The sequence below is a fragment of the Triticum aestivum genome, chromosome 7A (genome assembly GCF_018294505.1).
Source record: "Triticum aestivum cultivar Chinese Spring chromosome 7A, IWGSC CS RefSeq v2.1, whole genome shotgun sequence".
NCBI lineage: Eukaryota > Viridiplantae > Streptophyta > Magnoliopsida > Poales > Poaceae > Triticum > Triticum aestivum.
In genome coordinates this window covers 725,699,553-725,769,041 of record NC_057812.1, presented here as the reverse complement: position 1 = coordinate 725,769,041, position 69,489 = coordinate 725,699,553, and the positions used below count along the sequence as shown (strand labels likewise).

At 43.6% G+C, this 69,489-nt stretch overlaps 7 protein-coding genes across 10 annotated transcripts; 4 read left to right on the top strand and 3 right to left on the bottom strand.

Moving 5' to 3' along the window:
- Positions 1-28,564: 28,564 nt before the first annotated feature.
- LOC123149730 (serine/arginine-rich splicing factor SR45a) lies at positions 28,565-32,974 on the bottom strand. 3 transcript variants are annotated; one of them, XR_006474828.1, is made up of 8 exons: positions 32,519-32,974; positions 32,411-32,430; positions 30,920-31,069; positions 30,120-30,228; positions 29,889-30,038; positions 29,460-29,788; positions 29,307-29,352; positions 28,886-29,132 (listed from the first exon to the last, which is right to left on the bottom strand). XR_006474828.1 is itself a non-coding variant. In XM_044569440.1 (7 exons), the coding sequence occupies exons 1-7, from the start codon at positions 32,957-32,959 to the stop codon at positions 28,774-28,776; spliced, it is 1,275 nt and encodes a 424-aa protein (XP_044425375.1). In that variant the 5' UTR covers positions 32,960-32,974; the 3' UTR covers positions 28,565-28,773. The 3 variants fall into 3 exon arrangements, 1 of the variants encoding a protein (XP_044425375.1); XR_006474829.1 differs by having other exon boundaries at positions 29,460-29,785; XM_044569440.1 differs by lacking the exon at positions 29,460-29,788 and having other exon boundaries at positions 28,565-29,132.
- A 1,332-nt stretch (positions 32,975-34,306) lies between these two features.
- On the top strand, positions 34,307-36,686 carry LOC123149732 (DDB1- and CUL4-associated factor 8). Its single transcript, XM_044569442.1, has 4 exons — positions 34,307-34,450; positions 34,540-34,595; positions 34,673-35,217; positions 36,186-36,686. The coding sequence occupies exons 1-4, from the start codon at positions 34,434-34,436 to the stop codon at positions 36,399-36,401; spliced, it is 834 nt and encodes a 277-aa protein (XP_044425377.1). The 5' UTR covers positions 34,307-34,433; the 3' UTR covers positions 36,402-36,686.
- Positions 36,687-37,188: 502 nt separating this feature from the next.
- Positions 37,189-39,904, top strand: LOC123149728 (DDB1- and CUL4-associated factor 8). Of its 2 annotated transcripts, none has more exons than XM_044569436.1 (5): positions 37,189-37,387; positions 37,640-37,891; positions 38,009-38,152; positions 38,251-38,958; positions 39,447-39,904. In XM_044569436.1, the coding sequence occupies exons 1-5, from the start codon at positions 37,292-37,294 to the stop codon at positions 39,702-39,704; spliced, it is 1,458 nt and encodes a 485-aa protein (XP_044425371.1). In that variant the 5' UTR covers positions 37,189-37,291; the 3' UTR covers positions 39,705-39,904. The 2 variants fall into 2 exon arrangements, with proteins under 2 accessions (XP_044425371.1, XP_044425372.1); XM_044569437.1 differs by lacking the exon at positions 39,447-39,904 and adding an exon at positions 39,229-39,397.
- On the top strand, positions 39,831-45,640 carry LOC123153889 (uncharacterized). The gene is made up of 5 exons (XM_044572788.1): positions 39,831-39,843; positions 40,039-40,353; positions 40,430-40,548; positions 40,920-41,168; positions 45,284-45,640. The coding sequence occupies exons 1-5, from the start codon at positions 39,831-39,833 to the stop codon at positions 45,443-45,445; spliced, it is 858 nt and encodes a 285-aa protein (XP_044428723.1). The 3' UTR covers positions 45,446-45,640.
- Positions 45,641-46,385: 745 nt separating this feature from the next.
- LOC123149729 (probable hexosyltransferase MUCI70) lies at positions 46,386-49,848 on the top strand. Its single transcript, XM_044569439.1, has 6 exons — positions 46,386-46,692; positions 47,300-47,371; positions 47,446-47,633; positions 48,385-48,800; positions 48,887-49,071; positions 49,258-49,848. The coding sequence occupies exons 1-6, from the start codon at positions 46,521-46,523 to the stop codon at positions 49,623-49,625; spliced, it is 1,401 nt and encodes a 466-aa protein (XP_044425374.1). The 5' UTR covers positions 46,386-46,520; the 3' UTR covers positions 49,626-49,848.
- A 153-nt stretch (positions 49,849-50,001) lies between these two features.
- Positions 50,002-52,254, bottom strand: LOC123149731 (uncharacterized). Its single transcript, XM_044569441.1, has 3 exons — positions 51,976-52,254; positions 50,808-51,260; positions 50,002-50,723 (listed from the first exon to the last, which is right to left on the bottom strand). Exons 1-3 carry the CDS (start codon positions 52,087-52,089, stop codon positions 50,142-50,144), a joined length of 1,149 nt encoding a protein of 382 aa, XP_044425376.1. The 5' UTR covers positions 52,090-52,254; the 3' UTR covers positions 50,002-50,141.
- Positions 52,255-53,109: 855 nt separating this feature from the next.
- On the bottom strand, positions 53,110-57,744 carry LOC123149727 (protein FREE1). Its single transcript, XM_044569435.1, has 10 exons — positions 56,827-57,744; positions 56,071-56,157; positions 55,852-55,983; positions 55,591-55,734; positions 54,702-54,767; positions 54,512-54,622; positions 53,807-53,896; positions 53,657-53,690; positions 53,485-53,561; positions 53,110-53,380 (listed from the first exon to the last, which is right to left on the bottom strand). The coding sequence occupies exons 1-10, from the start codon at positions 57,727-57,729 to the stop codon at positions 53,303-53,305; spliced, it is 1,722 nt and encodes a 573-aa protein (XP_044425370.1). The 5' UTR covers positions 57,730-57,744; the 3' UTR covers positions 53,110-53,302.
- Positions 57,745-69,489: the final 11,745 nt, after the last annotated feature.

Genomic DNA, 69,489 nt, shown 5'->3' with positions numbered 1-69,489 from the left:
AAAGAACTTGATTCTCACAATGCTCAGGCGGCGGCTAGAAAAGATGTGGAGAGAGCTTTTGGGAATTTGCAAGCCCAATTTGCTATTGTGAGAGGACCGGCTAGATTTTGGGGTCAGAAGATGCTTTGGTACATAATGCACGCTTGTGTGATCATGCACAACATGATCATCGAGAATGAGCGTGGCCAAGATGTAGACTACTCTCGGTATGAGCTCTTGGGATATCCCGTGCGAGTGCGACGGAGGGCTGAAAGGGTGGCCCGTTTTGTTGCCTCCTATCATGCCATTCGACGTCCCGCAGCGCATAATGATCTTCAGAAGGATCTCATTGAGGAGTGGTGGGCATGGAATGGACGACAAAGAGCATCATGATTTGTGCGTTCGATATTGTATTGTTGAACTATTTGTTGTGTTTAATTGCACTATTTGTTGTATTGAACGATAAACTGTTTGTTTGAGTTGTAATAACGAAATTGAACTATTTATTTTTGTTTGTTTTGATCTTTTTGCTTGTGTTTTCGAATGCCCTATGTTGTTTGTGCGAGAGTCGCGCGCGCTGCATTTTTGCACGCTGCTGGAGCGGCGCGTGCGCGTTGCATTTTAGCGCGGCTGCTGGAGCCAGCGCTGCGCGCCGCGCCAAATCAGGGGATGGTCGCGCGCTAAAGCTGTTTTTTGCGCGCGGCGCGTTCGGCGCCTGTTGGAGATGCTCTAACTTACCCTCCATCTTGATCTTCTCTTTTCCACCCAATGGCTCCAGAGCTCCAACGTGCTGGTACCTTACCCATATAAATAAATAAATAAATAAATATATTCAGTGTAAGACATTCAGAATCAGGAGTAAGTTCTGTATGAATTTTTCAACCATCCATACATAGCAATTAGTGCAAATCAACATTAAAAATTTGCATCCACACGATGCTTGGTGCTTTCTAACAGCCGCAAGTGCAGTAGCCGATCTAATGCTTATGATATAGAAGTGCACTTTCTCACAGTTCGCCTCCATTCAGACATTCAGGAAAGTGCACTTTCCATCAGTGAAGCTTGGTCAAACTTGAGTGCAAATTCCCTCGACAACAATACCAATAAGAAAAGGCCCTCCTGAAAAAGAAGTACAGAACAATAGCTGTAGAACAGGAACAACTCATAAATTCACAATGCTGGCAAGAATCTTTTGTTAACTGACCAAATGCATTAATCCCATCGTCCTAGAAAACATAAGGGCAAACATTAGGGATAGCATTACTGCACTAGCTAGCATACTCCTAGTTTCCTAGATAGTGTTCAAATTCCAAAAGCATATCTATTTTTGCATTGTCTTATATCCAGGCGTGCGGGCGCTAAACGCTCACTCTGCACGCCTGTCCTCTCTCTCTCTCTCTCTCTCTCTCTCATCCCCACTCCCACGCTCCCTCCTCCCCACCGTTAGGGTTCCGGCGGCGGCAGCGGGTTCAACTCCGACAAGGTATGTCCTCCTCCTCCTCCTCTGTGCCCGCGCCACCACCTTCTTCCCCAACTCTTGTGGGCTTAGAAGAGACGGGGTTTGTGGGGAGGGAGGAAGGTCGGCCAGGCGGTGGGAATGACTGGAGGGCGGTTAGGGGCCCTGGCAGCGGTGGAGGCGGCTGGGGCAGGAAGCTCTATGTCCATGGCGGAGCTCCGGCAAAAACCTTGCTCGCCACCGTGGGGGAGGAAGCTCTATGTCCACTTAGTAACGTAATCAACAGCAACTAGAATATGTGTATATCCATTAGAGGTAGGAAAAGGTCCCATATAATCAAAGCCCCAAACATCAAATGGTTCAATAACAAGTGAATAATTCATAGGAATTTCTTGACGTCTACTAATATTACCAATTCTTTGGCATTCATCACATGACAAGACAAACATACGGGCATCCTTGAAGAGAGTAGGCCAATAAAAACCGGATTGCAATACCTTATGTGCAGTTCTGTCTCCCGCGTGGTGTCCTCCATAAGCCTCAGAATGACACTTGCGTAGGATCTGTTCCTGTTAATGCTCAGGTACACAACGTCTAATAACACCATCTACTCCTTCTTTATAAAGATGTGGGTCATCCCAAAAGTAATGTCTTAAATCATAGAAAAACTTTTTCTTTTGTTGGTATGTGAAACTAGGCGGTATAAACTTAGCAACAATATAATTAGCATAATTAGCATACCATGGAGTACTAGGAGAAGTACTTATAACATTTAATTGTTCATCAGGAAAGCTATCATCAATAGGCAGTGGGTCATCAAGAACATTTTCTAACCTAGACAGGTTGTCTACAACGGGGTTCTCAGCTCCTTTTCTATCAACAATATGCAAATCAAATTCTTGTAGCAGGAGAACCCATTTAATAAGTCTAGGCTTAGCATCTTTCTTTTCCATTAAATATTTAATAGCAGCATGATCAGTGTGAATACTTACTTTAGAATCAACAATATAGGGTCTGAACTTATCACAAGCAAATACAACTGCTAAAGTTATTTTTCAGTAGTAGCATAATTTCTCTGAGCATTGTCTAGAGTCTTACTAGCATAATGAATAACACTTAATTTCTTATCAACTCTTTGCCCTAGAACGGCACCTACAGCATAATCATTGGCATCACACACAATTTCAAAGGGTAAATTCCAATCAGGTGGCTGAACAATAGGTGCAAAGACTAATGCTTTCTTAAGTATTTCAAATGCTTCTACACAATCATCATCAAAGACAAATGGTATATCTTTTTGTAATAAATTAGTCAGAGGTCGAGAAATTTTGGAGAAGTCCTTAATGAACCTCCTATAAAATCCGGCGTGACCAAGGGAACTTCTTATACCTTTGGTGTCCTTGGGACATGGCATCTTTTCAATAGCATCAACCTTGGCTTTATCAACTTCAATACCTCTTTCAGAAACTTTATGCCCCAAGACAATACCCTCATTAACCATAAAGTGGCACTTTTCCCAATTCAAGACAAGATTAGTTTCTTCACATCTCTGCAAAACTTGCTCAAACAATCATCAAAAGAGGATCCATAGACGGAAAAGTCGTCCATGAAAACCTCACAAATCTTTTCACAAAAGTCAGAGAATATAGCCATCATGCATCTTTGAAAGGTAGCAGGTGCATTACATAAACCAAAAGGCATACGTCTCTAAGCAAAAGTACCAAAAGGGCATGTGAAAGTAGTCTTTGATTAATCTTTAGCCGATACAGGTATTTGAGAGAAACCAAAATAACCATCTAGAAAGCAGTAATGTGTATGTTTGCATAATCTTTCTAGCATCTGATCAATAAAAGGTAAGGGGTAATGATCTTTCTTAGTAGCCTTATTCAATTTGCGGAAATCAATTACCATCCTATAACCTGTAATAATTCTTTGTGGGATCAATTCATCTTTATCATTAGGAACAACAGTAATACCTCCCTTCTTAGGAACACAATGGACAGGACTTACCCACTGACTATCAGCAACGAGATAAATTATACCTGCCTCCAGAAGCTTTAGTATTTCTTTTCTTACCACTTCTTTCATTTTAGGATACAAACGTTGTTGAGGATCACGAACTGGTTTGGCATCTGCTTCCAAATTTATTTTATGTTGACATATAGTAGGACTAATGCCCTTAAGATCATCAAGAGTATATCCAATAGTGGCACGATTCTTCTTCAGAGTTTTCAATAATCTTTCTTCTTCATGCTCTGAAAGGTTAGCACTAATAATAACAGGATATATCTTCTTTTCATCAAGATAAGCATATTTAAGAATATCAGGCAACGGTTTAAGCTCAAACACGGGATCACCCTTGGGTGGAGGAGGATCCCCTAGGATTTCAACAGGTAAATTGTGTTTCAGAATAGGTTCCTGCTTAAAGAATATTTCATCTATTTCCCTTCTTTCATTCATGAACATATCATTTTCATGGTCTAGCAAATAGTGTTCTAGAGGATCACTAGGAGGTACGACAATAGAAGCAAGACCAATAATTTCATCCTTACTAGGCAATTCTTCTTCACGATGTTGTTTACAAAATTTAGAGAAATTAAACTCATGAATCATATCATCCAAGCCAATAGTAACAACATTCTTTTCGCAATCTATCCTAGCATTAATAGTATTCAAGAAGGGTCTACCAAATATAATGGGACAAAAGCTATCTTGTGGAGAACCAAGAACAAGAAAATCAGCGGGATATCTAGTTTTCCCACATAAGACTTCGACATCTCTAACAATCCCAATTGGTGAAATAGTATCTCTATTGGCAAGCTTAATTGTGACATCAATACCCTCTAACTCAGCAGGTGCAATTTCATGCTTAATTTTTCGTATAAAGTATGTGGTATAACACTAGCACTAGCACCCATATCACATAAGCCATGATAACAATGATCTCCTATTTTAACAGAAATAACAGGCATGCCTACCACAGGTCTATGTTTATCTTTAGCACAAGGTTTAGCAATTCTAGCAGTTTCACCGCTGAACTGAATGACATGCCCATCAATATTATCAGACAAGTGATCTTTAACAATAGCAATATTAGGTTCTACCTTAACTTGCTCAGGAGGTGTATAGGTTCTAATATTGCTTTTATGAACCATAGTTGAAGCTTTAGCATGATCCTTTATTCTAACAGGGAAAGGTGGTTTCTCAACATAAGAAGTAGGAACAATAGGATCATTATAAGTGACAGTCTTTTCTTCAACTTTAATAGGTGCATCTACTTTTACTTCTATGGGAGGATGATATTTAAACCACTTCTCCTTAGGGAGATCAACATAAGTAGCAAAAGGTTCACAGAAAGAAGCTACTATCTCAGAGTCAAGTCCATATTTAGTGCTAAACTTACGGAAAATATCGGTCCATAAAAGATTTAACACAATAAAACTTCGGTGTCATACCTGACTCCTTACCTTCGTTGAGGTCCCAATCTTTAGAGTTGCGTTTAATTCTATCCAATAAGTCCCATTTGAATTCAATAGTCTTCATCATAAAAGAGCCAGCACAAGAAGTATCGAGCATGGTTTGATTATTATGAGAAAGCCGAGCATAAAAACTTTGAATAATTATTTCTCTCGAGAGCTCATGATTGGGGCATGAATATAACATTGATTTAAGCCTCCCCCAAGCTTGAGCGATGCTTTCTCCTTCGCAAGGCGAAAAATTATATATATAATTGCGATCACGATGAACAAGATGCATAGGGTAATACTTTTGATGAAATTCCAATTTCAATCTTCTATAGTTCCATGATCTCGTATCGTCACATAGCCTATACCATGTTAATGCGTCTCCCTTCAAAGATAAAGGGAAGACCTTCCTCTTAGCAACATCATCGGGCATACCTGCAAGCTTAAATAATCCACAAACTTCATCCACATATATTAAGTGCTCATCAGGATGCTTTGTTCCATCTCCTGTAAAAGGATTAGCTAGTAGTTTTTCTATCATACCCGAAGGAAATTCAAAAGGAGTTTCATTTTCAATAGGTGCAGTAGGTTGAGGAGCAACTCTTTGCTCTACTGGACGGGGTGAAGATACCCCGAACAAGCCCCTCAGAGGATTACTTTCCATAGTAACAAGTGACAGTAAATTTCAGCACACTATATAAATTTTTCCTTACCAAATTCCACCTACCAAAGGCGCTTCACTCCCTGGCAACGGCGCCAGAAAAGAGTCTTGATGACCCACAAGTATAGGGGATCTATCGTAGTCCTTTCGATAAGTAAGAGTGTTGAACCAAACGAGGAGCAGAAGGAAATGATAAGCGGTTTTCAGCAAGGTATTCTCTACAAGTACTGAAATAAGTGGTAACAGATATTTTTGTGATAAGATAATTTGTAACGAGCAACAAGTAACAAAAGTAAAAAAAAGTGCAGCAAGGTGGCCCAATCCTTTTTGTATCAAAGGACAAGCTTGGACAAACTCTTATATAAGGAAAAGCGCTCCCGAGGACACATGGGAATATCGTCAAGCTAGTTTTCATCACGTTCATATGATTCGCGTTCGTTACTTTGATAATTTGATATGTGGGTGGACCGGTGCTTGGGTGCTGTTCTTACTTGAACAAGCATCACACTTATGATTAACCTCTATTGCAAGCATCCGCAACTACAACAAAAGTATTAAGGTAAACCTAACCATAGCATGAAACATATGGATCCAAATCAGCCCCTTACGAAGCAACGCATAAACTAGGGTTTAAGCTTCTGTCATTCCAGCAACCAATCATCTACTTATTACTTCCCAGTGCCTTCCTCTAGGCCCAAATAATGGTGAAGTGTTATGTAGTCAACGTTCACATAACACCACTAGAGGCTAGACAACATACATCTCATCAAAATATCGAACGAATACCAAATTCACATGACTACTAATAGCAAGACTTCTCCTGTGTCCTCAGGAACAAACGTAACTACTCACAAAGCATATTCATGTTCATAATCAGAGGGGTATTAATATGCATATTGGATCTGAACATATGATCTTCCACCAAATAAACCAACTATCATCAACTACAAGGAGTAATCAACACTACTAGCAACCTACTAGTACCAATCCCGGACTTGGAGACAAGAATTGGATACAAGAGATGAACTAGGGTTTTGAGAGGAGATGGTGCTGGTGAAGATGTTGATGGAGATTGCCCTCTCCTGATGAGAGGGGCGTTGGTGATGACGATGGCGATGATTTCCCCCTCCCGGAGGGAAGTGTCCCCGGCAGAACAGCTCTGTCAGAGCCCTAGATTGGTTCCGCCAAGGTTCCGCCTCGTGGCGGCGGAGTCTCATCCCGAAAGGTTGCCTCTCGTTTTTTTCTTGACGAAAGACTTCATATATCAGAAGATGGGCATCGGAGAGCCACCAGGGGGCCCACGAGGTAGGGGGGCGCGCCCCCCACCCTCGTGGACAGGGTGTGGGCCCTTGGCCTTCATATTTGGCGAGGATTTTTTATTAATTAATATAAGATATTCCATGGAGTTTCAGGACTTTTGGAGTTGTGTAGAATAGGTCTCTAATATTTGCTCCTTTTCCAGCCCAGAATTCCAGCTGCCGGCATTCTCCCTCCTTATGTAAACATTGTAAAATCAGTGTGAATTGCCATAAGTATTGTGGCATAAAGTGATGTAACAGCCCATAATGCAATAAATATCGATATAAAAGCATGATGTAAAATGGACGTATCAACTCCCCCAAGCTTAGACCTCGCTTGTCCTCAAGCGAAAAGCCGATAACAATAAATATGTTCCCATGTTTAGAGGTAGAGGCGTCGATAAAAAATAAAATACGGACATGAAGGCATCATGATTATTCTCATAAAAGCAACATATATAGATATTGTCATATGATTACTTATGTTCAAGTGATGATCTATTCACAATGCAAAAGTATGAATCAGAAACCTTATTGAGCACCAGCAAACTATAACCTCAGTCATTGAAGCAATTGCAATTTATCATAACATCGGAAAGATTCTATGTCAAAGCTAAAAAGCAAGTGCACATACTCAACTATCATCTAGTCCTTCATAATTGCTAGCACTCACGCAATACTTGTGGTTACGGAGTTTTAATCGGACACAGAGAAAGATAGGGGCTCATAGTTTTTCCCCACAACCTTTTACCACAAGGGTAATGTCAACAATAATAACGCATGCTCCCCTACATCCAATTAGATATATATATATATATATATATATATATATATATATATATATATATATATATATATATATATATATATATATTTATATATATATATATAGGGAAAATCCATCCTACCACCCGGTGGTAGTTACCCCACATGTCTCATATACTACCATGTGGTACTATATATACTATTTTATTATTTTAAATATGTTCATATACTATATCTAAGATAATTCAAAGAAAGTTACATGAAAAAATTGCATATGAGCCCATAGTTTTTGTTATATTTGTAAAATACGTACATATTTGTACGTAAAAATGAGCATACTCAAAAAATGATACATACTACCTAAAAATTAGTATATATACTACCTAATCATTGTTATATACTACATACTACACGTACATACTCTCGATTTTGACAGATACTACATACAACATACAAAACGCAAGTGGTGGTAACTACCACTGCTTGTAGGAAACATGTACGTTTGTATGTTTCCTACAAGCAGTGGTAGTTACCACCACTTGCGTTTTGTATGTTGTATGTAGTATCTATCAAAACCAAGAGTATATACGTGTAGTATGTAGTATATAACAATGATTAGATAGTATATATACTAATTTTAGGTAGTATATACCATGTTTTCAGTATGCTCTTTTTTACGTACAAATATGTACGTATTTCATAAATATAACAAAAACTATGGGCCCATATGCAATTTTTTCATGTAACTTGCTTTGAAATATCTTACATATAATATACGAATATATTTAAAATAATAAAATAATATATATACTACCACATGGTAGTATATGAGACATATGGGGTAACTACCACCGGATGGTAGGATGGATTTTTCCTATATATATATATATATATATATATATATATATATATATATATATATATATATCAGGTTCTTTCCAACATGCTGGGCTTGCCAAAGGATAAAATGAAAAAGGAAAGGTGAAGATCACCATGACTCTTGCATAAGGTAGAAGATAATAATAAAAGATAGGCCCTTCGCAGAGGGGAGCAGAGGTTGCCATGCGTTTTTATGGTTGGATGCACAAAATCTCAATGCGAAAGAACGTCACTTTATATTGCCCCTTGTGATATGAACCTTTATTATGCAGTCTGTCGCTTTTATTACTTTCACATCACAAGATCGTATAAAGCTTATTTCTTCCACACTAATCAATCATACATATTTAGAGCAATTTTTATTGCTTTGCACTGATGACAACTTACTTGAAGGATATTACTCAATCCATAGGTAGATATGGTGGACTCTCATGGCAAAACTGGTTTAAGGGTATTTGGAAGCACAAGTAGTATCTCTACTTGGTGCTGAGAATTGGCTAGCATGAGGGGGAAAGGCAAGCTCAACATGTTAGAGGATCCATGACAACATACTTTATCTCAGATATAAGAAAACATAACTCATCATGTTGTCTTCCTTGTCCAACATCAACTCTTTAGCATGTCATATTTTAATGAGTGCTCCCAATCATAAAAGATGTCAATGATAATATATCTATATGTGAAACCTCTCTTTCCTTATTACTTCCTATTAATTGCAACGATGACCAAAGCTATGTCTGCCAACTCCCAACAACTTTTAATCATCATACTCTTTTTTATGTGAAGTCATTACTCTCAATAAGATCAATATGAACTCTTTATTTTCTTTTTATTCTTTTTCTCTTTTCTTTTATTCACTCAAGATCATGGCAAAATAATCAAGCCCTTGACTCAACACTAATCTTTATTATATATAGCTCACGGACTCGATTACATAGAGAGATCATAAAGCAACACTTAAAACTAGATCATGTCATAAACTTTATTCTACTAGATCAAGATACTACTAATAGGATCGAACTAAGAAAAACCGTAAAGATAGGGGATGTCTTTGTGATACGATACCGGGGCACCTCCCCCAAGCTTGGCAGTTGCCAAGGGGAGTGCCCATACCCATGTGATTATGTCTCCTTTGTCGGTGAAGAAGGTGGAGGTGTTGTCGATGATGTTGACTTAGTTGATGGCATAGACTTCTCTCTTAATTTGCGCTTGAGGACAGCATTTTGATCCCTCGGATCATCAATCTCCCACTCCAGGGTTAATATCTTTTTGCATAGGTCCTGCTTATTTTCCTGCAAGAGACGAAAAGGGATAAACTCGAACTTTGGTTTCTTTACCCTATCAGGGAGACTTGACTTTTTGACTCCACGTGCATGTCCCCGGGCTGAGGTAATGGGGCTTCATCTTCATCTGAGCTCGTCTCCTCCTTCCCCTTGGGTTCGTAGTCCTCTTCTTCTTCCGTGGTCCAACCATCATGCTCCACATCTCCATAGACCTTAGGATTAGCTAAGTAATCATCCACATAGCTTTCTCCTTCCAAATCCTGGGAAGACATGTTGATCTAATCTGCAACGGGACAGCTCGAAACGAAAACAGAGGGTATTTGCGTGATATGGGAGTAAAAACCTTCGGGAGTATATATAATGAATTTTTACCAACCAAAATATGTATCGTGCAAGAAAACGGAGTCCGGAAGGCACACGAGGTGCTCACGAGGTAGGGGGCGCGCCCAGGGGGTAGGGCGCGCCCACCACCCTCGTGGGGCCCTCGTGTCCTTCCCAGACTGCAACTTATTTTTCTATTTTTCTAAATATTCCAAAACAGAGAAATATTGCCTTAAAATTGTTTTGGAGTCGGTTTACTTACCGTACCACATACCTATTCCTTTTCGGAGTCTGAAACGGTCTGGAAAGTGTCCCTTATGTATTCCTCCGGGGTTACGGTTTCAATAATATTAGTTTCAACATTTAAGGGATTACCTGAGATATAATGTTTAATTCTTTGACCGTTTACCACATTTGGGTTTGTACCTTCAAAGTTGTTGATTTTTATGGCACCGGAACGATAGACCTCCTCGATAACGTAGGGGCCTTCCCATTTAGAGAGAAGTTTTCCTGCAAAAAATCTTAAACGAGAGTTGTATAGCAACACATAATCACCTACACTAAACTCACACTTTTGTATCCTTTTGTCATGCCATCTTTTAACTTTTTCTTTAAACAACTTGGCATTTTCATAAGCTTGGTTTCTCCATTCATCAAGTGAGCTAATATCAAATAACCTCTTCTCACTGGCAAGTTTGAAATCATAATTGAGCTCTTTAATAGCCCAATATGCCTTATGTTCTAGTTCGAGAGGTAAGTGACATGCTTTTCCATAAACAATTTTATATGGAGACATACCCATAGGATTTTTATATGCAGTTCTATAGGCCCATAATGCATCATCAAGTTTCTTGGTCCAATTCTTTCTAGACCTATTGACAGTCTTTTGCAAAATTAATTTGAGATCTTTGTTGCTCAATTCTACTTGACCACTAGACTGAGGGTGATAAGGAGATGCAACTCTATGATTAACATCATACTTAGCAAGCATTTTACGGAAAGCACCATGAATAAAGTGTGAACCACCATCAGTCATTAAATATCTAGGGACTCCAAACCTCGGAAAAATAACTTCCTTAAGCATTTTAATAGAAGTGTTATGATCAGCACTACTAGTTGGAATAGCTTCTACCCACTTAGTAACGTAATCAACAGCAACTAGAATATGTGTATATCCATTAGAGGCAGGAAAAGGTCTCATATAATCAAAGCCCCAAACATCAAATGGTTCAATAACAAGTGAATAATTCATAGGCATTTCTTGACGTCTACTAATATTACCAATTCTTTGGCATTCATCACATGACAAGACAAACATACGGGCATCCTTGAAGAGAGTAGGCCAATAAAAACCGGATTGCAATACCTTATGTGCAGTTCTGTCTCCCGCGTGGTGTCCTCCATAAGCCTCAGAATGACACTTGCGTAGGATCTGTTCCTGTTCATGCTCAGGTACACAACGTCTAATAACACCATCTACTCCTTCTTTATAAAGATGTGGGTCATCCCAAAAGTAATGTCTTAAATCATAGAAAACTTTTTCTTTTGTTGGTATAATTAGCATAATCAGCATACCATGGAGTACTACGAGAAGTACTTATAACATTTAATTGTTCATCAGGAAAGCTATCATCAATAGGCAGTTGGTCATCAAGAAAATTTTCTAACCTAGACAGGTTGTCTGCAACGAGGTTCTCAGCTCCTTTTCTATCAACAATATGCAAATCAAATTCTTGTAGCAGGAGAACCTATCTAATAAGTCTAGGCTTAGCATCTTTCTTTTCCATTAAATATTTAATAGCAGCATGATCAGTGTGAATAGTTACTTTAGAATAAACAATATAGGGTCTGAACTTATCACAAGCAAATACAACTTCTAAAAGTTCTTTTTCAGTAGTAGCATAATTTTTCTGAGCATTGTCTAGAGTCTTACTAGCATAATGAATAACATTTAATTTCTTATCAACTCTTTGCCCTAGAACGACACCTATAGCATAATCACTGGCATCACACATAATTTCAAAGGGTAAATTCCAATCAGGTGGCTGAACAATAGGTGCAGAGACTAATGCTTTCTTAAGTATTTCAAATGCTTCTACACAATCATCATCAAAGACAAATGGTATATCTTTTTGTAATAAATTAGTCAGAGGTCGAGAAATTTTTGAGAAGTCCTTAATGAACCTCCTATAAAATCCGGCGTGACCAAGGAAACTTCTTATACCTTTGATGTCCTTGGGACATGGCATCTTTTCAATAGCATCAACCTTGGCTCTATCAACTTCAATACCTCTTTCAGAAACTTTATGCCCCAAGACAATACCCTCATTAACCATAAAGTGGCACTTTTCCCAATTCAAGACAAGATTAGTTTCTTCACATCTCCGCAAAACTCGATCAAGATTTCTCAAACAATCATTAAAAGAGGATCCATAGACGGAAAAGTCTTCGATGAAAACCTCACAAATCTTTTCACAAAAGTCAGAGAATATAGCCATCATGCATCTTTGAAAGGTAGCAGGTGCATTACATAAACCAAAAGGCATACGTCTATAAGCAAAAGTACCAAAAGGGCATGTAAAAGTAGTCTTTGATTGATCTTTAGCTGACACAGGTATTTGAGAGAAACCAGAATAACCATCTAGAAAGCAGTAATGTGTATGTTTGCATAATCTTTCTAGCATCTGATCAATAAAAGGTAAGGGGTAATGATCTTTCTTAGTAGCCTTATTCAATTTGCGGAAATGAATTACCATCCTATAACCTGTAATAATTCTTTGTGGGATCAATTCATCTTTATCATTAGGAACAACAGTAATACCCCCCTTCTTAGGAACACAATGGACAAGACTTACCCACTGACTATCAGCAATGGGATAAATTATACCTGCCACTAGAAGCTTTAGTATTTCTTTTCTTACCACTTCTTTCATTTTAGGATTCAAACGTCGTTGAGGATCACGAAGTGGTTTGGCATCTGCTTCCAAATTTATATTATGTTGACATAGAGTGGGACTAATGCCCTTAAGATCATCAAGAGTATATCCAATAGTGGCACGATTCTTCTTCAGAGTTTTCAATAATCTTTCTTCTTCATGCTCTGAAAGGTTAGCACTAATAATAACAGGATATATCTTCTTTTCATCAAGATAAGCATATTTAAGAATATCAGGCAACGGTTTAAGCTCAAACACGGGATCACCCTTGGGTGGAGGAGGATCCCCTAGGATTTCAACAGGTAAATTGTGTTTCAGAATAGGTTCCTGCTTAAAGAATATTTCATCTATTTCCCTTCTTTCATTCATGAACATATCATTTTCATGGTCTAGCAAATAGTGTTCTAGAGGATCACTAGGAGGTACGACAATAGAAGCAAGACCAATAATTTCATCCTTACTAGGCAATTCTTCTTCACGATGTTGTTTACTAAATTTAGAGAAATTAAACTCATGAATCATATCATCCAAGCCAATAGTAACAACATTCTTTTCGCAATCTATCCTAGCATTAACAGTATTCAAGAAGGGTCTACCAAATATAATGGGACAAAAGCTATCTTGTGGAGAACCAAGAACAAGAAAATCAGCGGGATATTTAGTTTTACCACACAAAACTTCGACATCTCTTACAATCCTAATTGGTGAAATAGTATCTCTATTGGCAAGTGGTTAATGTCGTCTGGTGCAAAGTAAGCCATTCGATGGGGAAGGGACGACTAAGATGGAAGCTAAGTTACCTCGTGACTTATAGGAGGTAAGTTACTAATACTGGAATAAAATTCAGTGGACCCTGGGTCTATACCACTAGTAGAAACAGGGCTTTCGTCCACTCTTAATGTACACATTAGTCCCGGTTCGAGCAGCTAGGGCGTCGGAAAGGTAGTCCCGGTTCAAATGGGACCTTTAGCCCCGGTTTGAGACACGAACCAGGACTAAAGGGTGCGATGCCCTTTAGTCCCGGTTCGTATCTCAAACCGGGACTAAAGATTTAGTCCCGGTTTGACACACGAACCGGGACTAAAGGGTGCGATGCAGTCCCGGTTCGTGTCTCAAACCGGGACTAAATGGGTTCAAACTCTACGTAGACCCCGCCCCCCATTTTGATTTCGGGACAAAAATCCGCATCCGATTTTGACGGTCGTAGGCCGTTTTGCAATTTTTTAGAATCCTTGAATTCTAAAAGGAAAAAAAGTTATGCTCAAATTTTAGTTTTTTTTATTTTGGTTAAATCTGGTCAAACTACTTATTCAAGAAATATTAATGTTACTAAATAATTATTCAAGAATATTAGTCTTACTAAATAATTATTCAAGAATATTAGTCTTACTAAATAATTATTTTAGTTTTTTTGAATTTTGGTCAAATCTGGTCAAACTACTTATCCAAGAAATATTAGTGTTACTAAACAATTATTCAAGAATATTAGTGTTACTAAATAATTATTTTAGTTTTTTGTATTTTGGTCAAATCTGGCAAACTATGGTCAAACTACTTATTCAAGAAATATTAGTGTTATTAAATAATTACTGGTTTTAAGAATAATAGTTTCAAACTCAAATGGTGTAACGTGTGAATTCATGCTCAACTTCAACTCCTAAGGGTTAATAGGATTGACAGCTTATTATTGTCAGGAAAACAACAAGTGCATACTTGGAAACAAGGGGGAATAGAACTCGAAAGTTAAGCGTGCTCATGCTGGAGTAGTGAGAGGGTGGGTGACCGGCCGGGAAGTTAGACGATTTAGAATGATGAGGGGTGATTAAAGATTAGAGATTAAATTGAGCATTGATGAGAGATTAAATACAAATAATTCAGAAATTTGAAAATCGAGAAACAAATTTAATTTTTTTTCCAAAATATTTCTTTAGCCCCGGTTGTGTTACGAACCGGGGGGAGGAGCCTTTAGTTCCGACCCTTTAGTCCCGGTTCCATAACCGGAACTAAAAGTCCCCGTTTTCTACTTAGTGAACCCGTCACTGTACTCCCCGAGCACGGATGGCTGCCACGTGGCATTGTAAAAAATCAGACGTCATCCAACTGTCAAATTCTCCCCAGCATGTAGCCGGTCACACGTTAGTGCGGATCATGTGTATTCAGATTCAGTTGCTCTAGCCACCTTCAGCCGTGTGATTTTCTCCCCATAACACGTGTCATCCATCCATGGTAGGGGTTCATGGGAGAAAATTGGACCCTTGGTCCATACAACTTTATTCCCTGGACCTAGGCTCTGTTCGGCATGACTTTTATGGAATAGTGCGGTTGCGGTTGCGGCAATTTTTTAATGAAAAACAATGTTCTACAGCTAAAAAGCAGAATTGATAAGCGCTGATAAGCAGGGGTGGAGTAAGGAAGTTGATTTTTTTAACGTTAGGAGGGGCAACAATGTTAAATTTTTAAAATTTATTTAAATTTTAAAAAATTCAGTGGCAATTTCACATTCAGAAGGGAACTAAGCCCTTGCCTGCCCCTGTCTCCGTCCCTGCTGACAAGCGAACAGGCCCCCCTGATGTTGGGTCGGGTCAGCGGCTTGTGCAGGTGAAGCAGCAGAACCTACCGCCTGGTGACACTGGTCAGCTGGTCTTGGGGGAATTCCGTCTTGGGACGGCAGCTGTGGCTGTGCCAACCTTGTTTCTTTCCTGGTGCAAGTCGGTCCTCTGCATCTTCTCCGCCAATGTCTCCCTGGTATTCATCTTGAGATTGAGACTATTTTAATCATTCATATTGTTGCGATTCTATGTGATACGATCAAGATGATATCGTTGTGTTCGATCCCTGAGTTATTTGGTTGTTTCCCTCTGATGCGTAGTAATACCCCATAGGCGTGGGGGGTGTACCAGATTGGTGAGATCCATTCCTATTCTATCTGTCGTCATTTGCGATGCTAGTTCTAGGATTGATCAGTAAGTTGTTTATCTATGGTGAGTGCAATGCGTGTTGTCCAATTTAAGAGTCCAGGTAACATGATCCAAAGACCTACACATGCAACACATATTATTAGAAAATCCATGACATCCAGGTGATAGGTGTTGGTATCTACAAGGTGCTGGTATCTACGAGGTGCGAAGACAATATGAGGATAACAAGGAACCATGGCACTTAAAGTGGTATGACCTTATGATCTTAATTGGAAAAGGACCATGTTATGCCAACGTCGAAGCAGGACAATAGGAGAGAACAGTTCCGGCATGGAGGAGTTCGACCATCCATGTGTAAACTTCCTACAGAAGAAACAATCTACGCACTAGAATGACGATACAAGGTAGCTAATACAACCGTCGTACTGGCAAATTTGGTATACACCATGATCTGACGTTACCCCGGCCTAACCTCTCCATTGTAGACGATAAACCGTATACTTTCACCGTTTTACTTCTCTTCTTTACTTTTTATGCTTTTTTACTATTCTTGTTGCAATCACCATTTTTCATCACACTTCTTTTTATGGTTTTTATGCTTTTTTACTATTCTTTTTTACTATGTGCCGGTCATTGATCTCCATGGACAGAGACGCCCGTCGCCGCCGCCGCTGCAAGAATGCGAACGCGTTGTGGGGGGGCTTCGAGATGTTCAAGCAGGACGCGGCTGAGAAAGCGGACTGTCGCCAAAGCCGCCGGTACTAGTCTAATTCGTAGTGTATGTGTGTATGAACTAGTAGTAGAATCTGATGACGAAATATGTGATGAACTAGTCGTCCTTTTTGGTTGTCTGATGCAATCCAATGTATGATAAACTCCTCTACTCTAGGAAACATCTCTCTCTGGAGCACTTGTCGGTGCCAAGTGCCCTGCTTGGACAAATGTTTACAATCACTTGCCTGCTAATTTTGTTTACCCTGCGCTTGTTAAAGACCTTTGGGTCACAGGCCATAAATCTCTCCCTCTCCCTCCCTCCCTCTCTATCTATCTCTCTCTCCCCCCTCCCTCCCTCTCTCTCTCTCTCTCTCTCTCTCTCTCTCTCTCTCTCTCTCTCTGGAGCCAAGTACTTCCACCATTATCCAAACTCCGATTATTCACTCATGGCCATGGTATATGGTGCTAGGATCTCCCAAATGCTAAGTGTAACTCAAAACGTACTTATAAAGTCTGCTTGCAGTATTCAAAGCCCACACACTAATCAGCCCAGGCAAGTACCCACTTGTGAGAGATTTACTTAAGCAGCCATGGAAGCAGAAGCTCATGGAGCCAAGAGTTCAAACATTTGCCTAGAGACTCCTCGGGGAAGCCCTGCCCACGGGTACTAATGTTGCACGCGCAGTCAACAACAGGAGGATGAACTTCATTTGTTTTTTTAATTGTGATTTTGCGCTTACTACAAATCACCACGATGCAACTTATCATCCAAGCTTTGTTAAATAACCATCCTCATGCTTCCTATTCACACCATTTTCATTTTACTTTGGTGCATTTGGAAGTCAAGAAATGCCGCCCTCTTTACTAGGAATTGTGGAGGGACTGGAGCAGCTTTTCCACAACATCATGATCAAAAATATCTTTGACCCCACATTGGCAAAGCCGCTCAACAATATTGCTCAGCCGATCAGTAGGTTCCATGACACTTCCATGTCAAAGACTACACGAGTGATTGAACATGGCATGAAGCATATCAGTATGAGCATCTCTTCGTTCTTGAAAATCTTCATAGACATCTTCGCGTCGGCCCACATTTCTTTGGCAGTGTCAAATTTTCTGAATCGAACGAATTGACTTTTGGATAGATAGGTGCAGATGGCATCCTTTGCTTGAGCATCGAGTTGAATGAGATTATCTGCAAACTGTGTGAGAGTTTCAGGATTCTGGATAGTGTAACCATTCTCCACAATCTGCCAAATATCTTCACTTAGTGCTTTCAAACGAATATTCATGTTTTGTTTCCAGAAGGAATAATCATTTCCATCAAAGACGGGAAACCTTTCAACGGGCCCAAACTATCCTGCAAGCGGCATACTCAAAATTCCAAGGTGGTTAGACCTTTAATAAGCAAAGATAAGGAAACTTGCTCTGATACAAATTTTAGAATCGAGAGTATATCGACCAGAGGGGGTGAATAGGAGATTTAAATTTTTTTTCGAAACTTCAGCTCTCTCAGTGTAGCATAGCGGAAATAAAACTATAGTCAGTACATTAAAACACGATTAGAACATGCACACGAAGATAAATAGACTAGACTAGTAGGACTAAGCAAAACTTACAATGAAAGCAATGATGATATTCCTAGTATAAAGACAAAGTACTTTCATGTAGACAATGGTGACATAGAAAGTGTTGGGGAACGTAGTAATTTCAAAAAAAATCCTACGCACATGCAAGATCATGGTGATGCATAGCAACGAGAGGGGAGAGTGTTGTCTACGTACCCTCGTAGACCGAAGCGGAAGCGTTGACGCAACGTAGAGGAAGTAGTCGTACGTCTTCCCGATCCGACCGATCCAAGCACCGTTACTCTGGCACCTCCGAGTTCTTGGCACACGTTCAGCTCGATGACGATCCCCGGGCTCCGATCCAGCAAAGCTTCGGGGATGAGTTCCGTCAGCACGACGGCGTGGTGACGATCTTGATGTTCAATCGTCGCAGGGCTTCGCCTAAGCACCGCTACAATATGACCGAGGTGTAATATCATGGAGGGGGGCACGCACACGGCTAAGGAACGATCACGAAGATCAACTTGTGTGTCTATGGGGTGCCCCCTGCCCCCGTATATAAAGGAGTGGAGGAGGGGAGGGCCGGCCCTCTCTATGGCGCGCCCTAGGGGAGTCCTACTCCCACCGGGAGTAGGATTCCCCCTTTTCCTAGTCCAACTAGGAGTCCTTCCATGTGGTAGGAGTAGGAGACAAGGAAGGGGAAGGGAGAAGGGAAGGAAGGAGGGGGCGCAGCCCCTCCCCCTAGTCCAATTCGGACTAGGCCTTGGGGGGGGGGGGGGGGGGCGGCCTGCCCTAGGCAGCCCCTCTCTCTTTCCCGTATGGCCCAATAAGGCCCAATACTTCTCCCCCGTATTCCCGTAACTCCCCGGTACTCCGAAAAATACCCGAATCACTCGGAACCTTTCCGATGTCCGAATATAGTCGTCCAATATATCGATCTTTACGTCTCGGCCATTTCGAGACTCCTCGTCATGTCCCCGATCTCATCCGGAACTCCGAACTCCTTCGGTACATCAAAACTCATAAACTCATAATATAACTGTCGTCGAAACCTTAAGCGTGCGGACCCTACGGTTCGAGAACAATGTAGACATGACCGAGACACGTCTCCGGTCAATAACCAATAGCGGGACCTGGATGCCCATATTGGCTCCTACATATTCTACGAAGATCTTTATCGGTCAGACCGCATAACAACATGCGTTGTTCCCTTTGTCATCGGTATGTTACTTGCCCGAGATTCGATCGTCGGTATCCAATACCTAGTTCAATCTCGTTACCGGCAAGTCTCTTTACTCGTTCCGTAATACATCATTCCGCAACTAACTCATTAGTTGCAATGCTTGCAAGGCTTAAGTGATGTGCATTATCGAGAGGGCCCAGAGATACCTCTCCGACAATCGGAGTGACAAATCCTAATCTCGAAATACGCCAACCCAACATGTACCTTTGGGGACACCTGTAGAGCACCTTTATAATCATCCAGTTACGTTGTGACGTTTGGTAGCACACAAAGTGTTCCTCCGGCAAACGGGAGTTGCATAATCTCATAGTCATAGGAACATGTATAAGTCATGAAGAAAGCAATAGCAACATACTAAACGATCGGGTGCTAAGCTAATGGAATGGGTCATGTCAATCAGATCATTCATCTAATGATGTGATCCCGTTAATCAAATAACAACTCTTTGTCCATGGTTAGGAAACATAACCATCTTTGATTAACGAGCTAGTCAAGTAGAGGCATACTAGTGACACTCTGTTTGTCTATGTATTCACATATGTATTATGTTTCCGGTTAATATAATTCTAGCATGAATAATAAACATTTATCATGATATAAGGAAATAAATAATAACTTTATTATTGCCTCTAGGGCATATTTCCTTCAGAAAGGAAACTGGGTAAACAACATGGATGAAAAAGATGATCGGAACAAATCACAAAACACAATCACTCTACTGAGAAATGTTCATCAGAGCAAAGCTCAGCTGAATAACAAAGTAGCACCAGATAATCAGTATACGAGCATACAGACAGATAACTTTGAGAACAACAAACAAGAATATACTAACTAACATTCTCACAGTCTTGACAAAGAAAACGAAGAAAAATGATCAGGGAGATATCGATGAGAACAACTGAAATGATCTAGAAGACGACTAGAGGGGGGTGAATAGGCATTTTAAAACTTTTACGGATTTGGCTTTATCCTAATGCAGAATTAAACTAATGGATACTTTTCAAGCACAAATTCTAAATATGCTAGGCTCAACTAAGTGCACCAACAACCTACGCTAAACAAGATAGGCACTTAAGCAAAGTAGCAAGCACAAATTATATCACAAGATATGGAAATGTAGGAACAATTAAGCAATTCAACTAGCACAAGATATATCAATATGAGCAAGTATGAATTGCGGAAAGTAAAGCGTGTGGGTATGAGATAACCACAAGTGAGTCGGGGACGCGGATTTATCCCAAAGTTCACACTCGTGAGAGTGCTAATCTCCGTTGGAGCAGTGTCGAAGCCAAAGCTTTGGGGCGTCATCAAGTGACTCACCGTATTCTACTTTTCGAGTCACCCCCAACGGATGAGCCTTGATTCACTCGGGGTTGGTCTTGAAGGCGACCACCACACCTTTACAATCTTCTCCAGAGCACACCACAAACACGGAAGCTTCCGGAGGAACTTGACCACCTAGGCCACTTCAACACCCTTCCCCGGAGCATACCACAAAAGGAAGCATCCGGGGGAACCTTGGCCACATAGGCCTCTTCACATTTTTCTCAATGTATCACAAAACCATCTAGGAGGTGGAAGCCTCCAAGAGTAATAAACTCACGGGCTCTCACTTGAACTAATCGATGTGGGGAGCTCAAACCAATGTAACAAATGCAATGCAAGGTCAAGCAACAAATCCTCATCCCACTCTCTCAATCTCTTAAGATGCAACTCAAGAAAGTGGGAGATTGAAGAGAGGGGATGCAATGGAGAAAATCAACAAATGACTCCAAGATCCATCCACAAATCCCCCTTCACATAGAGGGGCGATAGGGGTTTGGGAGAGGTGGTATGATGCTCAAAATGATGTTTAGAAACTGTATGAACAACTCCCAAACCGGTGAGGAGGAAGGGCTTTTTTATAGCCAACTTCCAAAACTAGCCGTTGGGGCTCCAACGGACACTTCCTCCACGTGCCCACGGGGTCCTGTGGGCATGGTACAAGCCCGTGTCCATGGGGCCCCGTGCCCACGGGGGTCAAAACCCCATGTCCACGGGGTACCCAGAATAGCCTGCAGCAGCCCACTAAAACAGTGATAACTTTGGCATACGGACTCCGAATTCGATGATCTTGGGCTCGTTTTGCAGCTAGGGAAAAGCCCAGGGTCCTCACATAGAGAACCACCTAAGATCAACAAGAAAGAATGATGCAATTAATGCAAAGGTTTGAGCTCTCTACATGCGATGTGATCAAGCTACTCGCCTGAAAGTCCCTCTTGATAGTAAGGCTATCAAACCTATAATCCGGTCTACCTCCAAGCCCCATGAGACCAGAAAACTAGGAAAACCTAGCTAAGGTATACCTTTGCCTTGCACATTCAACTTGAGCTTGGTGATGACTTTGATGCTTGCCTCAAGTTGGAATCTTTTTCTTGTCCACAGTCACTTGGTGAACATACTCGAAATGCTTCCTCATATTGCAAAATCTTCTCAGACACACTGAAACCAAATTTCTTTGCTCCATCATTATTTTAAGGGGTCAACTGCGTCACGCAATCTTCTCGGTGTGGTTTCTTCTTGAAACAAATCTCTCTCTTCTCTGCAATGCAGATACTTCTCGATAAAGTTCTTCAAACCTCTCATCAGAATGTAGCATTCTTCTTTGTACACCAGGGACTATTTCTCTCTGTGGGCACTAGCAAAAAATTAGTCCCTTACTGTTTCTGACAACAATCTCCAAAACCCAAGGGGGCAAGATATTGCACCAACACCCCCTCAGCTATAGAAGCAACTTTTGTGAACAGGAGGCAAGGAGATATGGAGAAGAGCTGCCGACACATCCACCAGAACAGAGAGATAAGAGATCCGGAGAAGGAAACTTCACGAGATTCATTCCGCCTCTTCCACTGAAACTCCATTCCATTTATCGTCAACATCACCATAGAGCGAGAACTTCCAAGTTGTAAGATTAGGTTTTGCAACTCTATTTGTATTCATCTTGAGATTGAGACTATTTTAATCATTCATATAATTGCGGATCTTTGTGATACGATCAAGATGATATCGTTGTGTTCGATCCTTGAGTTATTTGGTTATTTCCTTCTCATGTGTGAGTAATACCCCATAGGCGTGGGGGTGTACGGGATTGGTGAGATCCATTCCTATTCTATGTGTCGTCATTTGCGATATTGGTACTAGGATTGATCAGTAAGTCATTTATCTATGGTGAGTGCAACGCGTGTTGTCCAATTTAAGAGTCCATGTAACATGATCCAAAGACCTACACATGCAACACATATTATTAGAAAATCCGTGACATCCAAGTGATAGGTGTTGGTATCTACAAGGTGCGAAGACAATATGAGGATAACAAGGATCCATGGCACTTAAAGTGGTATGACCTTATGATCTTAATTGGAAAAAGGACCATGTTATGCCAACGTCAAAGCAGGACAATAGGGGAGAACAGTTTCGGCATGGAGGAGTTTGACCATCCAAGTGTAAACTTCCTATAGAAGAAACAATCTACGCACTAGAATCACAATACAAGGTAGCTAGTACAAGCGTTGCACTGGCAAATTTGGTATACACCATGATCTGACGTTACCCTAGCCCAACCTCTCCATTGTAGACAATAAACCGTATATTTTCACCATTTTACTTCCCTTCTTTACTTTTTATGTTTTTTTACTATTCTTGATGTAATTACCATTTTTCATCACACTTCTGGCATATTTGTTTCGAGCGGATTTGCAGACAGTTACTTCACACAAGACATGTGACAACTTGTGTGCGACAAAACGCCAAAATTAATATTCTCATACGCTTTTCGCTGGGAACGATAACTATTGGGATACTTATACGAAGGTGCTGCACAACCATATGTGTCTTGCAGACCATCAGTGCTCTGCGCTGGCCACGATGCCCTGGCGCCACTAATGTAGAACCAGTGTGTCATCGTTGATGCGCACTCTGTGGCAATGCTTGGTTATCGTGTCGCGTCATCCGAGCCCACGGCGGCTCCCGAAGTCAGAGGCATGAGCAGCACGGTGCGCCCGGCAGAAGGCCCTGGATAAGACCATATCTAGTCATGGCGCTCCAATTGTCCACCTCCCGCCTGACTCCAAGGACGACCAGGTCATTGACCTCCATGGACAGAGACGCCCCTCGCCGCCGCCGCTGCAAGAATGCGAACGCGTTGTGGGGGGGCTTCGAGATGTTCAAGCAGGACGCGGCTGAGAAAGCGGATTGTCGCCAAAGCCGCCGGTACTAGTCTAATTCGTAGTGTATGTGTGTATGAACTAGTAGTAGAATCTGATGATGAAATATGTGATGAATTAGTCGTCCCTTTTGGTTGTCTGATGCAATGCAATGTATGATAAACTCCTCTACTGAAAGAAACATCTCTCTCTGCAGCACTTGTCGGTGCCAAGTGCCCTGCTTGGACAAATGTTTATAAATCTCTCTCTCTCTCTCCCTCTCCCTCTCCCTCTCCCTCTCTCTCTCCCTCTCTCTCTCTCTCTCTCTCTGTGGAGCCAAGTGCTTCCACCATTATCCAAACTCCGATTGTGCACTCATGGCCATGATATATGGTGCTCCCAAATGCTAAGTGTAACTCAAAACATACTTATAAAGTCTGCTTGCAGTATCAAAGCCCGCACACTAATCAGCCCAGGCACGTACCCACTTATGAGAGATTTACTTAAGCAGCTATGGAAGCAGAAGCTCATGGAGCCAAGAGTTCAGACATTTGCTTGGAGGCTCCTCGGAAAGCCCTGCCACAGGTACTACAAATGTTGCAGGTGCAGTCAACAGGAGGATGAACTTGATTTGTTTTTAAATTGTGATTTTGCGCTTACTACCAATCACCACAATGCAACTTATCATGCACGCTTTGTTAAATATGAGCCATCCTCATGCGAAAATTCGTGGGAGTGGACGGGCTCGCCTGCTCACGGAATCGTGATGCGTTGCTTCGCGTTGGGATGCTGGACGCATGCTGTATTTTAGGGCATGTACGACCGCTTATTTAATGTGTATAACGGACGGGAAGAGGGCGACGTTTGTAAGGCGTGGCGACGGTTCTCTGCCATGTGGCGATAACGCCGAGGTGGATGTTCACCGCTCTCCGTCAAGGCTGGACGGTCTCTCCAAATCGATTCGGCATAGCTTCCTGGCTCAGACCAGTTGTCGCCGTCGGCGGAGCTATGATTTTGCGGATCGTAGTCGCCTACCTCATCCACGGCTGAAAAGCGTGACTGAACTTCAGGCCCGTCTTCCAAAGCTTCCTCTGCCATCGACGTGCCGTCAGCTCACCCGTCCACCGAATCCTGCGAACAAGCAGTGGTACTTGTCGATTTGTACATTTGTGTCATATATAGATCCGCAAGTGGAGAAGGAAACATAAACATGATCGGAACTTACCCCACGCACTGGACGCCCTTGCACCAAATCCGCATGCCCTGGGGCACCGCCACCACCCGCATGATCTTCAGAGCTCACATTCTGAATATGATTGTCTTGTTCCTGGACGACAGCAAGGGCAGTCCGAAGCAGGTGCAGACATCTCGACTCACACACACGTTGTCTGATCACAAACAGGTGTTCGGAAGGACGCAGCCTGATTAAGTATAGCAGCTCTCCCTGGGGAGCCCTCTCAAGCAGTTCGAAAAATTGGATGGATTCCCGCCCATGGAATACAGCAAGACCATGTTGACACCTGTTAGGCCGTTTGTCACACTGAATGACTGTCACCATATTCCACCTGTAGAGGGGGAACCTGATGCAAAGCAATTTCGCAACAAGGGAACAGAAAAAACCAACTGAATTTTTGCTTTCAACAGCAACTAGACCAAATTGGCTTGCAATTAAAAAGTACTGACTGGGAACATGCACACCCAAATGATATGTTACTGAATTGTCACAGATTATGATATACATGCATACAAACCAGACATACTGAAGACAAGAGCATACAGTATGCAGCACAACCTTAGGCTTGTTGCAGGCAGTGGCGTAGCTAGGATTTTATGCCAGGGTGGTCCAATTGCCAAGAAAAATAATTGCCAAGATACTACGCCACTGGTTGCAGGTTTTCTTCCCATGACCACCGACACCACAGTTTGAGCATTTAGCTTCTTTTCTTCCCTTTTGAGGAAGATCGCATCACAGGAAAGGGATTAGCTACCTTAGCAGCAAACTAAAGCAATAAGTATTCTAACCAGATTCCAGAATGCCTTATGATGCCTTCAGGATTGGCCACGAACTAAGTGGCGGTCCATCCAAGCTCAAGGAGCACTTTTTGCCGCCGCTGATGGGGCAGTTCCTGGAGGAGGCGGGGGAAGGAGTCCTCGGCACGGCCACGTCGGCTGATGACACCGTATTCTCTTAAGGTTGCAGACGGGAGTTGTTAGTAAGAAAAGTGAAACACAATTAGATTAGGGCTGATACAAGTACATTTCTGAATTCTGACCAACCTTTCTACTGTACAACCACATGGAAGTCAGTGTAAACATGATTCCTACTAAGTAAAACCACTACAAATTCTTTAGAGAACAGAGAAAAATAACCATGAAATTCTCATTAAAAGCATTAACCAACTAAAGACGCCAAATAAACTGGCACAAAAATCACAGCGTTGTTTTTCTATCTTTCGAGGGACTACACTCTACCAAGGAGTTGAGCATGGAAACTTGAATGGCAATTAATCATTGCTGAAAACTGGGGAATAATTATGTAAACAAATTAAGAGACAAAACATGAAGGTGATGGGTCATGTCGGGAATCTATTTTCCATCATTTGCACATTAGGATAGATAATTTGCAAAAATTATGTAGCCTCTTACTTTTTCCGTCACATAATGAATGCAAAACTATTCAAAAAAGTATCAAGTGAAAGAGGAGAAAATCTAGAGAAAGAATCATGCATATATGAGAATCATACATAATTACAACTGTGCAAAATCATAAAAAAAGGTATAATACCTGCTACTTGTTGGAACTTGGAAGCAAAACAGAGTTGAGAGCAGAGACACATACAACAGAAATCTAATAAGAATAATAGACTAGAAACCCTGAACAATCTGATCCAGAGAAAGAATCATGCATATATTGAAAATCATACATAATTACCACTGTGCAAAATCAGAAGAAAAAAAGTTGGAAGCGAAACAAAATAGAGAGCAGAGATACATACAACAGAAATCTGATAAGACTAATACTAGATTGCAAAACCTGAACAATCTGATCAGCCAATAGTAAATTCAAGATGCTAGAACATAAAGGATCACTCTAAGATTGTGCAGAAGTTTCTAGACATATCATATACACAAAGAGCATAGTGTGTGTTTGTATGAATATGAACATCCAAGAGAAAATTAAAAAATTTTGTAGACATCAGGAACTTGTTTCAGCACGAAACAGCTGGTGTCTTGTTGTGATTCAGTACACATTTTATGTCAGACTACTCAAAATTAAGGGATAACGGAACGACTAATACATCGAGGGCATCATATAAGCCATATACCTCTTCGTCCAGCCCGGGGCTTGAGGATGATCTTTGCCCGTTGATTCCTCAGAGCTCGGCGCCGACAAACTCTGTTTAGTTCTACTTGGACTGTCAGCGCCGCATCGCCTACATCACCATTCACCAATGCTGGACTGCGCGGTTGTGCACACCAGAGTTCAGGTGGGTTCAACGTCGAGAATGCCGCCGCCAAGATCCGGCAGGGGGAACCTATGGCAAAGAAGGGAGCAGAGTACTAAGTTCACGCGGCGAGTCACAGCGGACAGCAGTACGATGCACGGACCGGAGATATGGAAGGTACTCCCTCTGTAAACTAATATAAGAGCGTTTAGATCACTATTTTAGTATTCTAAATGCTCTTATATTAGTTTACAGAGGGAGTACCTGTCAACGGGATCTGGCAGAAACTCGAAGCCATCGCCCCCCGCCTCCGCCGTCGCCATGGCTGCCTCCTGCGGTCGTCCAAGGGATAAATTTTTTTTCTGCAAAAAAATAACTCATGTTTTGTGTTCTGCACCGGTTCTCCCGTTCTGTACCGTGGGAACATGTGGACGATGTGCCGTGACGGCATCGTCACAGCAAACGGCGCCCTCAACGTAGACCACTGTTTCAGGTTACGCTCGCATTCAATGCCCAGTCCATCGTGTCTTTACTCGATTGGTACAAGTAGAGAGAGCAGGCGAGCTGGTCCACTACATCGCCACTCATCTCTCTCTCTCATCCTCATGCTTCTATACACACCATTCTCAATTTTCTTTGGTGCATTTGGAAGTCAAGAAATGCCACCCTCTTTACTACTCCCTCTGTAAACTAATATAAGAGCGTTAACGCTCTTATATTAGTTTACAGAGGGAGTAGGAAAGATGGCTTGCCCCATCGGCTTCACCACGCAGCCACAACTATTGCTGAATGAAAACAGATTGCACCCACTGTACTGCTAAAAACCTGCTGACAGTGATTTACTGCAGGGAAATTCTATCAGAAGTCACCTTCTCATTGCAGGACCAAGAATCAGATGCGGCTTTCAATTCTTCAAAATTCCAAGGACTGCAGGCCAATGCAAAAGCTACAGGAATAGGAATTCTTCATACTCCCTCTTATACTTCTTTACGGAGGGACTACTATTTATCCCTCAAGGAATATCAGACGTACAAATTCAAAACCAAGCCTCTCTACCTGTAAATTCTCTCCTCTTCAAGCAAAAGCAGCTGGCCTCCTACTCACATCAGCGGCAACAGACATTCTACAGTTTGATCAGCCTTCATTCCTCACTAGTAATCTAACCCTAGTGAGGGCTGCATCAACTAGGAATGTGAATTCTAACAACATTCACTGGCCCGTCAGACAGACACTTAAGACTGAATATCTACTCCTCTGTACCAAAATATAAGACGTTTGAACTGCAAAAAAGGTCTTATATTTTGATAAGAGGCAGTATCTCTGAAGCCTCTCCTAAACCACGCATTCTCACATGCCCAGAAACAGACATTCATCAAACTTACCATCACGCATTCACGATGAATATGCCCTCCCTTCTCTCGCCATTCACGCCATGAAGCAGACCAAACTAGGTGGAGGTACAACATTGCAAAATCCAAATAGAACGAACATGTCTAAGGTCATCAAGTTACACAAACTAGGTGGAGGTACAACATTGCAAAATCCAGGAATATGGCGTTCAAGACAGTACAGCTTACACATAATCTAGCATGAGGCCCATCATGCGCAGCTTGTTATCCAACTTGACATCGGGCCTCTGCTGACGCAAAGAGAACAACCCTTCACCTGTCGTAGCCACCGCCACCAGCACGGCGGCCATAACCCCTTTCGGGCATACGGTACGGGGAATACGGCAGCGACCTAGACCGCTCCCTTCTTGCCCTGCCACCGTAAGGAGGGGGAGACCTGTGGGGGGAGTAGCCCCGGCCACCCCTGCCGTCATAGTAGTCTCGGGCATCCCTGTGGGGCGGGGAGTAGTCACGGGTGTCCCTGTAGGGAGGGTAGTCCCGGGTGTCCCTGTATTCTCGGTACATGGGAGGCGGAGACCTGCGGTAGCTGTTTCCATAGTAGTCGTCACGACCGTAGCCTCCTCTGCGGAATCTACCTCCACACTGCATCTCTCTGCGCTCATAGCGATGGCCTGTCCAAGGAAAATTGCAAGTAAACCATAAGTTGTAATTAACCAGGCATATACGTACATCATATATACATATAGTAAGAACATGCAGAAATGAAAAGGAGCACTGAGATGGAAGTTATGGTGTAAATTCAAGGGCCAACAATGGAGACCACAAGCTTGGTCTGCTTTTCATACCCAGATAGCTCCCAGGAGTAGGCGTCCTTGGGCGGCCTCTGCGTGACTGAAACAACAATAACAACAATCAGTACAATATCAGGCTCCAAGCTAAAGAAAGAAGGAAAATAAATATCATGCTGGATTGTGTAGGAAATTATGAGTTTCCCTTACGATCGGCGGATATACACCCTGCATTAACGGACCAAGGAGGAAGGAAATACTTAATGAAGAGCACAAACTCCAACTAGCAGACATCCAACATTGCTATGCATATGTCACCAGACAACTTGACTAAAGTGTTGGAAATGCCCGTTGATTAGTTGATGGGGAGTTGAAGGTGAATGCTCAGGTTTAGTTGAAAATTTGCTACGTTTAGTTGTTGTGAATCTCGTGTTGCATAGTAACCCTTTGGGCTGTCCATTGATCAAGCTGTATGAGCTAAAGTTGAAATTGATGAACTCAGCATCTTGATTGCTGGCACATAGCTTGCACAATGTCTTCTGAATAACCACCAAAAAACCTCCAGGTCAACACACATGAAATACAAGGTTGCATCTGAACCAACAAGACGACAACCCATGTGGACACACAAACAATTACCTTTTCAACTGTGATGTTCCGGCCTTGCAGTTCTGACTGGTTGAGATACTTGATGCAGCGTTCAGCATCTTCAACAGTGTCCATGGTGATGAAAGCAAATCCACGAGAAACACGTGTGTGGGGTTCAAGAACAACATGACAAGAAACCACCTGACAAATAAGAGATGTCATAACTTAGTACCTCAAAAGGAAAAACAGATCTGCAAACTTACATGAAACCAAGTAACTAACCTTTCCTTCCTTATTGAAGTACTCTCTAAGTTCTTTATCAGTCACCCTAGAAGAAAGTCCAGTAATGTACAGAGTATTTCCATGATTTACAGCTTCAGGCTCCCGCTCCCTGGGGAATGATACAGATTAAGCATGTACAAATTACATATGATGAATTAATGGTCATTCAATTCAGACTTTTGAAGTATATGCCACATTTAGGAAAATCTGTAGAAATATGTTCTGTTCCTTTTATCTTATGCGTTTCAGAAAGTTTAGATATTGCCACACCATAAATTATTTATTTTTTCATGGATAGAATTCCAGTTCCCTATAGCAGGAGCTATTACAATCCTAGAATGCATTTATTACATGGCAATATCTATTCCCTGTTAAACTTCATCCAACAAGTTATAAGATCATTAGCCATTACGCCACTAGCTACTTACTACATGATGTGGTTTTGTATGGCATGGCTATTATAATATGACTTCTAACCATCACAAACATTGTATACAACTAATACCATGTGATTCACCTACCCACACCATATAAGCTGATATAATAGGATGGCCAATTTGTAACCAATTTAAATATACTCCTATCCTACAAACATTATATGGAATTTACGCCACAAGTGTACAGGCTATTATAACATAAATTTAGCTATCATGAACAAAACTCTCAACAGCACGAACATGTTGCACATGATATTGCAAGAATAAAAGTTAATCTTTGATTCGGTTTTTGGTATAAAAAACAGAATAGGCAGACCACATGGAGTACATGCAGCATTAGCGAATTGAACAAGGAATCCACACCTCGCAGGGCTTCGAGATCTTGACCTCGCCTGAGCTCTAGGATCAGGCGATGGAGATCTAGACTGGGATTGAGCTACAGGTGATCTTGACCTTGACATTTGCTTTTGGCGTCCCTTATAAGGAGAAGGGGACCTTGAGGGCCTTGTGTACCTGGAAGTACGAAACAATCAATAGACTGCTCAACAAATTCTGAGAAAGATATTTTCTTCCCTAACATTTTCCTATAGTAATCTACTTGGCTTGCCAAGGAGAACAAAGCACATTGGATAGCAGAGCACAGCCATAACTTTGTGTAACTTCACAAATATTGTGAAGGCCTTGTGTCCAATGAACTGCTTGCCTAACGAAACACTGAGCGAATACATATTATGAGAAATGGATAGAGGAATAAGGGCAGTAAGTAACATGTAGTCAGTTTTAGCTCTGTATGTGGACTACTGGAGTTCATTGAGTAATCTGTTCGCGTAAAACCTCCTACTTCTTATAGGGGCCGTTTGGTTGGCGTCCAGGACCCTACCAAACCAGGGTGAGCCAATTAATTGGCGCAGAAATCAGGCACCACTGGCTTGCCAAAGGCACAGGTGTGAAAAATGAACTGAGGACGAAAATCTTGTCAGCGGCTGGAAAAACTGGCTTAAATCCAAACAAATGCCCTGGCCAGTAGTCAACGCCAAATTCTGGCATGGCTGCTCACGGCTGCCATCCAAACAGACCCCTTAGCCTCTAAGACAGATCTAGTTGACGCACATTTGCAACAAACTAGGCATAGGTGCGTGGGGGTGTGTGTACATCCCCACATCCCCTGCTGAGCTGCGTTTCAGATCTGAACCCCAATCAGGCATTTGATATGCTGTTATACTCTAGTTTATCAGTAACCACTTAAACTCTGAAGTTTGTTTTTTTGGCAAACCTAATCCCATGATGCTACCATAAACTTGCACGCTCTGGAGTTATGTTAGATTAAGGTGGGTGAAACAGTGCGTCTATATCTATATATCAGCAAGGCAAGTGTTACAGTATAACAAACAGTAAAACTGCTAGAGCTTGGGGAACTACCATCATGAGCACCATAGAAAAGTTAGCAGCAAACATAATAACTTGCAGTAAATCCCACCGACGGGACCGGCAGATAACGAGATCCACGCACGGCTACTTCACTCGCAACACACATCCAGTCCGTCAAAATCTGACAAACCACAATACAGCCCGAAAAGAAGAGGCAGACAGCGAGATCCGCAGCTACGACGCAACAGGATACGCATCCTCTGATTCCCCGTGTCGCCCTACGCCTACCGACGCCAGCCAATCGATCCCCTAATAAACCGAAGCTACGGCTCGCTCCTAGCGGAACCCCTAGACCCGGATCAGAGCGGGCGCCCAACGAACTCGGAAACAAATTCAAACCAGGCACCAAATCAGATAGGGGGAGAAAGAGAGGGCGAGAGAGAGAGGGTGGGTGAGAGATCCGAGGAGGCCGGCGTCGCCATTTACCTCCGGCGCGGGGAATCGGCCTGCGAAGAGAAGAGGAGCCGTCAGCACGGAGACAGACAAACCGAGGGAGGGACTCGGGAACGGGAGCGGCGAGGGGAAGGGGCTCACCATGGCGCGGCGAACGGGACGGCGGAGACGGCGGGGTGCGCGGGGGAGGAAGGGGCGGGGCGGGGCTAGGGTTTCGGCTGCGCGTCGGGCGTGCGATGCGGTTGGGTTGCCGGAATGGGTTTCGCTGGTTCGATTTGGTTTGTGTAGGCGGGGGTCGGGCCGGGGAGGAGCCCGGTTCCGGTTGGGCCCCGACGCGCGCGGCCCAGGCCCAACAGGCGCGGGGCTCGGCAGGCCCAGCATCATCAGGCCATTAGCTTCGCTCCCAAAAAAAACAGGAAGCAGCAGCAGTGGCAGCACCGGCAGAGGGGAGGAGAAGAGGAGCCCTCGCGGCGGCGGAGGAGGGAGGAGGAGGCGATGCCGGCGGAGGGGACGCGGGTGGCGGGGCTGCGCGCGCGCGAGGACGGGCGCCTCCCGCCCAAGGCGCTTCGCCGGCGCCGTCATGGCCTCCGAGGTCCGTCCGTCTCTATCCATCCGACCTTCAAATCGAACTAAGATAAGCCTCTACTGCAGCGCAGAGATCTGCCGCGCAGTTGATCTATGCTTGGCTAGTCTCTCCAGTCCGGAACACCAAGTCAGTCCGTAGATTTTTTTTCTTTCAGACAAAAAAAAGGGCCAGTGTGCAACTAATCAATCGCTCAGCTGTTTTCTCCTTGGCAGATGACAGTACTTACATACAGTGGCGAATCTTGGAAGAAAATCGAGGGCGGGCTCAAAGTTATCGGTGTGAAAAAAAACCACTAACTCCTAATTCTTTTGCCCAAAGAAGGTTAAAATTTGCCAGAATTATTTGAAATATGAAATTTTGAACAAAAAATTGGTTCTGTTTAGCAAAATAGCCAATATCTCAAAATCTTGTAGCCCAAATTATTGAACCCACCAAGATAAAAAGAACAAGCGCTGTTGAAATGTCTGTTGAAATCTCTAGAAAGACAAATATTTAGGAACGGAGGGAGTACTTGAGTTTTCAGCGGCTTTATTGAACCCACCAAGATAAAAAGAACAAGCGCTGTTGCGCGTAATGATTTTTGCTAAAACAAATGCTGTAATCGTCAGATGCATCATCGCGGGTGGGTTTTCCTTTCTTTTTTTTGTCGTTGCGCCAGTAGGGTGTGTCGCATAAGCCAAACAAAAAAAAGAAGCAAAATAAGAAGTTGTGGCACATGTGCATTTATGTCGAGCCGATGCAAGTTTACACTTGGGGAGATGTTGGATGATATGCCTCGGTACTAGAATGTGCTGCGTGCACGGATTTCACGCTGCAGGCAATCGATCCGTTCTAATGGTGTCAGCATCTGCAAGTCGTGGCTAGAAAGTGAGGTCTTGTTTTCAAGAGTTTGTTGCAAAAGTACAACGCTCCTAACGTCGGCCTTTTTTCTTTCATTCGAGTCGAGAGTACACTTGACCTTCTGTTTGGCTTGCCGTGCAGGATTTTGTGCATTCGCTGGGCATCCAGAGGAGGCTGCGGAAGCAAGCGTACCGTCAACACCATAAGCTTCAACAGCAGCGGGAGCTTGCTCCTGTCTGCTTCAAACGACGAGACCGCCGTGCTGTGGAGCACGGAAGAGGCGGCGCCGGCACTAATGTTCCACACCGGCCACGGTAGTGATGTGCTGCACGCGCAGTTCATGCCCTTATCGCACGACCGGAGCATCGTCACCTGCGGCGCTGATGCGGAGGTAAGGCACACGCCGAGTGCTTGAGTGGTTCCACCATATATGTTTATCTTGAGCTTTCAACATTGCTTATAATGGTCATGGCTTTGCCTATTTGTTTGTGGCCGTTGAACAGGTAAGGCATTCGCACGTGCAACAAGGGGGGTCGGTGTTGACGGATAAGCTTGCGAACCTGGGGTGCATGGTGCACCAGCTTGCTGTTGAACCTGGCAGTCCTCACAAGTTCTTTAGCTGCGTGGTTGATGGCTCCGTTTGGCATGTACGTTGTTAACTTAGTTCCCACTCTTCTTTTTTGTAATTATTGTTTCTCGATTCCTTTGTTGCTGACGTTGTTGTCTTCCCCTCCAGTTTGACCTCAGGGAGAAACATCCCAGGAAGCTCTTTAGTTGTGGTGCGGTTAGAAGGTTTGATTACTTATCAGGCGATACCATGTACCTCTGTGCCATTGCCGTAGACCCAAGAAACCACTCTTGTTTTGCAGTTGCCGGAGGTGATGAGTACGTACGGTTGTATGATGCCCGTAAGATTGAAATGGAAAGGTCTAAATTTGGCCTCCCGGTTGAGCAATTCTGCCCTCAACATTTGGTTTCCGAGAAGGGAGATGTGATCACTGGTTTGGCTTACTCACAGACCGGCGAGCTTTTAGCATCCTATCGTAACGACAGCATCTACCTTTTCGAGAGAGAACATGGGTTGTACTTCAACGATTTTGACGAATTTCACAGTGAGAAGTTACCTGTACCTCGGAGCTTCAAGGGACACCTGAACATGCAAGTTCTTAGAGGTGTTAGCTTCCTTGGTCCCAACTGTGAGTATGTTGCCTCTGGATCAGACTGTGGCCATGTATTTATTTGGAGAAAGAAGGATGGGGAGCTTATCCGAATGTTGAAAGGAGATACACGGAGTGTGAACTGCGTTGAACAACACCCTCATGAGATTGTTATTGCAAGTTGTGGCACCAATACAGACATCAAGATTTGGGCACCTGGTGATAGTGAGAACCCCTCCACTGCTCCCCTTGATGAGGTGTGTTCTCTTTTTTACTCACATACTGCGTGTTTCACATGGATTGTTATCTTCTTTGGCGACACAGCTTGTCATATAGAGTCTAATGTGCCGGGTATGCTTGCTTCACAGTATTGTACATAAAACTTGTATAGACAATTGCTTTGCTTGGGATATGTTTGTGCCTTTCGATTTTGAACGGAGGTGAAGCAAGTGTGTTGTCCGACGCTCCTTATTTTAGATTTAAATTGTGAACGTCCGAAATGAAAAGGGTGCTTCATTTGCACTATGACTTTGTGATATCAGAAGCAAGCAGTTTATTTTCATCACAAAGATGCTAAATAGTGGGGGACCAATTTTAATTCTGTGCAGACATGCTTTGTACTTGATCGAAAGGTCAAAATCAAGTAGTATGTACCATCGTGTGAGATATCACTTTCAGCTGTCCTACTTGCAAACTGTCTTGTCGGAACAATGTTAGGAATTTCAGTATTCCATCTCTGTTTGCGTTATTATTGCTATATATCCAGAGACGAATGCGTGATTGATAATACAGTTTTGACATCTGAATTTGACTTTATGAAGGTTGATGTTTTTTTATGTTTATGTCTGTTGTAATTTTGTATTTATTTTTTGTTAGTTCAATCGTGAGTGATCCCATTAGTGTGGTGTAAGTTGCGAGATTAGCCTAACCCCACTTTGCATTTCCAATGCAGCTACTTTGAATCTTCATCGAGGCACATTAACTTCCCACTGGGAAATAATACAAAAGTACTCCCTCTGTCTCAAAATAAGTGACTCAACTTTACACTAACTTTAGTATAAAGCTAGTGCAAAGTCGAGTCACTTATTTTGGGACGGAGGGAGTATAACATAAGGTCTCAATTATATAAATTTTGAATTCTCAATATAACCAATTTGATTTATTTCTCATCTGTCGCATGGGCAGTCATTCTAATTACTCTGTTGAATTTTTGTCCTTTCAAAAGGACTTTGTTGACGAAGGTGACTATATGTTATCCGCGCGTTATGATTCATCGTCGTCTGATGAGGATGAGGATGAGGATGAGGATGAGGATGAGGATGATGATGAAGAGGATGACGACTATGGCGATGATGATGAAGATGAGGATGATGGCGAAATTTGGACAGATATAGAGATGCAGATGGGGAGAAACTTACTGAAGCCGATAGCGGATATATGAATGGAAGTATGATGAGGGTATCGTTGGCATTATAGTGAGGATGGAGATCGTGTGAAGCTATTATTTCTATCTAAGAGGTGATTTTAGGGAATCTAAGAGTTGTTCTTGGTTTCCTCTTGTGTGATTAGTTAGGTTGTGTATTGTTAGGTTACCATCAAGTGCTTCCTCTTCACTCTCTAGCAGAACCATTTTTTGTATATATTCTTTTTTTTATGTGACACTGTATATATTCTTTGTTCTAGTTGATTGTTCTGATGTTAAATTAATGTTCCCAGACCGCAATTATCTTGTGAGCGAGTACTGCGTATGAACATTTTGGACGGTAACAGATGCTCCTGTTTTCTGGATGTTTTTTGGAGGGAAAAAGTTTGCTTGGTTGAAATTTGAAATCGAGACTGAACTCGTAATTTTGCTTTTCAGGGTTTAATAATTCGGGCCTATTTCTTTTTCGACGTCTCATTTAGCCTATTCGAACTAAAACACGGTCCACGGTAAACTCCCTTTTCTAGTCTAGGGTGAACATGCCTAGGATTACCGCATTTCTCAAGAAAAAACGTTTGGGGCAACTTTTTCTAGGGTACACATTTGTTTGGGGCAGGCATTCATTGCCCCAGGGAAGTCATCTTTTTTTTTCTTTTTTTCTTTTTTTTTTGAGAAATAGTCATCTAGTTATCAGCGGGCCAGGCCCAACCAAATTTCACGCCGGGGCCGAGGCCCAACAGAGCCACGCCTGGGTTTCGGCCCCCGTAGTTCGGAGATGGACGGCCAGATCTGTCCTCCCCGTCCCCGGTCACCGCCATGGGCCTCTCCTCCCCCGTCTTCCCCCCCGGTCCCCGTGAACAAGGCGAAGAAGCTGAGAAACCCTCGCGGCGGCGGCGGCGGCGGAGGCGATGCCGGCGGAGGGGACCCGGATGGCCGGGCTGTGGGAGCGGGAGGTCGGCCGCCTCCGGCCCAAGCGCTTCGCCGACTCCGTCAGGGCCTCCGAGGTCCGCCCCCCCTCCCCTCCTCTCCCCACTCCTCCACCCTTCTCCTTCCTGCCCCCGCCCCGAAATCGAGCTGGATTAGGCCGACCTAGCGAGATTCACCGCGGTTAACCTAGGATTAGAGCACTCCCGCAGCTCCCCGTTTGCTGACTCCATGGCGGGCCATCGCCTTCTTGTAGTATTTTCTACAGTAATTAAGCTGTTGCTTTCTGTAACAATGGTGCCTGCTTGGCTGGCTGGCCTGGCGATGTGCAGGACTTTGTGAATTCCCTCGGCATACAGAAGCGGCTGCAGGAGCACCGGGGCTGCGTCAACACCATAAGCTTCAACAGCACGGGGAGCCTGCTGCTGTCCGGGTCGGACGACCGCACCGTCGTGCTGTGGGACTGGGAGCGAGCCAAGCCGGCCCTGCAGATCCACACCGGCCACGAGAACAACGTGCTCCACGCGCAGTTCATGCCCCTCTCGGACGACCGGAGCATCGTCACCTGCGGCGCCGACGGGGAGGTGTGTACATACACCCTTAATCGACGCTTCTATCCATCCATGTTCATTTTGTGTAAAGCGTGCGTTTACGTTGCTCACGCTGTCATGGTTTGGGTATTTGCTCTGGCTGCGAAACAGGTGCGGTACGTGCAGATAGAGGAAGGGGGCCGTGCGGTCGTGGATCAGGTCGTCGAGACGGAGTATGCGGTGCACAGGTTGGCCGTCGAGCCAGGGAGCCCCCACACCTTCTATAGCGCCGGGCAAGATGGATCCGTGTGGCGCGTAAGTTGTTGTTAACTTGCTGCTTCCTTCGTTCGGTAATTTTGTTATTTATCATTGTTGGATGGATCCCTTTGTTGTTCACTTCCTTCTCCTTCCAGTTTGACCTAAGGGGGAAACAGTCGAAGGAGCTCTTTAAAGTTGGGGTGATTTACGATGATGGTGTGAATGATGCCCTTGACCTCTACGCCGTGGCTGTAGACCCAAGAAATCCATATCGTGTGGCAGTCTCTGGATCCGATGAGTTTGTGAGGTTATATGACACCCGTAAGTATCTGCACGGGGATTTCGGTTGCCCAATTGAGTACTTCTGCCCTCCGGGTTTGATTACTAAAAACGAAGATGGAATAACCGGTCTGGCATTCTCGCAGACCGGCGAGATATTAGCGTCATATAGTTGTGACAATATCTACCTTTTTGAGAGAGAGCATGGGTTGCACTTCAACGATTTTAAGGTTGGCGTATTGCCCCTGTTTGGTGATGGTGTGGGTGCCGCCTTACCTCTTTATAAAGACAAGCTGCCTGAACCTCAGTCTTTCGTGGGACACCATAACAAGCAAACCGTTAAGGGTGTCAACTTCCTTGGTCCCAATTGTGACTATGTTGCCTCTGGATCAGACTGTGGCCATGTATTTATTTGGAGAAAGAAGGATGGGGAGCTCATGCGAGCGATGAAAGGAGATAAACGGATCGTCAACTGTGTTGAACAGCATCCTTCTGAGATTGTTGTTGCAAGCAGCGGCATTGCTACAGACGTCAAGATTTGGGCACCTGGTGATTGTGACCCCTCCATGATTGACTTTGATGAGGTTCGTTCTCTGTTCTACTCAAAAAACTTGTGTTTCTCACTGATCATTACATTCTTCCATGCATAACTTGTTAGATATATGGCCTAATATGTAGAGTAGGCCTGATTCCGCGTTTATGCATAGCACTTATTGAACGTTTTTTCATTTTTGAGAAATGAAAAGGTTGGCCTTCTCCTCTCACACTTTAATATGTTAGACGCACCTCAAATATGTCCATTGCAATGCGGAACCATATGCTGGCATAATGACATACTCTACATGCTATACTAGGCGGCGTTCCATCTGGCCCAGTGTCTACCGCTTTGTGTTCTGCCTTACTTTTACCAGAGGTTTGTTGTGACAGGGCTGGAAAAACATCCACAAGTCGTATCTTGCATTTTTTTTTGACACCTGAAACACGTATCTTGCGGTGATATCCAGTGATACAAATATATCATCGGTGACAGAATACTGACATGTGGATTTTTTACCTTTTCATTTTGATGAAGGACGACGCAGACACGTTCATGTTCAGCAGCATGAGCGACGATGACTCAGACATCTCGGACTTGATGGACGATTTTATCTTTGCGCCCCCGGGCTCCGGCTCCTCCGATGGGGATGATGATGCTGAGGACACGGACGACGACGATGATGATGAGGGCGATGAAGAGGAGGATGAGGAGGGCGTTACATCAGACGGAGATTCGGGCGACGAAGACGACGAGGGGGGTGGCGGCGCCGAAGACATGAACGACGATGATTGATCGTAGCAGCCTCATAGCACTCTTCACTTGAAACAAGGGCGTCCTTTTGACCCCCGCAACAATAGCTCTCTTGTACATAGGCACTCTCCGGTCCAGGATAGTTGAGTGGTGATAGTGTTGGTGTAAATGTTTGCTGTGGGTAAAATGCACTCATCTGATACTATGGTTTATACATCCCTGTTCTTGGCCAAAGAAAGAAAGAAGACGACGATGAAATCGAGCGGTTTCGCGTGTTTTTGAAACGCGCCCTTGCCCGGTCTCGTTTGATTCGCATGAATTTCGTTTGAATTTCCCACGGTTTGGTGATGACTGGTGACAATTTTGGAGAAAAAAGATCTCCAGGTTCAGACTTCAGAGAGCTCCTGTGACTCGGCTCTGAGGCTGACATCTCACGTGGGGCGGTGGGCCCGGCGCGCGCGCGCTGATCCTCACCCCAAACGCATTGAGACGCATTTGTCTTTCCTTCTCTCTCACCAGTTGCCACCGGGCCGGAGAGGGGGAAAAAAGGGAATCTGCTCGCCGCCGTCGCCGATGGAGTCCGTCGCGATCGCCACCACCTCCCGCGCCCTGCCGCCGCCCTTCCCCTCCGCGGCTCCCCGGCGCCGGCGCCGCGCCGCCTCCTTCGTCCCGGTCGCAGCCGCCTCCAAGCGTGCGTATCCCTATCCCACCGGTCTCATTTCTGCTGCCGCTGCGCCGGTGCTCATGTGTCCCCGTTTGCCTTGCAGGGAGAGACGGCGGCGAGGGGGAGGATGCCGGAGCCCACAAGCCGTCCAGGCGGCCGTCTTCGGGGGCCGAGCCCACAGGCCTCGCGCCGTACGGCCTCTCCTTCTCGCCCTTCTCCAAGGTACGGACGTCGGCGGCGGTGTCCGGCCCCCCACCGATCTCGCCCTCTAGCCACGCGATCCGACGCGCCTTCCTCTGATTTTCCCCGCTTACTCGTTCGATTTAGCCTACATGTCGCTGTTGGATCAAACTCCATGTCTTGTGTCTGATGTGGTGGTCGATTCGCGGCGGATTTGCCCGCGATCCCGACGGTTTTCAGCCTCGATTCGTGTTGCAGCACGCCGATTGATTTGTTCCTTGGATAGCACTCCGAATTATCAGCGTGGGCTGGAATCAGTGCTCTGGTTTTTGCCGGGGGTGCATCAATATGTTCTCCCAAGGCATCAGCTGACAGTTAAGCTGTTGCTAATTGGATCGTTGTGGCATCTGCAGGACGCTGCCATGGGGCTGGTGATGAGCGCCGCGACGGGGAGCGGCTGGACGACAGGGTCGGGGATGGAGGGCCCACCGATGGCCGGCGGCGCCGCGAACCGGCCGGAGGTGTCGACGCTGCCGTGGTCGCTCTTCACAAAGTCCCCGCGGCGGCGGATGCGGGTGGCCTTCACCTGCAACGTCTGCGGGCAGCGCACCACGCGCGCCATCAACCCGCACGCCTACACCGACGGCACCGTGTTCGTTCAGGTATATATTGCCACTGTCAATTGTTGGATGACTAGCAAGATGCCCGTGCTACGCTACGGGATAAGAAATGATCAGGTGGACTTATAGTCAGGAGCTGGTATATGCTACTAATGGTAATAAAAATGTACCAAGCACTAATCAAAGTGACAATATATTATTGATAGGTACACATCAAGCACAGTCAAACATATGGTTTCCAATCGATAAACCTCTTCGTCCAAGCGAAACATTTTCTTCTTCATCTTTGCCTCACGGGAGGATTTGTTCTCCATGCTCATCTCATTGCTCGCTCTATCGTATATCGAGGTGGTGACAGAGATCATGCAACAATAAGAAAATCCGTCCACATACATGTGACAACTGAGACAGACACTAACCATCTTAATTTTCTAGTTTCTCTTCCTATCCTTGTCTGCTTAATTTTCTACTTTCGACAATAGATTGATTATTTGCTCGGACAATAGCCAAGTCATCGAAGTCATGAATAGCAGCTTGCACTGGCGGGCAGTGTTGCAGCAGTTGCCAATGATAGTTATTTCTTGTCTTCAGAGTTTACCAAAGTGGTGTTTGAACATGAGTATCGAGTGGCGGATGCTATTGCCCATGAACTGGTCCGTCTTCCGATGTTTAATGAAGCTACTTGTTGGATTGAAGTACCACCACCATCAATTCTATCTCTTTTAGGAACATTATAATGATGTATACGAATGAATAAAGAGGCATTTTTATTTTAAAAAAACAAGGGACCTAGTAATGTGTCCTTTTGGGGAACAAAAGAAGAAAGGGTAAAAAACCAGGAGGTGAACCTTACCAATCTAATGCACAAAATAGAGTGGTACAAATTAAAATCAGGACTTTATTGTGCACTGCATTACCAATGAAAATATCACATGATTTTGTTTCTTAAAACCAATAGTCTCATGAAACATACATGACTCGACACAAGAAACGCGTCGTCATGAAGTTGCGTCGTGAAAAATTAACAATCTAATCGATTGTTATTAAGCTTAGACACGCAAGAATATGACAGTAGTAACACGACATATATCTCCCCCGCCACAAAGTAGAGTATCAAAGACTATCTCCCATCACTATACAAAATCATAGTATCCAACTTTTCTACAAAGCAGCGCGTCCCCAAGCGTAGGAAATCGGACAAACTTTCAGGCTCTGCTTCACCCTCTCAGTGCACCACATACCTCCACTCCACTCACCACACCCTCTCAGTGTATCAGATAGGTGCCTTGGTATATGTTACATCTTAGAAATAAATGGTCAACGTACATCAAGAAACTGGAGGCAATGGTCCTGGCAGGAAACCTTTGCTGTATATATATCATTGGATTACTACTTAGTTGAACAAACTTTCACCTGCTTCTTACATTAGATAAAGCAGGGATTGACTGTAACACGATGAAAACCAAAGTCACCTACTGCCTGCTACTGCTTGCTACTTGAGCAAAACATAAAAAATAATGTTCTGACTATATTCTTGGGGAACTCTGCACTTAGTAAGATCAGGATCTCCTGACTATATTTTAACATACTTCAGTTTATCTTTAAAAAAATCATGCTGACGCTGATGCTTATTATAATTACCTTCCTTGGTGAAAAATATTTTCTGTAAAAAAATACCAACTGGCTTAAAAGATCAAGCATAATCATTTTAGGCTAGTTCTTATGATACGAGGTGCTGGAATGATTACATGTGGATCTTAATCTGACAAATATGACTACTGATAAATAAAAAATATCATCCTCACCTATGCCATGAATTAGTTATTGTGCAAACAGTTGCCGCCATAGTCATCCTTGCAGCAGTAACTGCGGCACAACACCTTGCACGTTCCTACATTCCCCGTGCTCGCCCATCTTTGTGTCACTATCATGCACCTCGCCCTTGCTGCCACAACCCTGAAATTCAGAAATAGCTGATCCCAACAATGCAAATTTTCTTTCAGAAAATTTAGAAGTACAAAACCCCTACAAAAATCAAAATTGACCTGACACCTATGCAGTAGTTTACAATCACCAAATCAGACATATGAAGAATGCTCAAAGGTTGGCACTAACCCTGACCAAAAGATTAGCTTTGCATAAGTAAACTACCCTGCAAAATTTTGCCACTTGAACCTTCCAGTCATACAAATAATTTCACTACTCTTTAAAAGGTGGCTAACTCCATTCGGTCAGCTTGAAATCCAACAGATAACTAAGTACTTGGTTGGTTTCTCTGTGAGATGAAACATTAATCCTCATGGCCATCACCACATGTGCATAAAGGAAGAAATAATTTGTAGTTTTACCTCATAGCCAGAATGCACAATAGTTATGCACATATAAATGTCTAAAGTATGAAGGAACGATGATATGCATTGACAACCACATTGCAAATATAATACTTTCACACAAATTAAACTATCCTGCAAACCAGCCACCAAATCACTTCAGTATGAACACAAAAATGACCAAACAACACACTAATTAAGTGAAAGCAATGATCTCGCATTCGGTGGCTGTAACATTTTGGCGTAATACCTGCATGCTCCCCCCAAAATGGAGGGTTAGCAAAAAAATAATTAAAACTTTAAAGTGCAAAAAGGATTTCACAAGAGCCTATTACAACAAGCAGAGGCCTAATAATAAGCTTCACAACTTGCAGATGGCAATGGGAAAAGAAAACACACTGATAACATGTTCAAAACCATGAAATATGAAGCATGTTCCACTTCTTATGCAGTAGGTTGGCCGACACCATGGATGAGCAGAGCACAGCCGGCGAGATACCTAAGGAGGTCAGTGTCGGAGGAGACGACGATGAGGAAGTGGAGGTGGTGGGAGTGGGAAGTACGGCTGCTGGATCAATAAAGGGTGGAGGTAGGAGAGGCGTTGTGGCACTGATGGCGCCGGCGGCGTACTTGTGGTGGCTGGGAACAAAGGAGATGGGGAGGAGTGGAGGGGATGACGAGGAGCACGGGGAGGTGGCGGTGATGGGAGTGCTAACTGCGGTGTTAGAGGAGAACGCAGGAGAGGCGTCCGCAGATGGACGACTTCGACGGCGTGCTTGCCGAGGTCGGCGTTGGAGGAGACGGGAAAGGGTAGAGAGGACGTTGAGGTGGAGGTGCGTCATGGTGGTGGGCGGTGGGGCTGAGAAGCATGAGAGGCGCAGGAGGTGGACGGCGCCAGCAGCAGCCGCCTCGCGCCGCTGCCAGATCGATTTAAGTGATGTCCATCGGTGATTCGATTTGTTTCCAGATGGTTCCAGGAGTTGGGAGAGAGAAGCCTGAACAAGAAAGATGTGGTTGAGGGGTTATGTGCAAATGAGCAGCAGACTGATTTGTGTGCGTTAGATACTGATCCGACGATCCTAAATGATGGATGGCAGACACACCATCATCACCAACTCAGAATTTTATAGGAGTAGAGATAAGTATCCAGGTTGAGCTGACACTAACACTGTCTTAAGCAATTGGACTGAGACGAATTTTACAGTAGTTGGCTTTATTTTCATACGATGACAAGAGTTGATGAATATTCAGGCATACTAGTAGTGTAGTTACTGTAGGACATATGCTGTTGCATAGAATTTGCCTTTTCATATATCTGTGGCATTGAACTTGAAGAAGGTTAGTCCATCAACAGTATACTTTTATGCTATCATGAGATGAGCTCCAAAGATCAATATAGCAGTGTGATACATATTCTGGGTATCATTTCAGTGTAGGATTATGTTCTTTCAACCTGTAGACATTTAGATGCATAAAATCAAAAGGCTCAAATAAGCATGCAGTTTGAGTTAGTTAGCCAATAGCCAGTTATCAGCCACAGTGCCACACAAACCTCTAATCCACTATCCGAATGTACTTTCTTGGTAATACCATGGTGGCCTTTTGCCCTACAAAATCAAACTTGCTTATGGAGTGAGCTAGTAATTGTGCATTATTGCGTTATCTTATTATTTATTGTATGTACTATGAACTCCAGCATATGTTTTTTAATGAGAGTTCCTTCATTCTGGGTATATATATGTTTGCCTTGGTATTATTTACCAAAGCACATCATATCCTAACCTATACGCACTTGCTGAATCTTGTGTGCCTCTGTTGATGCGTCAGTGCTGCGGCTGCAACATCTTCCACAAGCTGGTGGACAACCTGAACCTGTTCCACGAGATGAAGTGCTACGTCGGGCCCGACTTCCGCTACGAGGGGGACGCTCCGTTCAACTACCTTGAGGGTGGGGACGACGGCGGCGGCAACATCTTCCCACTTCTCTAGAGGAAGCTACCTACCCCCCCTGCTGTTCCGGGGCATGGTGGCGCTCTGATCCCGTCTAGCTGTATATTAATAAGCAGACTGTATGTTGTCAATGTGGAAGGTCGCCAGTGTATATGTGCATGCAGATGTATGTAAATAGCATAAGCCCAGTGGATAATAATGATGATAATAACAGGATACAAAACATTTTTTCTATGCGTCCGCGCTTCCTTATGCCAAATGGTGCGGTGGTGTCTGGTAAACGAGGTCTCCAGTCGGTCTCTTCTTGTGTGGAATTGGTGTGTGTGTGTGTGTGTGGTCTCTGCCTGTTGTTACATTACCCCTGGGAAAGGGGAAAGCCAGGGCTGCGATTTGAGATGAGAAGAAAACATTACAAATTTACATCAAGGTCTCCGGTTTCAAGGGGACTTTGAACATGCCCGTCTAGAAACCGCGTGTGACCTAGCAGCGGCGCGGCATCTGACCCGTCTTCTGAAGCTGTGTGCTGGATTCAATCTTGCGGTCGCTGTGTGCTGAATTCATCTCATGGTAAAATGTTGCGAAAAAGCGAGCGCCGTGCTGAATCCATCCCTGTAAAATGTTGTGAAAAAGCGAGCACCTGCGGCAGGTTAACACACACACACACACACACACACACACAAAAAAAAAAAACGTAGACACGGTCTCAAAATTGTATACTAGGATCACCCGCAAAAAAATAAAAAATAAAATTCTATACTACAGTAGGTTTTTCTTAATCTGGTGCGGCCTGGAGCACATGAATTTCATCCGAATTTTCCTCTGCTCGGATGCTCTTGAGCGTGTTGTAGTAACTTGTACTCCCTCCGTCCAAATATACTTGTCGAAGAAATGCATAAAAATGAATGTATCTAGAATTAAAATACATCTAGATACATTCATTCCTCCGACGAGTATTTCCGGACGGAGGGAGTAAGTTGTAAGCGAGGGAGGGGAGGAGGAGAAGAGAAGAAAAGCAGCCTCCCTCGCTCACTCCAGTGCCCCTCCCTCCGATCTGGCGCCGCCCAAACCCTAGCCCCCCCGCCCCCGCTGCCACGGGAGGGAAGGAGGAGGAGCAATGGCGAGGCGAGGCAAAGGGGGCGGCGGCGGGGCTGGCGTAGGGGACGCGGCGTGGCGGAGGGGGGCGGCGCGGCCGCGGCTCCTGGCCGTCTCCGCCGTGGCCTGGGCGCTGCTCCTCCTCGCCTTCCACCTCTGGTCCTGCGCCTCCCCCGCCGCCTACTCCCTCTCAGGTCACCCCCTCCTCTCCTCTCCTCTCCTCTCCTGGCCCCCGTGCCCGCCGTGCTTCGTGCTTCCAGTTTGCTGTTACTCGATCGATCGATTGATCGGTCGATCCATGATGCTTGCTACAGCATTGCTATCCGCGTGCATTGGTCTGGGACGAGAGTCCAGTGCGGATTGACTGACGGGGTTGCCCTTTCGATTAATCATACTGCATCGACTTCTGCATCTCCCACCTTGCGTGCCCAAAGCAGGGATGAAATTGTCTTACTGAGTGATCCCGGTGATGAACATGTGCGCCTCATTCGCACGTATGTACATTGATGGCTTTAGCTTAGCATGGGTTCTCTCTCTTCTTATCGATTGCAAGTTGCAGGGGATTCAGTCTCTGACTAGAACTTGCAGCTGATTAACTAACTGATGCATCTCCCTGGCAATTGGCATGCTGCGCATTAGCTTCTTCAATTACGATGCCGTGCTAGTGCTTCTGCTCGAGTTGTTTATTTCGTGCCAAATTCATAAGTTAAATGTACCTGCGTGCGTCTCCATTGGGACTGCTCGTGACTTGACAATTCTGTGTTATCCTGACATGGCTTGCTATGCTTTGCATCCGTGCAGCGTTCTGTAGAAAAGACAGTAGAGTTGTCCACGCGTTGGACCCGATGGGAACCCCGTCCAAACCCCTCCATCGTAAGATTTATTTATACATTTACACTGATGTTTTCTCTTTCATGGCCTAAAATGCTGCTTCTTTCGTTCTACAGGCTGCTCGATACCTGTGGCAGATGATCCAGACGCTGTCGTCATTCCAAAGCGAACTCCCAATGCGATCGTAAAGAAGCTGTCATATTTAACAGTTGACAAACGGGACAAAGATTCTCCGCCGCTGTTCGGAGGACGTCAAACCTGGAAGCAGAGGGAGGAAAGCTTTAAACTGAATGCTACCATGAAGGTAATTGGTGCATTTTGGTTAATTGCCAGAGGGCGATAAAAGTTGGAAAACAACTTCTATGTTTCTGTTTAATTCAGTGTATTTGCGCTTAAACACGCGAGGATATCCTGTCACTTGAACCAGTGGTCTAGTATTAAAGCATGTGCATAACTCTAACTCAGGAATTGCCCCGTTGTACTATTTTTAAAAACTGAAAACTATGTTCTGAATATATTTTGAGCTTCATGTTTGGCCATGCACTTGTTGTTCTCCATCCGTGGCATCTTTGAAGCTTCACAGTTGAGGAGCACATGGTTTTCAAACTGGGTTGGAATTTGGAAGCACCCTTAAGTTCACAATTTACTTGAAACCCTGTTTCAATCTTATGGAGTTTGGTTGCCGCAATTGATAAAATTAATTTTGGGAAATTATGCAGATATTGAGCTTATTTTCAAAAATTAATATTCATTGGCCTACTAAGTTAATTCTTCCAGCAGGTAAATAGTAGAACAAGAGAGTTACTACTCACCAGAATCCACTAAGGTTCGAACACTGGTGGTAGAACTTTGAGTGCCTGCTCACAATATAAAATATCACGTGCCCTCTATTCATTGTGTCTAGAGCAAACTGGCGACATTGGTCTTCCAAGACGAATAGCTTATTACCACCTCTTATCTTCTTCATGTACTGGATCTTCAGTTGTAATTGCATATTTTTTAATTCCCTAAACTTCTTTTTTGGGTGAATGATGTGGCTTCTGGTATATGCTCAGGTGCACTGTGGATTTATGAAAAACAGTGGTGCAGATATGGGTGCTGTTGATTTCGAGTACATACAGAAATGCAAATTCGTGGTTGCCTCGGGTATTTTTGATGGTTATGACGTTCCTCATCAGCCATCAAATATTAGCTTTCGCTCTCAAAAGTTGTTCTGCTTCTTGATGGTGGTCGATGAGGTATCCTTTGACTTCATTGAACAGAATGTCACTGTCAAAGTTGACAGTGCAGGAGGGAAATGGGTTGGTATATGGCGACTTGTAACATTGCACCGCCCTCCATTTGATGAACCTAGAAGGAATGGAAAAGTACCAAAGATATTGACGCATAGACTATTTCCTCAAGCCTGGTATAGCATTTGGATTGATGGGAAAATGGAGCTTATGGTTGATCCGCTGCTTATTCTTGAAAGGTTGGTTGTTTATCTGCAACTTTGTGTAAATTCTTTTTTGTTACGTTGATGCATGAAACAGATTCAACAGGGCAAATTCTTTGCAGATATCTCTGGCGGGGAAAATACACATTTGCAGTAGCTGTCCATAAGCATCATAGAAGCATATATGAAGAGGGTGATGCAATCAAACGGAGGAAGCGATATGCTCGGCCTTTGGTTGATCTTCAGATGAAGATATACTACCACGAGGGGATGGAGCCTTGGGACGAAAAGAAAAGGATGCCTAGTGGTGTGTCCATTTACATTTTCTGCATTAACTTAGACATTTGTTTGAAGCTGTTAAGAAAAGCTTAGGGTACAAAGCTTATTGTACAGCATGAACTAACTGACGAATCATTCCACCTCTTGGGTATTTCTGTTGTGCTACCATAGTTACTCAACTCCCAGTGCTAATCAAACAAGCTGCGACTTGCAGACATACCAGAAGGAGCAGTGCTGATCAGGGAGCACACGACGATAACGGATCTGTTCAGCTGCCTCTGGTTCAACGAAGTCAACCTCTTCACTCCTCGTGACCAGCTCAGCTTCGGCTACGTGGCCCATCGGCTCGGAGACGCTCTCAAGTTCTTCATGTTCCCCAACTGCGAGTACAATTCCCTGTTCATCCTGCACAGACACACGAGGGAGCACTCATCGAAGGTGGAGTGGGCCAAGACGATCGACGAGATTTTGAAGAAGGGACTGAAGGAGAGCAGGGGAGGGTTAGGGCTGTGGACTCCGTACCCCGCAGACCTCAGCTCCGTGGAGCTCCCTGCTGTAAAAAGAACTTCGCAGGCAAGCTAGGCTGGACCGAAATGTTCGATCATGATTCTTTGGTTGTGCAAAGTAGAACACCCCTTTTCTTGGTGTGTTGTAGTCAGGGGAAAATTAATTCTGTAATTTCCAGTAGATTCTGCTGCAGATGACATAGGGATGCACTATAGGCCCAAATTTCTATGGCAAATTTGTAGTAACTACATGTAAAAAGGTTTGAGATGTAATGGATCATGCGTGTTTTTTGCTTTTCCATGTGGCTAACCCATCACCATTTCAGTTTCAGGTTGACTCAAACACAAAAATGGTACACACATCTGTTTCTGAACGTGTATCACAGGGCAGCATAAGAATAATGATAATGAACCACTGCGATAACAAACCCGATCATAGCATTAGACAATGATAATGATAACAAAACCTATCATAGCATCATACAAAATGATAATTACTGTCATTCTTTCAGATTTCACAAATGATTGTTTCTACTTTCTCTGATCTACCACGACTTCTCTACATCCTCAAGAGGGATCACACCAAAATCACTCACAAGAACCAACTTGACCGGAACACGACCGCTGGGGCGCATCGCCTCCCATCCAGGTTGAACATGACACCAGGCTGCAGGGTGGCATTCTGGCCTAGATGTATGTTCAGAAACCCTTCTAGCTGAATCCGCTCTGGCACCCCCTCGGAGCCTCTCCGCAGGCTCACTCCCCAGCCTAGGTCGTTCTCCGGCGTATCCGACAGCGTGACGGCCCATTTCAGCTGCCTCGGGTTCGACCTCTTCACCTCGACCCAGGCCCCGACCCTTGAGTCCTCGTCAAATTTCAGTTCAAGATCGACGCACCCTCCAGCGGTCGGTTTGCTCTTCCGAGGAATCGCAGACGGTCCATGCCAGGCCGCGGACATGGTCAGCTTTATATCGTCACACATCTTGCATGAAATCTGCCCGAATCCTGTGAAGACACTGCTGGCTTCACCATTGCTTTTCGCAGCTGTTGAGATCAACTCCGCGAGAGATGCTGCAAAGTTCTGCGATTTCAGTATCAAGCCAGCAGCGCGCCTGTGACGCTTAAGCAGCAGAGGTGGCCTCAGCGAGGAATGGAAGTTGGGAACCCATTGCCCCTGTCAAAGAAACTATCACCTGATATATCAGCAGGCAAAATGATAGTGTGTAAGCACAGGTGCAAGGATGAAGAAATCAATTACCTCTTGGATGCTTGGATCGGTTGAAAAATCATCACACCTTGCTCCTACCGGCACCGCAGCAACAGAAATGTCGTCGCCGACGATTGCCAGGTACATCACCTTCGACAGCACAAGAGGGCTCCCCATGAGATCATTTTCCTGATAGAAGTATCTGGAATCGGTGGCAAGCTCTGCCAGGAGAGAATCCTTCTTCCGGACACTGGTCCGGAACGCAAACTGTGAACTGATGCCAGAATTTGCTTCTGAGTTGTCTAGTTCCGTGCCTTCTTTGCTGTTTAGTGCTAGGGCTCCGGCGAAATTGACGAGGCCCTTGACCTGGGTGCTCTCTTCCGCAAACGGACCGATTTTGTGAGATTTGAACAGCGTGAGCACCTTCTCGACCTTCTCTTGTCTATCCCTCAGCTGCATTATGTCATAGAACGCTTGTCGCTGCAGACGCTTCAAGATGTCTGTCTGCAGTATACAGCAAAGAGAATAAAAGGCAGAGAGGTCAACACAAGTTGGTTTTCTTGTCGTCTTCCAAATTTACATGAAATCAGAGGATACGAAACATGCGTGTGTTTAAAGGAATGAGAAGAAGAAAAAGCTGTGCTACCAATTGAAAACCAGCTTCGTGCCCCGCCGCCACAATGGTTACAGGTGTATGCTAGAAAAGACAGTGGGTATCTCGAGCCCGGGGGAGAAAAAATTCCCCCCCTCAGCGATGTAATCGAGACACTTTGTTTCCCAGGCTAAGAAACTAGCAGCAAACAACATCTTCTATCCATTCGTTTTTGCAGATCAGCAGATCATCAGACAAGTTTGTGCAGGGAAGAGCTATATATAATCTTCGCAGATATATAATCAGTGCAAGCAAAAGCGCATCCTTTTGCAGGTTATCTACCCTGGTTTGTGGCACCACTATCCACTATGAATAGATTTACATCTGAAGAAGAAGCTACTTCTTCAGTACCACGGCAATTCAGCTCCCTCGGCAGTCGCAAGCAGTAAGCAGCACAGGCCATGGTCATTCCTAACCGAGACGCCGAGCCCGGCCGGCGATGCGCAGAGCGCCCAGACGGGCCGAGCGCATGGCCGGCCGCGGCCGGCATTGTTGTCCTGGCGCCGGGCCACAAACCCTCGGAATTCGTACGGGGCGAGAGGACGGCGAGGGAGGTCGCGCGCTTACCGGGTTGGGGCCGGGCTGCGGAGGGGGAGGGCGGCGGAAGGAGAGGAAGAAGCGCCTGGTGGAGTCGGCCACGCCGGCGGCACGGTCCACCGCGCACGCCCACGCCGCGTCCATCCCTTCCCCTGCCCTCCGCACGGACGGCTGCCCTGGCCCCGCGGCCTGCGTTCCGCCTTCTGTCCCGCACTTGCCTCCCTGGCGGCGCTCGCCGGCGGCCGTCGAGCGGGAGCCGCCGGGGCTGGGGGAGACAGGACAGGACCGGGGGGAGGAGTCTCGAGGCTTCCCTGCTTTTCCTTTCTCCGCTGCTTTCGCCTCGTCGCTTTTGGGTCACGCGAACGGGGTGGGCCGGGCCGCCGGGCCGAGATACGAGTGGACCCGTCTGGGCTTCAGCATTAACACATATTTTTGAATTCTCTGAAAAAACAGATTTAGGAAGTTTTACAGCTATTTCAGTGAAAGTTTAACAAATCACATAACCAAATACTTCTTTGTGTTTGTTTGCAAGTCGATGATTTCTGAAAAATCGTCGCAAATAAAATTTATATCTAGGTAGCATCTTGATTAGAAATGTGTGAAGACTAGTCTAAAAACTGCCTTGAAAGGCCGCCGAGATACGAGCGGGCCGGTCTGGGCTTCAACATCAAGAAGACTTTTATATCCCTGGGCTAGGACATATTTTGGATTTGCTGAAAAGAAAAACATATTCTGAATTCACTTGAAAAACAGATTCACATTTTTTCTATATGAGACAGCTATTTCAGTGAAAGCTTAACAAATCACCTAACCAAATAGTACTTGTTTTTATCTGTTTAAAAGTCAATGATTTCTGAAACATCCTCGCAAATAAAACGATATGTTTATCTATAGCGCCTTGCTTAGAAGGAGAAGTGGTAAACAAAATGAGGACTAGTTTGGGAACTGCCTTAAAACACCACCGGGAAAACGAAAGGGAAGAGACCGACTGCGAGAAATCAAACCGCAACGCGTTACATTACATCACATCACATGTCGTGAAACTTGAAGCTACATATATATATATATATATATATATATATATATATATATATATATATATATATATATATATTTGATAGTAACAAAAGGTAAAAAGAAGACGACGAAAATAGCAGGTGAAAGTTACTGGGCAAACAACATCTCTTATTCATCTCTTTCATCCTTGCTTCTCAACACAACTGTACTAAATTAGCTCGTATACAGACACGGACTAAAGGTCGCCATGCAGATGATGACTGGCTGGAGCAGCGGCCCCGATGAGTGCCATGATCTCGAGGGGGATCAAAGTGGAAGAGCTCTGAGCGACGGTCGGTGTTCAACGAGAGCTGACGAGGAAAGGGTGCTGGCACACACCGCATTCTATCGTCTCAGAGCCAGATGCTGGGACTTGTACCTATAGGAAAGGGTTGATCAAGTTGGGTCAGATGCCGTGTTTCGATGTCGACGCCGAGCAAATGGAAGTCATCCATTATGAAAAGGGATGTGACAGTGATGAACCTGGAGGTGCACTGTGCAGATGGGGCATGCGACCTCTCGCATTCGCTTGCCAGAAGATCCCTCTGAAGATCTTGAGCCTGACAAGGGAGAAACCAACACATTTATTTATAAACACAATAGTGAACACAGAAGAGCGCCGTCTGCAATGGAATAACCATATAAAGACACAAACCTGAAGATGATTTCTTATTTATATCCATTGCTTCCTGTATCAGATCACAGGTTGTGTTACGTCAGCATTTTATTTCAAATCCAGTCAGATACAGTGTGTTGTAGAAATATTGTAAGCTACAGAAATGAAATAAGAAGCCAAAAGGCACACCTGAAGTTTTTTGGCAAGATCCTCATGGCTGTGAACAACAGGTCGATTTGCCGCTTCCTTTGCACTGCTCAGTCTTCGAGAAACTTCAGCCTACAACGGAATAGAAAAAAACATGACATTTGATATCATTCATAAAGAACTCAGAGATGATATAACCTCCCACCAGTAGCAATGCAATAAAGGATGTAAGAAAGAAGACTGCAACAGAGGCTACTTCACAAAAGGAGGGGGATGAACACTGAACATCAGTGCTCACGTTAAACATTGGTAGCTGCTTTTGTCCTTAAACATGACACTTTGAAAAAATTGTGGACGGTATCGGCTAAGAATATAGCCGCTACCTTCAGAGACAAGAAAAGGCACACCATCATTCCCCACAACATGCAGTAACAAGGAATCATAACTAAGATACAATTCCAATTTATATAAGCTTGATATTGTCCAGGTCTCTTGTGCTTTCAATGAGAAATGAAGCTCCAAGTCAAACAGCTAATAGCTATTTAATACTCCATTTCTCCGACTAGTATTTCCGGATGGAGGGAGTATTCAATATCTTAGCCTCAAAACTTACAAAGTTTAAGAACAGACTATTCCAAGTTATTTTATTGTCCATGCTCACTAAACACCACAGAACAACAAAAGGTGTACATAACACAAATCACAACTACGACTGCAATATAAGAGGATGAAACAAGAGAACATTACCATGCATCTGTCGCAAACTCGGACTGGTTGAGAATCAGCATCCGAAGTTAGAGGAGTCCTTCCTTGGGTGCACTTATCACAGAAAATATCACCACAGTTCCGGCAGTGATGCTGAATATACAGGTTAGCAACATTAAAAAATGGATGTCAAGTATACATCATCAACATCTCAATAGCAAAATGTTCTTACCCTGCGGTTGAAGGCACTGAAATCTCCCGCACAGGCTGTGCATTTATTGACCGCTTCATCTGGGACCTGACATTAAAATGCAGAAAACAAGATGATGCCATTAGAAAAAAAAATGAACGAATAAGAACAGGGAAAGAAGGGAAGCACACCCCAAAACACAACCATATACTGAGAGAGTAGCTAAGGATTTCATTTTCATCAGTGGGGCACAAGAGACAAAAATATAGGCAGACAGCAAGCCAGACAACAGTGCAGAGAACAAGCCAGAAAGCAACTGAACAACAACAGAAGCCTTACTGTGCGATACACAAGTGGAAAATACGGGCAGCCATGAACTATAGAACACAACTGGGAAGCCATAAATCAGTCAGCAAACAGGATATTGTTAAGACATACTCCCTCCGTCCAAAAATACTTGTCATCAAAATGGACAAAAAGGCATGTATCTAGAACTAAAATACATCTAGATACATCTCCTTTTATTCATTTTGATGACAAGTATTTCCGGACGGAGGGAGTACAATATTGGGTATGCAGAGTAAATATAAATTAAACATTAACTCTCAACCTTCTCCTAAATATCTTCCATGCATGTCTGATCATACTGCACTCTTTTTATCTGCTAAATTAGTTTCTGCCATAATAAGATGCTTAAAAATGGAGCAGAGTAAATGTTCAAACAGTTCATCAAGAGTTACTAACAGAAACTACACAATCTAGAGAAAAAACACTGCATGAGTCTGCCTAAGCAACTAATATCCAGACAAATAGCCAATGATTAAGTTAGATACCGATATAGTTGTTGGCTCTATAAAATTTCAAATTGGAAATAAGAAGGCACACTTGCAAGCGGGCCTTCATTTCAAACGGAGACAGAGAAAGAAATTACCCAGTGGTCTTTCTCCTCAGTCACAGGCTTCACCAAGTTCCTCCAATCAAGGAAATTCCTCCTCTTCTCATTTTGCTGTTCAGAAGGGCTCGCAGGATCAACAGCTGCTTTACTTCTCGAAACGCTGCTTGCCATCTCCTTGAACTGTGGTTAAAAAAAATCTAACTGTCAACATTTCTCCATAAACAATGGATGCTAACAGCTCAAAATTACAACAAACTGAAGGGTGAAATAAAAAGTATCATTAATTCAGATGCAAACCTGAACAGAGGCAGCTGTCACAGTGTCCAGAATGGTGTTGGTTGTATAGCTGCTTGACTTCAGCCGTATTCTTCTTGCTTCAAGATCAACCGAACTCTTGGACCAAAAGGCAAATACAGAAGAATCCAATACCTAGATACAGATGCTATAATATTTCGTAAAATAACTCACAAAGGAACAGAAGAAATAAAAGCTTTGCGACAAGAACTTGTGACTTACATCCCATCTCGTAACAGTTTCAAGGGGATATATCCTCAGTGTCCTACTAGTGTTGGGATCAAGCATCCGAATCCCATCCAAACCAACCTGCATGAGGTACAAAAAGATAAGCAGTGATTCTCGGTTGATTACTCTAGGCAATGGTGCAACCAAGTACAACAGCATAACAACCCTACTCTACTCCAGGGTGCAATGAAGTCAGATTTTTCAAGAAACTAAATGAAGCCTGATTACTAATCAACAAAATACCCATCCCATGGTTCCTTGTATTTCCTTGCAGTTGATTAGCCAAGAATTAACAGCTCCACTTGGCCTTTGTTCTGACCTAGACTTACATGCCAGATTGTTCATTTTTTTTCCATTCAAAAACTACCTAACAAATCACACGATCGCTTCAGTCTATGCAGATATTTCTCCAAAAAAACAGGTCCAAACAAAGCTCCTTGCATCAATTTGGTAAAATTAAATCATTCCAACCTTTTTCATCAAAGCATAAGTTTTGTTAGTTAGCAAGTTTATCTACTGCTCGTTATTTACCCATGCTGCAAATTTTCAGCTATGTCCTATACAAGCTTTAAGCAAACGATGCTACGCAAAAGAGCATTCCTAGCAAAAGCATATAAACTCCATGGACCTTGGTCCAAACTTCGCACTATAGGATCATTTTCTGTCGAAACTAGCCACTGAGAAGTGAGAAGAGCTCTGCCTTGGCTACAACCATTTGTTCATCATGCCAATGCAGAGCAAACTACTTACCTGGCACAGCACATCCATGGGGCTACCGGCGCCCTCGGGCAGCAGCTTGACCCGGAACTTCTGCACCCCGCCCCTCACGTCCTCCGACGTCTCCGCCTTCGGCACGGCCCTCACCACCTTGGCGCTCGCCGCGCCGCCCCCACCCCCACCACCCCTGTCCTTCCCGGGACCAATCGACCTCCCGTAATCGTCGAACAGCGCCGCGTTCCCGGAGCCCTGCCTCGGCGCGGTGCCCCTGGCGCCGTAGGGCTCCGGCGCATCGCCGCCGCGGTACGCGTACGCGCCGTCGTCGGACCACCCGCCCGCCGCCGCGGCCGAGGGGTAGAGCTGGTCCTGCTGCCCGTACGAGCCGGATCCGTACCCGCCGTAGCTCCCCGCCCGATCCAGCGAGGGGTAGGCCGAGGGGGCGTGGTGCTGCGGGGGGGAAGGCGGCGGAGGGGGCTCGTAGGGGTAGTAAGGCTGCGGCGGCGAGGGCGCCGCGGCGGAGGGGGGCGCGAGCGGGTAGTGGTGTGGGGTGTGGTGGTCGGCGGGCGGCGGGGGGTAGGCGGGGTACGACGAGGCGGGCGCGAAGTCCTGGGCGGCCGGGTAGGGGGAGTACGGCGGCGCCGACGCGGAGTCGTAGGGGTGGTAGGCGGGCGCCGGCGCCGGCGCGGAGGCCGGGGCGGGGTATGGGGGGTAGTACGAGGGGGCGGAGTAGTCCCCGGCGCCGGCGGGATGCATCTCCGGCGGGCGGGCGGGCGGCGGATCGGGGAGGGGGTGGGTGAGGTCGCCGGTGGGTGGGGGAGGGGGGGACGGACAGAGGAAGGAGACGACTGGTGAGAGCGTGGGCGCGTTTGCGATAAGGACCCTGGTGCGTGTGTGTGTGCTGTAAGAAAACTTGACTGCATTTGGGAAACTGCTCATGTTTGGCCTGGAGCGAATATCGGTGTATACTAAGGTGCAAAATGGAAAAGTGCTCTTGTGTGATGAGATGGGCATGGAACTAGATTCCATCAAAGGATTTTTCTGACCAAATGTCATCAAGGGTTCTCTCGGCGGAAGCTTTTTCTCTGCGCTACAATAACAGGCGGGCACATTTTTCGCTTTAGGTTTTTTCTCTTTTTTCTTCGGGCTTTCTTGGGATTTTTCTTTGCTACACATTAATTTTCTTTGTTTTTTCATCGGGTTTTTCTATGGTATTGAGAATCAAAAAGAGAGAAGAAGGCATCTAGCTACTAGCTATGGACCCGTAGGTCTAAGTTAAACTACTCATGCTTCATCGGAAGGGCAATAGGGTTGATGTAGATGCCCTCCGTGATCGAATCCCCCTCCGGCAGGATGCCGGAAAAGGCCCCAAGATGGAATCTCACGGGAACAGAAGGTTGCGGCGGCGGAAAAGTATTTTCGTGGACTCCTCTGAGGGTTTTGGAATATATGTGAATATATAGGACGAAGAGCTAGGCCAGGGAGTCACCGAGGGGCCCACAAGGTAGCCCCCCCTAGGACGCGCCCTCCACCCTTGTCGCCGCCTCGTGGCTCTTCTGGCTTGGACTCCAAGTCCCCTTGGTGTCTTCTGGTCCAAGAAAAATCATCGTGAAGTTTCATTCCGTTTGGTATTCTTTTTCTACGAAACTCAAAAATAAGGAAAAACAAAAACTGGCACTGGGCTCTAGGTGAATAAGTTAGTCCCAAAAATAATATAAAATAGCATATTAATGCATATAAAACATCCAAAACAGACAATATAATAACATGGAACAATAAAAAATTATAGATACATTGGAGACGTATCATTGGGAGGCAACCCAATAGTTATTTTAAGTTTTTTTGCTTTTTATTTCTGTTTTGGTGTGATGACATGATTATTGCTACTGTAATGATTGCGTTTTTATCTTTTAATTAGTGTTCGTGCCAAATAAAGCCTTTGAGATGATTTGGATAATAGTTGACTTGATTCTGTGAAAAACAGAAACTTTTGCGTCCAGTCCAGGAATTTCTATAATTTACTTGAACGTGCTTTCGATCTATTTTTTACACATAATTGATATACAGATTGCCCAAGTTGTCCTAATTTTTAGAATTTTTAGAGTTACAAAAGTATGGTCTTTGTTCAGATCATTACATACTGTTCTGTTTTAGATAGATTCTCTTTTTATTGCATAGTGTGCTTATTTTAATGATGCTATTGTGACGTGATACGTCTCCAACGTATCTATAATTTTTGATTGCTCCATGCTATATTATCTACTGTTTTGGACATTATTGGCCTTTATTATCCACTTTTATATTATTTTTGGGACTAACCTATTAACCGGAGGCCCAGCCCAGAATTGCTGTTTTTTTGCCTATTTTAGGGTTTCGAAGAAAAGGAATATCGAACGGAGTCCAAATGGAATGAAACCTTCGGGAACGTGATTTTCTCGCCGAACAAGATCCAGGAGAGACTTGGACCCTACGTCAAGCAACCAACAGGGAGGCCAAGAGGTAGGGGCGCGCCTACCCCCCCCCCCCAGGCGCGCCCTCCACCGACGTACTTCTTCCTCCTATATATACCTACTTACCCCCAAACGATCAGATACGGAGCCAAAAACCTAATTCCACCGCCGTAACTTCCTGTATCCACGAGATCCCATCTTGGGGCCTGTTCCCGAGCTCCGCCGGAGGGGGCATCGATCACGGAGGGCTTCTACGTCAACACCATAGCCTCTCCGATGAAGTGTGAGTAGTTTACCTCAGACCTTCGGGTCCATAGTTATTAGCTAGATGGCTTCTTCTCTCTTTTTGGATCTCAATACAAAGTTCTCCCCCTCTCTTGTGGAGATCTATTCGATGTAATCTTCTTTTGCGGTGTGTTTGTTGAGACCGATGAATTGTGGGTTTATGATCAAGTTTATCTATGAACAATATTTGAATCTTCTCTGAATTCTTTTATGTATGATTGGTTATCTTTGCAAGTCTCTTCGAATTATCAGTTTGGTTTGGCCTACTAGATTGATCTTTCTTGCAATGGGAGAAGTGCTTAGCTTTGGGTTCAATCTTGCGGTGTCCTTTCCCAGTGACAGTAGGGGCAGCAAGGCACGCATTGTATTGTTGCCATCGAGGATAACAAGATGTTTTTTTATCATATTGCATGAATTTATCCCTCTACATCATGTCATCTTGCTTAAGGCGTTACTCTGTTCTTATGAACTTAATACTCTAGATGCATGCTGGATAGCGGTCGATGTGTGGAGTAATAGTAGTAGATGCAGGCAGGAGTCGGTCTACTTGTCTTGGACGTGATGCCTATATACATGATCATACCTAGATATTCTCATAACTATGCTCAATTCTGTCAATTGCTCAACAGTAATTCGTTCACCCACCATAAAATATCTATGCTCTTGAGAGAAGCCACTAGTGAAACCTATGGCCCCAGGGTCTATCTTCATCATATTAATCTTCCAATACTTAGTTATTTTCATTGCCTTTTATTTTACTTTGCATCTTTATCATAAAAATACCAAAAATATTATCTTATCATATCTATCAGATCTCACTCTCGTAAGTGACCGTCTAGGGATTGACAACCCCTTATCGCGTTGGTTGCGAGGGTTTATTTGTTTTGTGTAGGTGCGAGGGACTAGCGCGTAGCCTCCTACTAGATTGATACCTTGGTTCTCAAAAATTGAGGGAAATACTTACGCTACTTTGCTGCACTACCCTTTCCTCTTCAAGGGAAAACCAACGCAAGTGCTCAAGAGGTAGCAAGAAGGATTTCTGGCACCGTTGCCGGGAAGGTCTACGCAAAAGTCAACATACCAAGTACCCATCACAAACCCTTATCTCCCGCATTACATTATTTGTCATTTGCCTCTCGTTTTCCTCTCCCCCACTTCACCCTTACCGTTTTATTTGCCCTCTCTCTCTATCCTCCCTCTCTTTCTCTATTTGCCTTTTTTGTCTGTTTCTTGTTTGCTTGTGTGTTGGATTGCTTGCTTGTCACGATGGCTCAAGATAATACTAAATTGTGTGACTTTACCAATACCAACAACAATGATTTTATTAGCGCTCCGATTGCTCCTCTTACCGATGTTGAATCTTGTGAAATTAATGCTGCTTTGCTGAATCTTGTCATGAAAGATCCGTTCTCCGGCCTTCCTAGTGAAGATGTCGCTACCCATCTAAATAGCTTCGTTGATTTGTGTGATATGCAAAAGAAGAAAGATATGGATAATGATATTGTTAACTTGAAGCTATTTCCTTTTTCGCTTAGAGATCATGCTAAAGCTTGGTTTTCGTCTTTGCCTAAAAATAGTATTGATTCATGGAATAAGTGCAAAGATGCTTTTATCTCTAAGTATTTTCCTCCCGCTAAGATCATCTCTCTTAGAAACGATATTATGAATTTTAAGCAACTTGATCATGAACATGTTGCACAAGCTTGGGAGAGGATGAAATTAATGACACGTAATTGCCCAACACATGGTTTAAATTTGTGGATGATTATACAAAAATTTTATGCCGGATTGAATTTTGCTTCTAGAAATCTTTTAGATTCGGCAGCGGGAGGCACTTTTATGGAAATCACTTTAGGATAAGCTACTAAACTCCTAGATAATATTATGGTTAATTATTCTCAATGGCACACTAAAAGATATACTAATAAAAAAGTGCATGCAATTGAAGAAATTAATGTTTTGAGTGGAAAGATGGATGAACTTATGAAATTATTTGCTACTAAAAGTGTTTCTTCTGATCCTAATGATATGCCTTTGTCTACTTTGATGTTAAAGAATTTATTACTTCGCAAAAGAATTTCAATGCCTTGATTGAACAAAAATTGCTTAAGATTGATGATTTGGCTAGGAACGTTGATAGGATTTCTCTTGATGTTGATTCTTTAAAACTTAGATCTATTCCACCTAAGCATGATATCAATGAGTCTCTCAAAGCCATGAGAATTTCCATTGATGAATGCAAAGAAAGAACCGCTAGGATGCGTGCTAAGAAAGATTACTTTATAAGAGCGTGTTCTTCTAGTTTCCATGATAATAATGATGAAGATCTAAAAGTTATTTATGTGTCCCCTATTAAATCTTTGTTTTGCAATATGAATCTTGATAATGATGGGACTGAATATGATCCACCTTTACCTAGACGGCGTTCCAAGAATTCGGAGTCTTTAGATCTTGATGCTAAAATTGTTAAAAGTGGGATTGAAGAAGTCAAAACTTTAAATATTGATGAACCCACTATTTTGGATTTCAAGGAATTTAATTATGATAATTGCTCTTTGATAGATTGTATTTCCTTGTTGCAATCCGTGCTAAATTCTCCTCATGCTTATATCCAAAATAAAGCTTTTACTAAACATATTGTTGATGCTTTGATGCAATCTTATGAAAAAAAAAACTTGACTTGGAAGTTTCTATCCCTAGAAAACTTTATGATGAGTGGGAACCAACTATTAAAATTAAAATTAAAGATCATGAATGCTATGCTTTGTTTGATTTGGGTGCTAGTGTTTCCACGATTCCAAAGACTTTGAGTGATTTGTTAGGTTTCCGTGATTTTGATGATTGCTCTCTAAACGTGCACCTTGCGGGTTCCACTATTAAGAAACCTATGGGAAGAATTAATGATGTTCTTATTGTTGCAAATATGAATTATGTGCATGTATATTTTATCGTTCTTGACATAGATTGCAATCCTTCATGTCCTATTATTCTTGGTAGACCTTTCCTTAGAACGATTGGTGCAATTATTGATATGAAGGAAGGAAATATTAGATTCCAATTTCCGTTAAGGAAAGGCATGGAACACTTTCCTAGAAATAAAATTAAATTACCTTATGAATCTATTATGAGAGCCACTTATGGATTGCCTACCAAAGATGGCAATACCTAGATCTATCCTTGCTTTTATGCCTAGCTAGGGGCGTTAAACGATATCGCTTGTTGGGAGGCAACCCAATTTTATTTTTATTCCTTGATTTTTGCTCCTGTTTAGTAATAAATAATTTATCTAGCCTCTGTTTTGGTTGTGTTTTTTGTGCTTAATTAGTGTTTGTGCCAAGTAGAACCGTTGGGAAGACTTGGGGAAAGTCTTGTTAATCTTGCTGTAAAAAACAGAAACTTTAGCGCTCACGAGAACCGCTGCAATTTTTATTTGGAAAGTGCTATTTAGTTAATTATTTTTGCAGATGATTAATAAATAAATTCCTCACGTCCAGAAATTTATTTTATAATTTTTGGGGTTCCAGATCTTGCGCTAGCTACAGATTACTACAGACTGTTCTGTTTTTGACAGATTCTGTTTTTCGTGTGTTGTTTGCTTATTTTGATGAATCTATGGCTAGTAAAATAGTTTATAAACCATAGAGAAGTTGGAATAAAATAGTTTTAACACCAATATAAATAAATAATGAGTTCATTACAGTACCTTGAAGTGGTCTTTTGTTTTCTTTCGCTAACGGAGCTCACGAAATTTTCTACTTTAAGTTTTGTGTTGTGAAGTTTTCAAGTTTTGGGTAAAGATTTGATGGATTATGGAACAAGGAGTGGCAAGAGCCTAAGCTTGGGGATTCCCATGGCACCCCCAAGATAATATAAGGACACCTAAAAGACAAAGCTTGGGGATGCCCCGGAAGGCATCCCCTCTTTCGTCTACTTCTATCGGTAACTTTACTTGGAGCTATATTTTTATTCCCCACATGATATGTGTTTTGCTTGGAGCGTCTTGTATTATTTTAGTCTTTGCTTTTTAGTTTACCACAATCATCTTTGTTGTACACACCTTTTGATAGAGACACGCATGATTCAAAAATTATTAGAATACTCTATGTGCTTCACTTATATCTTTTGAGTTATATAGTTTTGCTCTAGTACTTCACCTATATCTTTTAGAGCACAGTGGTGGATTTGTTTTATAGAAACTATTGATCTCTCATGCTTCACTTAGATTATTTTGAGAGTCTTAAATAGCATGGTAATTTGCTTAAATAATCCTAATATGCTAGGTATTCAAGATTAATAAAATTTTCTTATGAGTGTGTTGAATACTATGAGAAGTTTGAAACTTGATAATTGTTTTGAGATATGGAGATGGTGATATTAGAGTCATGCTAGTTGAGTAGTTGTGAATTTGAGAAATGCTTGTGTTGAAGTTTGTGATTCCCGTAGCATGCACGTATGGTGAACCGTTATGTTAAGAAGTCGGAGCATGATGTATTTATTGATTGTCCTCCTTATGAGTGACGGTCGGGGACGAGCGATGATCTTTTCCTACCAATCTATCCCCCTATGAGCATGCGCGTAATACTTTGCTTTGATAACTTGTAGATTTTTGCAATAAGTATGTGAGTTCTTTATGACTAATGTTGAGTCCATGGATTATACGCACTCTCACCCTTCCATCATTGCTAGCCTCTCTAATACCGCGGACCTTTCGTCGGTATCATACACCCACCATATACCTTCCTCAAAACAGCCACCATACCTACCTATCATGGCATTTCCATAGCCATTTCGAGATATATTGCCATGCAACTTTCCACTGTTCCGTTTATCATGACACGCTCCACCATTGTCATATTGCTTTGCATGATCATGTAGTTGACATATTAGTAGTGGCAAAGCCACCGTTCATAATTCTTTCATATAAGTCACTCATGCATCATTGCTATCGCGGTACACTGCCAGAGGCATTCATATAGAGTCATACTTTGTTCTAGTATCGAGTTGTAATCTTTGAGTTGTAAATAAATAGAAGTGTGATGATCATCATTAATAGAGCATTGTCCCAAAAAAAAGGAAGGCCAAAAAAGAGGGGACAATGCTAATATCCTTTTACCACACTTGTGCTTCAAAGTAGCACCATGATCTTCATGATAGAGAGTCTCTTGTTTTGTCACTTTCATATACTAGTGGGAATCTTTCATTATAGAACTTGGCTTGTATATTCCAATGATGGGCTTCCTCAAAATGCCCTAGGTATTTGTGAGCAAGCGAGTTGGATGCACACCCACTTAGTTCATTTTGTTGAGCTTTCATACATTTACCGTTGCATGGCAATCCCTACTCACTCACATTGATATCTATTGATGGGCATCTCCATAGCCCATTGATACTCCTAGTTGATGTGAGACTATCTTCTCCCTTTTTGTCTTCTCCACAACCACCATTCTATTCCACCTATAGTGCTATGTCCATGACTCACGCTCATGTATTGCATGAAGATTGAAAAAGTTTGAGAACATTAGAAGTATGAAACAATAGCTTGGCTTGTCATCGGGGTTGTGCATGATTTGAATACTTTATGTGGTGAAGATGGAGCATAGCAAGACTATATGATTTTGTAGGGATAACTTTCTTTGGCCATGTTATTTTGAGAAGACATAATTGCTTCGTTAGTATGCTTGAAGTATTATTTCTATGTCAATATTAAACTTTTATCTTGAATCTTTAGGATCTGAATATTCATGCCACAATTAAGAATAATAACATTGAAATTATGCCTAGTAGCATTCCACATCAAAAATTCTGTTTTTATCATTTACCTACTCGAGGACGAGCAGGAATTAAGCTTGGGGATGCTTGATACGTCTCCAACATATCTATAATTTTTGATTGCTCCATGCTATATTATCTACTGTTTTGGACATTATTGGGATTTATTATCCACTTTTATATTATTTTTGGGGCTAACCTATTAACCGGAGGCCCAACCCAGAATTGCTGTTTTTTTGCCTACTTTAGGGTTTCGAAGAAAAGGAATATCAAATGGAGTCCAAACAGAATGAAACCTTCGGGAACGTGATTTTCTCGCCGAACAAGATCCAGGAGACTTGGACCCTACGTCAAGCAACCAACAGGGAGGCCAAGAGGTAGGGGCGCATCTACCCCCCCCCCGCCAGGCGCGCCCTCCACCCTCGTGGGCCTCCTGTTGCTCCACCGACGCACTCCTTCCTCCTATATATACCTACTTACCCCCAAACTATCAGATACGGAGCCAAAAACCTAATTCCACCGCCGTAACTTCTTGTATCCACGAGATCCCATCTTGGGGCCTGTTCCCGAGCTCCGCCGGAGGGGGCATCGATCATAGAGGGCTTCTACATTAACACCATAGACTCTCCGATGAAGTGTGAGTAGTTTACCTCAGACCTTCGGGTCCATAGTTATTAGCTAGATGGCTTCTTCTCTCATTTTGGATCTCAATACAAAGTTCTCCCCCTCTCTTGTGGAGATCTATTCGATGTAATCTTCTTTTGCGGTGTGTTTGTTGAGACCGATGAATTGTGGGTTTATGATCAAGTTTATCTATGAACAATATTTGAATCTTCTCTGAATTCTTTTATGTATGATTGGTTATCTTTGCAAGTCTCTTCGAATTATTGATACGTCTCCGTCGTATCTACTTTTCCAAACACTTTTTCCCTTGTTTTGGACTCTAACTTGTATGATTTGAATGGAACTAACCCGGACTGACGTTGTTTTCAGCAGAATTGCCATGATGTTGTTTTATGTGCAAAAAACAGAAGTTCTCGAAATGACCTGAAACTCCACGGAATATCTTACAATAAATAATAAAAAATCCCCGCCAAAGATGAAGACCAGGGGGCCCACACCCTGTCCACGAGGGTGGGGGCCGCCCCCCTAGAGCGCGCCCCCTGCCTCGTGGGCCCCCTAGAGACCTCCCGACTCCAACTCCAACTCTATATATCTGCTTTCGGGGAGAAAAAAATAGGAGAGAAGGATTCATTGCATTTTACGATACGGAGCCGCTGCCAAGCCCTAAAACCTCTCGGGAGGGCTGATCTGGAGTCCGTTCGGAGCTCCGGAGAGGGGGATTCGTCGCAGTCGTCGTCATCAACCATCCTCCATCACCAATTTCATGATGCTCACCGCCGTGCGTGAGTAACTCCATCGTAGGCTTGCTGGACGGTGATGGTTTGGATGAGATTTACCATGTAATCGAGTTAGTTTTGTTAGGGTTTGATCCCTAGTATCCACTATGTTCTAAGATTGATGTTGCTATGACTTTGCTATGCTTAATGCTTGTCACTAGGGCCCGAGTGCCATGATTTCAGATCTGAACATATTATGTTTTCATCAATATATGAGAGTTCTTGATCCTATCTTGCAAGTCTATAGTCACCTATTATGTGTTATGATCCGTTAACCCCGAAGTGACAATAATCGGGATACTTACCGGTGATGACCGTAGTTTGAGGAGTTCATGTATTCACTATGTGCTAATGCTTTGTTCTGGTTCTCTATTAAAAGGAGGCCTTAATATCCCTTAGTTTCCATTAGGACCCCGCTGCCACGGGAGGGTAGGACAAAAGATAGCATGCAAGTTCTTTTCCATAAGCAAGTATGACTATATTCGGAATACATGCCTACATTACATTGATGAATTGGAGCTAGTTCTGTGTCACCCTATGTTATGACTGTTACATGATGAACCACATCCGGCATAATTATCCATCACTAATCCGATACCTACGAGCTTCCATATACTGGTTTACGTTTATTTACTTTCATGTTGCTATTGTTACAATCACTACATAATACCAAAAATATTACTTTGCCTTCATTACTCTTTTGTTACCGTTACCACCACTATCATATTACTTTGCTACTAAACACTTTGTTGCAGATACTAAGTTTCTAGGTGTGGTTGAATTGACAACTCAGCTGCTAATACTTGGGAATATTCTTTGGCTCCCCTTGTGTCGAATCAATAAATTTGGGTTGAATACTCTACCCTCGAAAGCTGTTGCGATCCCCTACACTTGTGGGTTATCAATTATCAGTTTGGTTTGGCCTACTAGATTGATCTTTCTTGCAATGGGAGAAGTGCTTAGCTTTGGGTTCAATCTTGCGGTGTCCTTTCCCAGTGACAGTAGGTGCAGCAAGGCACGTATTGTATTGTTGCCATCGAGGATAACAAGATGGCGTTTTTATCATATTGCATGAATTTATCCCTCTACATCATGTCATCCTGCTTAAGGCGTTACTCTGTTCTTATGAACTTAATACTCTAGATGCATGCTAGATAGCGGTCGATTTGTGGAGTAATAGTAGTAGATGCAGGCAGGAGTCGGTCTACTTGTCTTGGACGTGATGCCTATATACATGATCATACCTAGATATTCTCATAACTATGCTCAATTCTGTCAATTGCTCAACAGTAATTCGTTCACCCACCGTAAAATATCTATGCTCTTGAGAGAAGCCACTACTGAAACCTATGGCCCCCGGGTCTATCTTCATCATATTAATCTTCCAATACTTAGTTATTTTCATTACCTTTTATTTTACTTTGCATCTTTATCATAAAAATACCAAAAATATTATCTTATCATATCTATCATATCTCACTCTCGTAAGTGACCGTGTAGGGATTGACAACCCCTTATCGCGTTGGTTGCGAGGATTTATTTGTTTTGTGTAGGTGCGAGGGACTGGCGCGTAGCCTCGTACTGGATTGATACCTTGGTTCTCAAAAACTAAGGGAAATACTTACGCTACTTTGCTGCACCACCCTTTCCTCTTGAAGGGAAAATCAACGCAAGTGCTCAAGAGGTAGCATGACAGCCCCGATTCAATCGTACACTAATCATACACACAAACGTGTACGATCAAGATCAGGGACTCATGGGAAGATATCACAACACAACTCTATAAATAAAATAAGTCATACAAGTATCATATTACAAGCCAGGGGCCTCGAGGGCTCGAATATAAGAGCTCGATCATAGACGAGTCAGCGGAAGCAACAATATCTGAGTACAGACATAAATTAAACAAGTTTTGCCTTAAGAAGGCTAGCACAAACTGGGATACAGATCGAAAGAGGCGCAGGCCTCCTGCCTGGGATCCTCCTAAACTACTCCTGGTCGTCGTCAGCGGGCTGCACGTAGTAGTAGGCGCCTCCAGTGTAGTAGTAGTCGTCATCGACAGTGGCGTCTGGCTCCTGGACTCCATGGTCGCAGCAATCGGGTATAGAAAGAGGGAAAAGGGGGATCAAAGCAACCGTGAGTACTCATCCAAAGTACTCGCAAGCAAGGAGCTACACTACATATGTATGCATTGGTATCAAATGAAAAAGAGGTAACATATGTGGACTGAACTGCAGAATGCCGGAACAAGAGGGGGATAGCTAATCCTATCGAAGACTACGCTTCTGGTAACCTCCATCTTGCAGCAGAAGGAGAGAGTAGAGGGTAAGTTCACCAAGTAACATCGCATAGCATAATACTAACCGATGATCCTCCCCTCGTCACCCTATGAGAGAGCGATCACCAGTTGTATCTGGCACTTGGAAGGGTGTGTTTTATTAAGTTTCCGATTCTAGTTGTCATAAGGTCAAGGTACAACTCCAAGTTGTCTTGTTACCGAAGATCGTGGCTATTCGAATAGATTAACTTCCCTGCAGGGGTGCACCACATTTCCCAACACGCTCGATCCCCTTTGTCCGGACACACTTGTCTCGGTCATGCCCGACCTCGGAAGATCAACACGTCGCAGCCCTACCTAGGCATAACAGAGATTTCAGCACGTCGGTCTAAATCCTATGGCCCAGGGGTCTGGGCCCATCCCCCATTGCACACCTGCACGTTGCGTGGGCGGCCGAAGAGCAGACCTAGCAACCTCCATTACAAAGGAAGTTGCGTTACGCGGTCCAACCCGGCGC

What these genes read in the sequence shown, in the direction of transcription:
- LOC123153889 (XM_044572788.1), top strand. An exon ending in CCTTCTCGCCCTTCTCCAAG is followed by an intron (nt 40,549 to 40,919) that starts GTACGGACGTCG and finishes TGGCATCTGCAG; the next exon opens with GACGCTGCCATGGGGCTGGT. An exon ending in ACGGCACCGTGTTCGTTCAG is followed by an intron (nt 41,169 to 45,283) that starts GTATATATTGCC and finishes TTGATGCGTCAG; the next exon opens with TGCTGCGGCTGCAACATCTT.
- LOC123149729 (XM_044569439.1), top strand. Translation starts at nt 46,521, where the DNA reads ATGGCGAGGCGAGGCAAAGGGGGCGGCGGCGGGGCTGGCGTAGGGGAC. An exon ending in CCGCTGCTTATTCTTGAAAG is followed by an intron (nt 48,801 to 48,886) that starts GTTGGTTGTTTA and finishes AATTCTTTGCAG; the next exon opens with ATATCTCTGGCGGGGAAAAT. An exon ending in AAAGAAAAGGATGCCTAGTG is followed by an intron (nt 49,072 to 49,257) that starts GTGTGTCCATTT and finishes TGCGACTTGCAG; the next exon opens with ACATACCAGAAGGAGCAGTG.
- LOC123149727 (XM_044569435.1), bottom strand. Translation starts at nt 57,729, where the DNA reads ATGAGCAGTTTCCCAAATGCAGTCAAGTTTTCTTACAGCACACACACA. An exon ending in TGACAGCTGCCTCTGTTCAG is followed by an intron (nt 55,735 to 55,851) that starts GTTTGCATCTGA and finishes TTTTAACCACAG; the next exon opens with TTCAAGGAGATGGCAAGCAG. An exon ending in ATCTTGCCAAAAAACTTCAG is followed by an intron (nt 53,691 to 53,806) that starts GTGTGCCTTTTG and finishes GATCTGATACAG; the next exon opens with GAAGCAATGGATATAAATAA.
- LOC123149732 (XM_044569442.1), top strand. An exon ending in AGTTGTGGTGCGGTTAGAAG is followed by an intron (nt 34,596 to 34,672) that starts GTTTGATTACTT and finishes CTTGTTTTGCAG; the next exon opens with TTGCCGGAGGTGATGAGTAC. An exon ending in CCACTGCTCCCCTTGATGAG is followed by an intron (nt 35,218 to 36,185) that starts GTGTGTTCTCTT and finishes TCCTTTCAAAAG; the next exon opens with GACTTTGTTGACGAAGGTGA.
- LOC123149730 (XM_044569440.1), bottom strand. Translation starts at nt 32,959, where the DNA reads ATGACGGCGCCGGCGAAGCGCCTTGGGCGGGAGGCGCCCGTCCTCGCG. An exon ending in ACTTCAATAAGGAAGGAAAG is followed by an intron (nt 30,039 to 30,119) that starts GTTAGTTACTTG and finishes CTTATTTGTCAG; the next exon opens with GTGGTTTCTTGTCATGTTGT. An exon ending in TACTCCTGGGAGCTATCTGG is followed by an intron (nt 29,133 to 29,306) that starts GTATGAAAAGCA and finishes TTCCTTGGACAG; the next exon opens with GCCATCGCTATGAGCGCAGA.
- LOC123149731 (XM_044569441.1), bottom strand. Translation starts at nt 52,089, where the DNA reads ATGGACGCGGCGTGGGCGTGCGCGGTGGACCGTGCCGCCGGCGTGGCC. An exon ending in CGCAGCCCGGCCCCAACCCG is followed by an intron (nt 51,261 to 51,975) that starts GTAAGCGCGCGA and finishes TGTATACTGCAG; the next exon opens with ACAGACATCTTGAAGCGTCT. An exon ending in CCGATCCAAGCATCCAAGAG is followed by an intron (nt 50,724 to 50,807) that starts GTAATTGATTTC and finishes TTTCTTTGACAG; the next exon opens with GGGCAATGGGTTCCCAACTT.
- LOC123149728 (XM_044569436.1), top strand. Translation starts at nt 37,292, where the DNA reads ATGCCGGCGGAGGGGACCCGGATGGCCGGGCTGTGGGAGCGGGAGGTC. An exon ending in ACTCCGTCAGGGCCTCCGAG is followed by an intron (nt 37,388 to 37,639) that starts GTCCGCCCCCCC and finishes GGCGATGTGCAG; the next exon opens with GACTTTGTGAATTCCCTCGG. An exon ending in CCTGCGGCGCCGACGGGGAG is followed by an intron (nt 37,892 to 38,008) that starts GTGTGTACATAC and finishes GCTGCGAAACAG; the next exon opens with GTGCGGTACGTGCAGATAGA.